Raw genomic sequence first — 60,893 nt, 5'->3', positions numbered from 1 at the left:
CAAGTAACTTATAAAGGTAAACCTATCAGACTTACACTGGACTTCTCTATGGAAACCATAAAAGCCAGAAGGTCCTGGATAGAGGTATTGCAGAAACTAAGAGACCATGGACGCAAGCCCAGACTACTATACCCAGCCAAGCTATCATTCACTATCAATGGAGAAAATAAAATATTCCAGGATAAGAAAAAATTTAAACAATACGTAGCCACAAACCCAGCCTTACAGAAAGTAATGGAAGGAAAATCACAACCCTAGGAATCCAACATTGCCAACATTGCCTGTAATAACCCAAACAACTAGCGACCCTTCACCAGCACAACTCAAATAAGCGAAACACACAAACTCTACCACCAAAAAAATAATAACAAGCATTGTCAACAACCACTGGTCATTAATATCACTTAATATCAATGGACTCAATTCACCTATAAAAAGGCACAGGCTAAGAGACTGGATATGAAAACAGGATCCAACATTCTGCTGTTTACAAGAAACACACCTCAACCACAAAGACAGGCACCTACTCAGAGTAAAGGGCTGGGGAAAAGTTTTTCAAGCAAATGGACCTAAGAAACAAGCGGGTGTGGCCATACTAATTTCTAACAAATCTGACTTCAAGCTAAATATCAATCAGAAGAGATAGAGATGGTCATTTTATACTCATAACAAGAACAATTCATCAAGATGTAGTCTCAATACTGAATATCTGTGCCCCTAATATAAAAGCACCCACTTATGTAAAAGAAACATTACTAGAACTCAAGGCAGACATCAAACTACACACACTAATAGTAGGAGACTTCAACAAACCTCTCTCAACAATAGATAGGTGAATCAGACAGAAACTTAATAGAGAAATGAAAGAAATAATGGAGGTAATGAAGCAAAGGACTTAACAGACATCTATAGGACATTCTACCCAAATAGAAAAAAATATAACTTCTTCTCCTCAGCTCATGGAACCTTCTCGAAAATTGACCAAATACTCGGTAACAAAGTAAACCTCCACAGATACTTTTTGGGAGACTAGCCTGTTTGGATGCTCACCTTCCTAGACCTGGATGGAGAGGGGAGGACCTTGGACTTTCCACAGGGCAGGGAAACCTGACTGCTCTTTGGACTGGAAAGGGAGGGGGAGGGAAGTGGGGCATGGGAGGTGGGGGGAGGGGGAGGGAAAAGGGAGGTGGGGAGGGAAAAGTGAGGCGGGGAGGAGGCGGAAATTTTTAATTAAAAAAATTTTTTAAATGTAATGTATAATTAAGAAATACAGGTTAATAGATAGTCATCAATAATAGTCAAGCTTATAGTCATGTTAGGTTTTCTAGATGTAGAGAGATGTACTTCAGATGGATAGACATTCTTCAAACCTTTCAGAGAATATAGAATATGACATTAAATGTTTTAATAACTTAGGACTTTTCATGACAGTGAGACACATCTGCTCCTGGCAGCACCAAACTACTTTGAGAGGATGATGGGCATTGAAGATGCTCCTTATGCAGTTTGTTAGCCATTTGGGCAAGAAACTGCTCTTGCATGGACTGCTTGGTATTATGCTGTATGAACTGGGCATGCAGAACCCACAGAAAGAACGACTACTGAAGATGCTTAAAGAAGGTGAGACAGTCCTTAAGGGTTGCTGCCTCTTCAAAGAGTCTGCTAGACATTCTGTAGGACACAGAAGAAAGTGACTGACAAACTGCCAATATAGGTGGAACTGTCTAAAATTTTCTGCTTCATGGAAAAGTCTACTGGATACTATGAGCCAATAGCCTGAAGATTGGTGCCCACAATGTGAAAGGAGGACTTTGAGTGACTGTCCAGGCAGTGAGATGTCTTTGTCAATTCTATAGGTTTGGAAGTTGCTTACAATGCACTTTCTGTTTACTTAGATAATATTATATCCTTCTGGGGGTCTTTGATGGAGTTTAAGAATAGATAGTTATAATTACAGTTTTCTTTGGGTTCACCTTCTTATTTAGCTTCTCTAGGATTGCGAATTATAGGCTAAATGTCCTTTATTTATGGCTAGAAACCAATTATGAGTGAGTACATCCCATGTTCCTCTTTTTGGGTCTGGCTTACCTCACTCAGGATAGTGTTTTCTATTTCCATCCATTTGCATGCAAAATTCAATAAGTCCTTGTTTTTTACTTCTGAGTAGGACTCTAATATGTATATATTCCATACTTTCTTCATCCATTCTTCCATTGAAGGTTCCATAGGTTGTTTCCAGCTTCTGGCTATTACAAACAATGCTGTTATGAATATAGTTGAGCATATACTTTTGTTGTATAATAGGGCATCTCTTGGGTATATTCCCAAGAGTGGTATTGCTGGGTCCAGGGGTAGGTTGACTCCGAATTTCCTGAGAAACCACCACACTGCTTTCCGAAGTGGTTGCACAAGTTTGCATTCCCACCAGCAATGGATGAGTGTACCCCTTCCTCCAAAACCTCTCCAGCAAAGACTATCATTGGTGGTTTTTATTTTAGCCATTCTGACAGGTGTAAGATGGTATCTTAAAGTTGTCTTGATTTGCATTTCCCTGATTGCTAAGGAAGTTGAGCATGACCTTAAGTGTCTTTTGGCCATTTCAACTTCTTCTGTTGAGAATTCTCTGTTCAGCTCACCCTCCTGGATATAAGCCTTCATCAGGCGATGAAAGGAGACAGAGACAGAGTCCCACATTGGAGCACCAGACTGAAACCCTAAGGTCCAAATCAGGAGAAGAAGGAGAGAGAGCATGAGCAAGGAACTCAGGACCGCAAGGGATGCACCCACACACTGAGACAATGGGGATGTTTTATCGGGAACTCACCAAGGCCAGCTGGACTGGGTCTGAAAAAGCATGGGATAAAACCAGACTTGCTGAACATAGCAGACAATGAGGACTGCTGAGAAGTCAAAAACAATGGCACTGAGTTTTGATCCTACTGTACGTACTGGTATGTGGGAGCCTAGGCTGTTTGGATGTTCACCTTACTAGACCTGGAAGGAGGTGGGAGGGCCTTGGACTCCTCACAGGGCAGGAAACCCTGACTGCTTTTCGGGATGATGAGAGAGGGGGAGAGGGGGAGGGAAATGGGAGGCTATGACAGGGTGGAGACAGAAATCTTTAATAAATAAATAAAAAATAAAAAATTACAATTTTCTTTAGTTATAATAAAAGATAGAGTAGATAGAAGTATTGTAACTATAATTCTTGCTTGGTAATTGTTTAGTTATATGTAATTTTGCTATGTTAAATTTAAAACTTTCCTTTTTATTAAAACAGGAAAGGGGAAATGGTGTGGGAAGTCCTTCTGTATATGTTTTGCTTTTACTGGTTAATGAATAAAGAAATTGCTTTTGGCCAATGGCTAATAGAGAGAGAGTAGGCAGAGTCAAGGAGAAGCCATGTAGCTACCGCCATGGCCACACAAGCCAGAACCTTGCCAGTAAACCACAAGACTCATGGTAAAGTATAAAATAATAAACATTAATTCAAGATGTAAGAGCTAGCCAATAAGAAACTAGAGCTAATAGGCCAAGGAGTGATTTAATTAATACAGTTTCTGTGTGGTTATTTTGGGAGTCTGGGTGGCTGGGAACAAACAAGCAGCCTCTTTCCCCAACAGGTTACCTCACTTATGCTTTCTAGATCCCTGAAATTGCCCTCAAATTTCAAGAGGTCATTTTCTGCTGTGAAGTACTCAATTGTGTAAATGTACCACATTTTCTTTTTCCACTCTTCTATTCAGGACATATAGATGGTTTCTACATTCTGGCTATGACAAATAATGCTGCTATGAACATAATCGAGCACATATCCTTGTAGTGTGACTGAACACATGATGCCATAATTTTGAAGACTGGGTAAAACTACATTGAGTAGCAACCACATTTTCTTTATCCATTCTTCGATTGAGGAACATCTAGGTTGTTTTCAATTCCTAGCTATTATTAAGAGAGAAGCAACGAGCATTTTTGAACAAGTGTCTCTGTGGTAAATGGAGCACACTTTGGCTATGTGTCCAAGAGTGGGATAAATGATTCTTGAAGTAGATTGATTCCCAGATTCCTGGGGAACAAAACACTGATTTCCATAGTGGCTACATAAATAGGTAGTTTCACCAGCTTTGGACAACTGTTTTCCTAATTTCACCATATCACAGGTATCACCTGTATTTTTGTTGATCTCAGTCATTCTGAAGCATGTAAGATGAAATCTCAAAGTATTTTTGATTTCTGTTTCTCTGACTCTGCCTTCTTTTCTCTTCTATCTCTGCTTGGAATTCTCAACTTTCTCTTTTCTGTGCTGCCATAGACCCCAAACAGCTTCTTTATTAACCAATGGTAATAAAACAAATTCATAGCATACTGAAGGAAATCCTACATCACCTCCCATTTTCTGTCTAAATAAAAAGGAGGGTTTTAACGTTAACACAGCCATGTTACATATAACAAAAGAGTTTAAAGCAATAATTATCATTACAGTATATATATATATATATATATATAATCTTTTATCAAAACTAAGGAATATTATAACTATCTTTTTTAATTTCATCAAAGACACCAAAAGGACATAATATTACCTAAATTAAGGGAAAGTGTATTGTAAGCAACACAATGACCTTTTTTATGTGTTCTTGGATTCAGATTGAAAGTATTTGTTGACTATATGTGCATTGATGTTCATAAGGAAAATTGGTCTGTAATTCTCTTTGTTGAGTCTTTAGATGCATTGCATATTAGGCTTACTATGCTCTCATAAAATGAATTAGGCAGCATTCCTCCTGTTCTACAATAATTTGAGAAGTATTCACAATCACTCATCTTTGAAAGTATGATAGAATTCTGTGTTTAACCCATCTGGACGTAGGCTTTTTTAGATAACTTTTAATGACTGCTTCTATTTAACTAGTAAGTGTATATTAAAATTGCTAATCTGATCATGATTTAACTTTGGCAAATAGTATGTATTGAGAAAATTATTCATTTCTTTTAGATTTTATTTATTTATTTTTTATTTATTAAAAATTTCCATCTCCTCCCATCCTCCCATTTCCCTCTCACTCCCCTTACTCCTCCTCCCCGTTACTCTCCAGTCCTAAGAGAAGTCAGGGTGCCCTGCCCTGTGGGATGTTCAAGGCCCTCCCCCTCCATCCAGGTCTAGGAAGGTGTGCATCCAAACAGATTAGTCTCCCAAAAAGCCAGTACATGCAGTGAATCAAAACCTGGTGTCATTATCATTGGCTTCTCAGTCTGCCCTCATTGACAGCCACAATCAAAGAGTCTGGTTTGATCACTTGCTTGTTCATTCCTAGTCCAGCTGGCCTCGGTGAGCTCCCATTAGATCAGTCACACCATATCAGTGGGTGGACGCACACCTCGTGGTCCTGTCCTCCTTGCTCATGTTCTCCCTCCTTCTGCTCTTCAATTATGTAGAATACAGGTTTTTAAGGAATGTCCTTATGACTCTCTGTATTGGCTTTGGTGCCTTTTATGTTTCTCTTTTCATTTCTAATTTCTACCTTTTAGTTACTTTGATTAAGGGTTTGCCTATCTTTCTGATTTTCTCAAGGAACTAACTCTTCGTTTCATTTATTTTTGTATTTTTGTTTTTTCTATTTTATTGATATCACACTGAGTTTGATTATGTCTTGCTGTCTATTCTCTTTAGGTGTGATTTCTTTTTTCCTATAGAACTCTCAGGTGTGCTGCTAAGTTACTAGCATGAGATCTCCAGAATTTTATGTAAGCACCTAGTCCTGTGAACTTGCCTCTTATTACAGCCTTCATCATGTTGTATATTCATTTTCATTCAGTTCCAGAATTTCTTTCATTTCTATGCTGACCCATTTTTCATTCAACAGAGAGTTGTTCAGTTGCCATAAGTTTGTAGGCTGTCTGCTGTTGATCTCCAGCTCTAATTAGTGGTGGCTAGATAGGCGGCCAGCTGTTGTTTTTATTTCCTTGTATCTGGTAATACTTGTTTTTTGTCTAATTATATTGTCAATTTTGGATGAGTTTCTCTGAAGTGCTGAGAAAAAGGTGATGTGGGAGTATTATATATCAATCTGTTGATTTCATTGGTTAAGCAATAAAGAAACTGCTTGGCTGGCCCTCATAGGTTAAAACATAGGTGGGAGGAGTAAACAGAACAGAATGCTGGGAGGAAGAGGAAGTGAGCTCAGAGAGATGCCATGCCCTGCTCCTGGGCAGACACACGCATATGAAGCTCTGACCCAGGATGGACGCAGGCTAGAATCTTCCCGGTAAGACCGGTGCTCACAGATTATTAGAGATGGGTTGATCAGGATATCAGAATTAGCCAGTAAGGGCTAGAGCTAAAGGGCCAAGCAGTGTTTAAATGAATACAATTTGTGTGTTGTTATTTTGGGGCATAAGCTAGCCAGACAGCCAGGATGCTGGGGATGCAGCCCCGCCACTCTTATTACAACAGATGGTGCCCAGACGTGTGAACAACTGTATCCACTAAAAGCCTGAGAAAGCTTGGGGAAGAGTAAAGCATGTTTTCTTGGTAGCTGCCATTTCTTGGTTCTATTCTACTTGCTACAGGCAAGCAAGTGCTGTCATCTAAGAGAGGCTTCCTGACTCAGCTTACCTGCAAAACCCTGCAGCTCATTAAGAGGTCCTGCCACGAAACACTTAAACGGTGTTGACGAAAAGCTGAACGCATGCTTTTCGGTTTTCAGCCGTAGCAGGAAAAAAGCTGCACCGTTTAAAAATGCCGGCTTTCTGGGCCATCCTGCCAGGGCAAACTCTGACTGTTTGAGGCAGGAGGGCCAACTACAGAGAGAGGACTTGAGTGTTGTCTGTTGCAGCTTGTTTGATGGCAAGGACCTTGAAACACTGTAGACTTGTGGCACTGAATACAGCTCTGGCTGGTACCTCAGCCACAAGGTTGGAATGGCAGAAAGCTAAGGAATGGGCTACATCTAGCTGGCAAAGCCACGGCTTTAGTCCTACTGAGATTGCTTGGTAAATTAAAGACTCATGTGGTCAGAAAAAGAAAGAGATATACAGTAAAGAGAGATTCAAAAACAAAGAAAATGTTTAAATGATTTACAGCGTGTTAAAAATATATGCAGACTAAAAGTTGAAGTTCTTAAAGTAAAAAAGCAAAAATAAGGAAGAAAGAGAGTATTTGGGTGTGATAGGACACACCTTTAATCCCAACACTTGGGAGGCAGAGGGAGATTGACCTCTGTAACTTCAAGGTGTGGTAGCACACGCCTTTAATCCCAGTGCCTAGAAGGCAGAGGCAAGCAGATCTCTGTGAGTTCAAGGTGTAGTAGCATATACCTTTAATCCCAATGCCTGGGAGGCAGAGACAGGCGGATCTCTGAGAGTTCAAGGACAGCCTGGTCTATAGTTATTCCAGGTCAAAGATACAGAGAATCTGTCTCAAAAAGCAAAAAGTTAAAAGTAAAAATAAACGAAATAGAGGTTAAAACAAAGCTGCACAAAGATGGAAAATACACAGAGAATCTTGATACTGTATGCTCTTGTGCTCTCTTTGAATTATTTGAATGCTGAGGAAAGAGCAACAGCTGCTAAAAGATATTTGTTTATAAATGCTGCTGAACTAATCCAACATAGATACTTTGAAAATGCCTTGACGTTGAAATTTGGATCTAGGGACATGATGCTTTGGAAAGGAGTTTCTTCTTTTGTTTTCACAGAGGGTGAGAGTCTGTGTATTGCTTCCATCCCAACGTGGTATGATGGACCATGCCCTCCTGAAGGGTTGCTGTGAACATCTTCAGAAAATTGCTTCGCTCAACTGCCAACTGAGATGAAACTAGCATGCAGGTTATACCATGAAAGACCTCATTAACAATGCCCCCATTCAGCAGGAAGCAGTTTGGAGAGAAAAAACTGCGCCCATGTTCCCAAATATGGTTTATAAACATTCTTTAACATTTAAAGGGGGTTATGATATAGATATGAATAATTTGTATTAGTATAGTTTTGCTTTATTTATAGAGATTTAAGGTCAATTTTGTTGTATGTATATGCATATTTCTGCTATTGATTAAGATATTGTGATTGTGTAGTTCATTAAAAAATGTAATGTATAATTAAGAAATATAGGTTAATGGATAATCATCAGTAATAGTCAAGCTTATAGTCATGTTAGTTAGATTTTCTAGATATATAGATATATATTTCAGTTAGATCGGCATTCTTTATATCTTTCAAAGACTATGGAATATGCTATTTAATGTTTTAATAACTTAGGGTTTTTCATGACAATGAGACACTCTGCTCCTGGCAGCACCAATCTACTTCAAGAGGAAGATGGGCATCGAAGAGGCACCTTATGGAGTTTGATAGCCATTTGGGCAAGAAACTGCTCTTGCCTGGACAATGCATAAACTGGACACAGAACCCGCAGAGAGAGGACTACTGAACTTGCCAAAGGTGAGATGATCTTTCGGGGTTCCTGATTCAGGAAAGAGTCTGCGAGACATTCTGCAGGACACAACAGATAGTGACTGAACTGACTTTGAATTTTCCTGCTTCATGGAAATGTCTGCTGGATACCATGGGCCTGAAGGCTGAAGATGGATGCCCCAACAGTACAGAGGAACTTTGGGTGACTGTCCAGGCAGCAAGATTTCTCTGTCATTTCTAGAGTTTTGTAAGTTTCTTATTTCTTGTTTGCTTAGGTAATATTGTATCTTTCTGGAGTTTTTGATGGAGTTAAGAATAGTTAGTTATCGTTATAGTTTTCCTTAGTTATGATAAAGATTATTATAATTTTTACTTGATAACTGTTTTGTTATATGTAATTTTGCTATGTTAAAGTTAAAGCCTTCCTTTTTTTGTTTAAACAGAAAAAGGGGAAGTGATGTGGGAGTGTCATAAATAAACTGCTTGGCTGGCCCTCATAGGTTAAAACATAGGTGGGAGGAGTAAACAGAATAGAATGCTGGGAGGAAGAGGAAGTGAGCTCAGAGAGACATCATGCCCCGCTCCCAGGCAGACACACGCATATGAAGCTCTGACCCAGGATGGACGCAGGCTAGAATCTTCCCGGTAAGACCGGTGCTCACAGATTATTAGAGATGGGTAGATCCGGATATCAGAATTAGCCAGTAAGGGCTAGAGCTAAAGGGCCAAGCAGTGTTTAAATGAATACAATTTGTGTGTTGTTATTTTGGGGCATAAGCTAGCCAGACAGCCAGGGTGCTGGGGACGCAACCCCGCCGCTCTTATCACTACAAAAAGGTATTCTGTTTTGTGTTTTGGTGATATGTTCTGTAATATCAGAACATATTTATAACAACTATATGATTTATAACAACTATATGATCCAGCATTTTTCAGTTTAGTATTTGTCTGGATGTTTTCTCTGTTGTTAAACTGTCTTTCCCTATTTCTTCTGATTAGTTTTGGTTTGAAGTCTATTTTGTTAAATATTAAAATAGCCATACCAGCTTGCTTCTTAGGTCCATTTGCTTGGAAGATTTTTTTTTCCATCCTTTTACCATGAGGTGATGTCTATCATTGATGTTAAGTTGGGTTTCTTGCATGTATCAAAGAATGGATCCTGTTTACATATCCATTGTTACTGTGTCTTTTTATTGGGGATCTGAGAGCACTGAAAGATATCAAAGAGCAGTGGTTTTTGATTCATTATTTTGTTGTTGGTGGTGATGGTTGTGGTGCTGGTGGGGTGTGTGTATGTGTGTGTTTGTGTGTATGTGTGTTTCTGCTCTTTTGGTTTGTTTGTCAGGGATATTTTTCCTGTGTTTTTTTTTGAGTGTGGTTAACCACTTTAGGGTTGGGTTTACCTTCTAGTACCTTCTGTAAAGATGGATTTGTAGATATATATTGCTTTTTTTTTTATGTCACCATGGATTTATGGTGATTGAAAGTTTTTCTGGGTATAGTATTTTTACCTGGCATCTGTGGTCTCTTAGAATCTGCAACACACCTGTCCAGGTCCTTCTGGGTTTTATAATTTCCATTGAGAAGTCAAGTGTTAGTCTAATAGGCCTGTGTTTATATGTTACTTGGTCTTTTCCCCTTAATGCTTTTTAATATTCTTTATTTTCTCTACATTTATTGTCTTGATTATTATGTGCTAAGGGGATTTTGCTTTCTGGTCCAGTCTATTTGGTGTTCTGTATGTTCCTTGCACCTTTATAGGCACATTCTTTTTTAGGTTAGGAAAATTTTCTTCTTTGATTTTGTTGAAAATAAGTTCTGGACCTTTGACCTGAGTTTCTTCTCTTTTCTCTATTCCTTTTTAAAAACACAATTCATTTATTGATTCTTTGGGAATTTGACATCATGCACCCTAATTCTGCTCTTCTCCCAGTCCCTTCATATCTTCTTTCACCCCTCACCCTTGCAGCACTTCCAAAAGAAATTATTTTAAAAAATCAAACCAAGGCTGGAGAGATGGCTCAGTGGTTAAGAGCATTGCCTGGTCTTCCAAAGGTCCTGAGTTCAATTCCCAGCAACCACATGGTGGCTCACAACCACCTGTAATGAAGTCTGGTGCCCTCTTCTGGCCTGCAGGCATAAAAAAATCAAACCAAAACAAAACAAAGCAAACAAACAAAATAATAACAACAAAACAAAAAAAAACCTTTATTTCTTCTTCTTTCCCACCTCCCCAACACCTCTTCATTCATCCTGGTGGACCTGGGAGCAGTGTGTTACATAGTTTATGGTTTTGTCCAATCAGCTTTAATTAGCAATGTTAGTTGCAATGAGTCCCTGGTCTGGTTCAAAGCCTCTGGTTTCTGATACACCATCATCACTGTACCACATCTAGGATGTGCTGGAGATTGTGAAGGGGCTGGTCCTGTGGAACAATAGCTGGAGCATCTCTGTGACTCAGGGCAGCTGTGGGAATCCACACAGGGCCTGGGTATCAGCCCAGCTGGTCAATCTGAGATGCTGGGGCAGGAAACCTCATAGTGGAGCCAATACCATCAGGGTCAGTTCTCTTTCAGCTGAGGTAAAAGGTGGGGCCATCTCTCACAAGTACAGGGGCCAGTTCTTGAGTGAGGATCAGGGTCAACTCTATTACTGCAGTGTCCAGGAAGGTGGGGCTAGCTTTCACAGGGCCAATGAAGGGCAGACCGGCTAAGCATGGCCACTGATTCATTACACATGGTTTCTATGGCCCTCTGAGGCAACACAGGCCACAGATATCAACAAAGACCCCAGCTAAAGCTAGACCAGAGACACAGAAATGGTGTTCAGCTGCAGCTAGGCCCCAGCAACATTATTATTCCAGGTAGAAGCACTAACAGCTCAGATCAGGGTGGCTCCTGGACATCAAGAAGGCCACAGGTTGCAGTCCCAACTCCGGGCTTCTGTACAACCTTTGGTTGCAAGACAGGCCTCAGACTTCAACACAGTCCCCAGCTGCCGTAGGACCACAGACCCAGACAAGGTTCTCAGCAACAACCAGGTCTGAATGTTACTATTGTCCCAGGTGGCAGTGAAATCCATTCAGATTGGCACGTCCCTAAAGACAGCATGACACTCAGATACCAATCTCAGATTCCAGGTGTCCACATGGCCTTCAAGACAAAAAGAATGTATCAAATCCCTATGAAACTGTAGCTAAAGACAATGGTTAGCAACATGACATGGGTGCTAGGAACCCAACTCAAGTCCTCTTGAAGAGCAACAAGTGTACTTAACCACTAGAACACCATACCAGCATACCAACAGACATTTTTTATTCAATTTAATTTTTAATGTATTGCACATATGTGTGTTTTGTCTACATGTTTTTCTATAAACCACATATGTGCCTCGTGTCTATTGAGACAAGAGGAGGGCACCACATCCATGGAACTAGGGTTACAGAAAGGTTTAAGCTGCCTTTGATGTCCTGAGAATCAAACCCCATATACTCTGAGAAAGTACCCAGTATTCTTAAAAATTTAGCCATCTCTCAAGCACCTTAATAATTATTATAGAGGTAAATTAATTGAGTCATGAACCCAAAAGCCATAGAGGGTATAAATGGATTTAAAGACTCAGTTAGATATAAGAGATGAGAGACTCTCTTCACCCTGAACAATGAACCAAGCAGAAAGGGATCCTGTAGTAGAGGCTGCTTGTTGGTTCCTGGCCGCCCAGCTAGCTTAGACCTGAAATAATCACACATAAACTGTATCAATTAAATTACTGCTTGGCCCATTAGCTCTATCTTTATATTGGCTAACTCTTACATATGAATTTAACCCACTTCTATTCATCTGTGTATCACCATGTGGCTGTGGCTTACCTGGTAAAGTTCTCAGTGTCTGTCTCAGGTAGCTCCGTGGCTTCTCTCTGACTCCACCCTTCTTTCTCCCAGCATACAGCCTAGATTTTCCTGCCTAGTTCTGTTCTGCCCTTGCCATAGGCTCAAAGCAGTTCTTTATTCATTAACCAATAAAAGCAACACATAGACAGAAAAGGCTCCCACACCAGGATCACAAAAGGTATTTTATTCAAGTAAAACCAGGAAGAAGCCAGAATGTTGATACTGATAACATTTAAAACACTTTTAAATCAAAGCTATGGGAAGATAAAATTCATAATATCACAATAAAAGCCATCAAGTCATCACGGGAGTTACAATTGCTAAGACAGGTGATGGCAGTTTCAGAGTATATTATAACATGAGAGTTAAGTTCTTTTGTTTCCTTTGTAAAAATGTATTTACTGAGTTGTTCCTATTTTCTATATTGCTAAATACCTTGCAATATACCAAGGTTGCTGCTTGGTTGAAGAAGTCCCTTTTTTCACTTATAGCAAAAGTTCCATGGTGAGTTTTGTCTTATTGGGTATGGAGTGCTGTAACTGTGCTGCCTCTGCCGACCTTGTAGGAAAAATGATACTTTTTCCTCTCTCTCATGTGGAAGACACCTGTCTTAAGATGTGATCTATTGAAAACATTCACTATAGAGGCTATTTTTACATCTGCCATATTGCAGTACATTATAATGATCTGGCAAAACATCATTATTCATAAATTTGAAGCAGCTTCACATATTGGCCCCAGCTATCGAGATAAATGTATTAATGGACAAGCAGCAGCACCAGTTATGGGTTTCCCATTGTATCAGACTCTGCTCAAAGTTATGTTTAAAGCTTTTAAATTGTTTTTTGGGGATATATATTTTTCTCTGCTCCACTTCCTTCCTCTCCCCTCCCCTTCTACTCTCTTCCATGATCCCTATACTACCAATTTAGAGAGTTAAGTTCTTGATTCCCTTCAGGTATAAGAGGACAATCCCAAATGCTGGGCAAAAAAAAATGGGTGAGTTGATGCTTAAACTTACCCACACTAACAGATGGGTTTTTCCATTTTGAGTGTGGTATTTCTTTTCTTTTTTAAAGAGCCTCTCTGTGTAGTCCTGGTTTCCTAGAACTCACTATTTGGCTCTGGATAGCCTTGAATACACTGATATCTGCCTATTTCTGACTCTTGTGTGCTAGGATTAAAGGTGTTTGCCACCATGCTTGGAAGATGGGTTTTATTTTTAAAAGGTGTGGTCCTCCATGTAGAAGACCATTTCCCCCACTCTCAGCTGTTTTTCTTTCCCTATAGTTCTTTGCAAACATATGTTTTTCTTTTCTTTTTTTTAATTTTATTTTTCATTTTATGTCCTGGTTTCAGTTTCCCCTCCCTCCTCTCCTGCTATCCCTCCCTCTATCTCTCCTCCACCCCTCCAATCCACTCTACCTCTGTTTCTGTCCAAAAGGGGGCTAGCCTCTTATAGTTATCAACAAAGCATGACATATCAAGTTGCCCTAAGACTAAGCTCCTTTCCTTGTATTTAGATTGGGGAAGGCAATCCATTGTTGAAAATAGGCTGGGGACAGCCCCTATTTCCATTGTTAGGAGTACCACAAATAGACCAAGCTACACAACTGTCACATACATGTGGAGGGCATAGGTTGATCCCACGCAAGCTCCCTAGTGCTGGTTCAGAATCTGTGAGTGCCTATGAGCCAGGCTAATTGTTTCTCTGGATTTTCTTATGATGCACATGACTCCCTTGGCTCCTATATTTCTTCCTCCCTCTTTTCAGCTGGATTTTCCATGCTTGGCATAATGTTTGGTTGTGAGTCCCTGCAACTGTTTCCATCATTTAATGAATGAAGGCAGTCTGACAAAATAATTGTGGTATTCACCAATCTGATGACTGGGCATAGCTAGTTCAGGCACCTTCTCTTCTATTGCTGGGATCATCCAAGAAGATTCCTGGGAGTCTGTCTTGCATCAAGTTTCCACCTGAACCTGAAAATTCCTCATTTCCAAACCTCTCTTTCAGTACTCTTCCCTTCCACCTACCCACAGCCTGATACCTCAAGTTCCCATTCCCATCTGCCCTCAATCTGTCCAGGACACCTCTTCTTTTCCCCCATCCCAGGGAGATTCACACATCCCCCTTGGCCCTTCCCTGTTACCTTATCTCTCTGGGTCTGTAGTTTGTACCAAGGTTATCCTTTACATTACAGTTACTATCCACTTATGAGTGAGTACATACCATGTTTGTCTTTATGGGTCTGGTTTCTTTCACTCAGGATGATATTTTTCTGGTTCTATCCATTTATTGTAAAATTTCCTGGTGTCATTGTTTTTAACAGGTGGGTAATACACCATTACGTAAATGTACCACATTTTCTTTATTCATTCATGTTTTGAGAGACATCTAGATTGTTTCTAGGTTCTGTGTATTAGAAATAAAGCTTCTATGTACATATCTGAGCCAGTGTCCTTGTGGTATGATTGAGCATCCTTTGGGTATATGTCCAAGAATGATATAGCTGTACCCTGCAGTAGATCAATTCCCAATTATTCTGAGAAACTGCCACACTGATTTCCTAAGTGATTGTACAAGTTTGCACTCCCACCAGCAATGGAGGAGTCAAACACACAGTTTTTAAATAGTAAAATCCATATATATCATGAACCTCACTTTGTCTTTAAAGACTAACATAGGCAGAAAGTTAATGGATGAAAAAAGAGCTAGAGGGCAAGAAAGACCCAGGAAGAAGGTGCAGAGAGGAGCCTGACTGTGTAATCATGTGTTTAATAAAATCATCAAGGCAAATTTCTGACTCTAAATAAAGAATAGCATGTGTCATCAGAATTGGAGACTATTTTCTGACAACAGAGTCTAAATCCATGGAGCTCGTAGGCCAATATGGTTTTCTTGGACATAAAGATGAAACTCAGTCCCCTTGGTTGTATCCTCCTGGGGTTCTTGAGCTATCCATATACTTTTGTTGGTTGTACCAAGCTTCTCCAATGATTGCCCCCAGGACCAGAAAGACTACCCCAGCCAGGGCGATGCGGATACCATTCCACACCTTGCAACTCTGGAGGGTAGAGCCTTAAAAGGAAAAGACAAGAGTGAGAAGTCATTCTCTGGTGAACAGGACCCAGCCTGAAATAGTAGTTATTGATACATTTGGGGGTTAGAAGGCATCATCACAGATGGCCCTTACCTGTGGGAGAACTGATTCTAAAAGAAAGCAGTCAATTTAACAATGTCTACCAGGACTCAGAAAAAAGGAATGAAGGAGTGTGAAGCTTCTTCTTCCCTTTGGACTGATCTTAATAAACTGGCTCTCCATGCTTCTCACTCCTTTAACCAAAGATAGAGGTTGTAACCTCAAATATCCCTATTATGAGCTGGGTCTCCATTATCTGGAGACCCAAATGCACTGAGACTCTACTGGGCATGGGCTGATGGGAAGAGCTTTTGAACTGCCCAGTTTTAAAACATTAAGATAGATCTGAGAAAATTACTTCTCTTTTACAACCATGCTGCACCTCCATTGGTCTCTTTATGGCACAGAACTAGAGCTCAGTGTATACAGCGGGGTAACCTTATAGTCTCACCCCAAACCACTTTTTCACCTATCAATTCCTCCTTTTTCTTTTCTTAAAGACTTTGTCCACTTTCTCCCTGTGGACCTCATGTCCAAGATGTCTAAGGTCTCAGGGTTGTCACTAATGAGGTCTTCTTTTACTGAATCTCCGGGGTCTTTCATTGGGTCTCTGTCTAATGGTCTTCTGTCCCTTCTTTATCATTTTCCTCAAACCTGGAGATATTTCTCAATGGGTGCACTTTCATTTTGTCCTAGAGTTACAGGGATCTATGAGCATCTTCTGCCTATGTAGGCAGATGGCATCTCTCATTCAAGGAGCCCAGTGGTTCTATACGCTTCTTGAGAATTGGGAAGTGGGGCTTCAGTTGACTGCTTCTCTCCCCTGCCTACCCTAACCATACCAGGGTGTTCTAGCCTAGCATCACCTGCAGAAGGCACTCCAATGGGGGTGCCAAGAATGTCCTCTCTTGACTTGGGAGCTACCTGTAATTGGTCCACGTGCCAAGTGGCGAGAGCTTGGAGAAGAAAAGGTCAAAATGAATTATGCTTCACTTTTATAACCCACCCTTGCTCTCTACTCATTCCCTCTGCTTCCTTCCCTCCTTGCCTTCTTGCCTTTCTCTTTTCTTCCCTCCCTCCCTTCATCAGCCCCTCACTACTTCTTTCAAAAAAGGAAACTGTTCTCCTTATATGCAATTTCTGTCCTGCCTTCCCAGAAGCCTTGCTACTTGCACTAGCTGAATCAGTCTTCCTCATCAACTTAGACCATGTAACCCAAAAGGAGAGGAGCAGAGGAGGAGGGGAGAGGGGAGAAGAACTGAGGGAATGGGATAGTCAAGATGGGGGAAGAACAGAGACAGCAAGGAAAGAGATATCTCAATTGAGGGACCCATTATGGGGCTAACAAGAAACTTGGCTATAGAGAAATTCCCAGGAATCATCACAAGGATGACCCCAGTTAAGACCCTAAGCAATAGTGAAGATGCCCAAACTAGCCTTGTTCTGTAGTCAGACTGATGACTATCTTAAATATCACCATAACTGATGAGATAGAAGCAGAGTCAGAGACCCGCATCAGAACACTGGGCTGAGCTCCCAAAGTCCAGTCCAAGAGTGGCACTGGAGTGAGAATATGAGCAAAGAGGTCAAGACCATGATGGGGATACCCACTGAGACATCTTACCAAAGCTAATGGGTGCTCACCAACTCCGGCCGGACAGGGAAGGATGGGTCCTTCTAACTAGGACCAAACTAGGCCTTCTAAATGTGGGTGACAGTTGTGTAGCTGAGGCAGACTCCGAGGTCACTTTCTGTGGGACCAGAATTTATCCATACTGCTTATACTGACTTTTTGGAACCCATTTTCTTTGAAAGGATACCTCACTCAGCACAAATATAGCAGGGAGGGTCTTGGTCCTTACTCAAAGCAATGTGCCTTACACTCTCTGAGAAGTGGATGGGAGTGGGGGAAAGGTGGAGAGAATGGAGTGAGAAATAGGATTGGTATGTAAAATGAAAAAAGATAGTTTTTCTTTTAAAAATTAAACTAAATTAAAAAGAAATTTTAAAAATGTAATGAGGCTCAAACCACAAGAGGGCAGCATGGAGTCGTGGAAAACTGAGGTGCAGGGCTTTGCTGCAGGAAATGCTTTTCTCCTGGAGTCTTCAGAGCTTGCTATCTTTGACAAAGAACGTTTATTTTCTCCATATTTAAAATAGTAGGGTCGCTGGGCATGGTGGGGGTATGCCTTTAATCCCAGAACTCAGGAGGCAAAGGCAGAAGGAGCTCTTTGAGTCCAAGGCCAGCCTGGTTTATGTAATAAGTTTCAGGACTTCCAGGGTTATATATAGAAATCCTATCTCAAAATTAAACAACTACAAAAAACAAAAGAAGGAGGGTGAAAAAGAAGGAAGGAAGGAATCAAAGAAAAATTATTATTAATGACACCTTGATGGCTGGTTCCAAAATCAAGACACCAACCCAGCATATCACCTGTAATAAACTACAACACCAGCAATGAGGCGGGTGAAGGATTGGGAGCTGATGAGGAGAGCTATGTAGGCCCCTTCTCCATCCTAAGTATTGATACAAGGGGGGGGGGTGATTGGCTCCATCACTCAGCCACAGACCATGGGAAAGACCTGAAATGACAGGACAGGGAAAACTGAAAACGTGGCAGAGCCCCTCCTAAATCATCCTGTTAGATATTGGTCCTTCCTTCTATTCCTACCTCACTCACTCTGCTTGGCCTCCCAGAATAAGCAATGAGCAGCTCCTGGTAAGATGTGGGAAGACATGGACATGGACTAGAACAGTTTCTGTATCCCGACTTCAGACATTTTGGGGCCCAACCTCACACAGGTTATTCCATATAAAAGAACCCACAAAAGAATAATCCAGGCCTGTCCACCAACCTTCTCTGGACCACATTACCTGCCTAGTGAGATGGTACCACTCCAGAGGAAATATATTCCTGCAGTCACCACAGGCTTGAACTCAGCGGGAAACCAGTATAAATCACAATGCCCAGTGAAAAAACATGTATCACCTTGAGAAAACTCCCACCATTGATGGGGCTCAATCAGTACCCAGTAATCAGGAACAACTCCGTGGTCTACCAGTAAGACTGTATCTAGTCATTCATGGTGTCTGGTTAGACTAAAGCTCCTGAAATCTGAGGTTTAAGGATAGATGAGATCTGTGCTGAAGGAGGTGAAAAGGGGGAGCATTAGGATTAGGAGAGATCAGGGGAAGTTGAGGCAGGGGAGAGAAGCTAGTGTTAGAGTCCAGAGACCTAGAAACAAACCTGAGGTCACTCCTGAGACTGGGTCAGAAGTGTGGGTGACATCTTCACTGGTCACTTTCAGCTCCAGAGTCTCACTGCGTTGGGACCACATAGACCCTTTTGAATAGAGACACTGATAAGATCCAGCAGTATCTTCATTTACTGGGCCAAGCTGGAATATAGCCTGTTTTTTAGGAGGCAAATCATTCTTCTTATTCATTATTGTTGTGTTTCTCTTCTCCAGGAGGAATGTATCATATTCTACGGGGCTTGTGCACAGAAACTTTACAGAATGTCCTTGGGGAATCTCAAGGCCTGGATCAGCCAAAATGGAAGGCCTTGGCAGAGATTCTAGGGGAGAGAGAGAGAGAGAGAGAGAGAGAGAGAGAGAGAGAGAGCAGGAATCTCACTGCACACAGTGAGGACATTATCATAACACAAAACCAAGTGACACACACCATTTTGTACTCTTACCAAATTTAGAGTTCTCCATGATCATAGTGAAGCTTTATAACATCCCCACTATGAGTGCCCACCACATGACATTAAAGAACCTAAGTCTGAGCATGTGGTGGGTCTAGCGATGATTCATCAAAAAAAATCTCAGAATGTCACAGACTGGACTTGTCTGCTACAGAGTCCACTGCCTTTCGGGGAACTGCTTTATTCCAGGGACCTGTGCTTTTTCTGCCTTTATCTCCACCTTCTTTCCAGGGTGTAATTGGGGCTTTAAAATCTCACCTGCTTCAAACTGTCTGAATGTAAGGGCATCCCCATAAAATCACAGATAATTATACTTATGTCAAGAGACAAATTTAAAGTGCTCACACTTATCATGTTCAAGGTGATGTCTTGTATTTTGTGGAATAACTGGATCAAATTAATCATTATGGATAAACTCACAAACTTACCTTTTTGTGACAAATTTATGAATGCATAATTGCCAGCCATGCTGAGTAATTGACTTCCTGCCCTTATCCATGTGCAATGATATTTTGTGCCCTTAGACAAACAGTTCGTAAGCCTATCTCCTTTCTTCACTTATCCTTCATATATTTTTAATATCGTGTTCATCTTCTAGGGATGCCTTCCATGTTTCTATGGTTTCACACATACAAGAAACACAGTATCTTCCATTTGAAGGCAAATTATGGGAGGGAGGACTGATTTGAGAGAATAATTGTCTGAGAAGGTGGCAGAAAGATTATGATGAATGTAAGGGGTGAGCATAGGCATCTCAAGAGACAGGTGAGATCAGAGGTGTACTCCCTGAGGTGACACAGAAGAGATACTTGCACTGAAACCCAAGAGACAGAAGTAAACTTCCTGCACCCAGCAGACAAGAACATGGGAAATCAAACATTGAACAAACTCAGAGGACACAGACCCTGTGCTTCAGGAATAGTTCAAGATTTCAAGCAGTTCAAGTGGGATATGCCAAAAATAGTTAAGTGCTGTTTGAAAAGGGAAATATATATGTGGGGAAAATCTCATGCTAATTGGCTTGATCTGGTCATTCTCCAGTACCAATTTATTTCAAAATATGAAGTCAGACATGGTAAACACATGAAATTTTTGTCATTTTAAAAATTAAATTAAAATTTATCCTGTAAGACAGCTTGGAGTTAGTGGGTGTTTAATGAAAATGGAAAAATGTTGAAGAACCTAGAGACAAGTGAGCCTGATAGGAAAAGGGGATCAGGATTTTACTAGGGTAAGTCAGAGTCACCAACTCTGAAAAACATTATGATCTGATTCTGTGTCAAAATAAACTATCAAGCCCAAGCTACATACTACCCACAGACAAAGCCTGACTTGCTCATCCAGTATTCTAGCCTCTGACTAGTAAATATGGCTCTCAACCCTCATCAACAAAGTTAGCAGACATTTATGCAGAACGGAAGAAAGACTTGAGGCTGGGTATGGTGTTGCATGCATTTAATACCAACACTTAGAAGGCAGAAGTGGGTGTATCTCTGTGTGTTCTATGCCAGCCTGGTCTACAGAGTGAGCTCCAGGCCAGTCATGGATACCTAGTGAGAATCTATCTTGAAACAAACAAACTAATTAAATTAAATAGTGCAGACTCACAAATTTGAACCAACAGGACCTGGTAGCACATTATATATAGGAAAATAAAGAGGTAAGATCAAGTATGAATTCTCATGTTCTGCCTTTGAGTACTGTCAATGCCTTGCCTAGGGGATCCTAAGAGAGATCTGGATTATGCAGAGAAATAGCTGTAGAGTGGTCATGCTGAATGAAATTGTCTTTGCAGACAGCTTGTCACCCCCACATTCTTCGCAGCATGATTCTAAGCAGAGAAGAGATAGAATCAATGGTACTGTCAGTCTAGATGAATAGATAAAATGTGTTGCCAAACATATTAGAATAGTGGTCATCCTTCAGAAAGGAAATGATGCTGTTGATGGCAACTATTATGAATTTGGGAGTGTAAAATGAAATAAGCCAATCACAGAATGACAAATTCCACAGACTCTCACTTATATATGGACTACAAAAGCATTCACCTCAGAGGTAAACAGTATAAAAGAATAATGGCTGATTACCTAAGGCTAGGGATAGGGTAGATGGAGACAGAGAAGATGCTCATCAAAGATATAAAATTCCATTTAGACAGGAGAAATACATTTCTCAAGATATACCATTTATGAGAGTTTCTTTAAAAATTCCTATAATGGATCCCTGTTCCATCCAGATGGGTGAGTGTGCGCTATACCAGGGCAGACTGTCCCAGAAGAAAGCACAGCCCCCCCCCAGCTCCTGCTGCAGGGGTTTCTTTATTACACACAACCCTGCCCCCCCCAAGCCTGCCCTATTGTCTCCAAGGTCCTTGGCCCAGGAACAGCTCCTGCTGCTGCACTAAGGCTATCCACCCAGAGGGGTGAGTGTCTGCCAGCCAGGCAGGCCAGAAGGTCCCTGCAAGGGAGTGCAGGGCACCTTCAGCTTCTGCTACAGGGTCTTCTGTGTTCCACTCAACTCCGCACTGCCCCCACGTTTGCCTTTTGTCTGCAGTGTCCTTGAACTAACAGGAGACCCTGTGTATGTGCTAAGAAGTTCCATCCAAACAGAACAGTTCCTGCTCCTGCACTAAGGAGATCCACCCAGAGAGTCAGGCACAGCAAAGAATGGACCAAGACACCAAGACTCTCCTGGCTCCATGTGAAGGAAGAGATGGGCAGGCGCCAATGCAAGAATTGTTCCAACAACCTGAAAGGCAACATGACCTCACCCGAAACCAGGGATCATGAAACAAGAAGAACTGAACATCTTACTCCAGAAGAAAAAGAAGAAATTGACTTTAAATGGAACATTATGAAAATAATAGAGGAACTTAAACAGAAGGTGAAAAACTGCCATAAAGAAATGGAGATGACAAAAATAAGGTAGAGGAAATGAATAAATCTCTCAAAGATTCCCAAGAAAAACAAGAAAGAGCAATCAAATAGGTAAGGGAAACAGTTCAAGACTTGAAGAATGAAATGGCGGTAATAAAGAAAACACAAACCAAGGAAAGGCTGGATATGGAAAATCTGGGTAAATGAACAGGAACTACAGAGACAAGTATTACCAACAGAATACAAGAGATAGAAGAAAGAATCTCAGTCACTGAAGATACTATAGAGAAATAAACTCACTGATTAAAGAACAAAACAAATCCAACAAATTCTTAATACAAAATATCCAGAAAATTTGGGACACCATGAAAAGATCAAACCTAAAAATAATAGGGTAGAAGAAGGAGAAGAATTACAACTCAATGGCCTAAAAAATATATTCAACAAAATTATAGAAGAAAACTTTCCCTACCTAAAGAAGGATATTCCTATGACGGTTCAAGAAGCATACCGAATACCAAATGCACTGGATCAAAACAAGCATCCCCTCTATATATTATAATTAAAACACAAAACATATGGAATAAACAACAAATATTAAGAGCTGCAAAGGAAAAAGGTCAAGTAACATATAAAGGTAGACATATCATAAATACACCTGACTTCTCAATGGAGACCATGAAAGCCAGAGGTCTTGGGTAGATGTGCTGCAAACACTAAGCGGCCATGGATGCAAGCCCAGACTACTATAACCAGAAAAGCTTGCATTCACCATCAATGGAGAAAACAAGATATTCCAGGACAAAAACAGATTTAAATAATACGTTGCCACAAACCCAGCCTTAGAGAAAATACTAGAAGGAAAACCACAAACCAAGGAAGCCAACAACACCCATAATAATGCAAGCATCTGACAGCCCTCCACCAGCACAACTCAAAGAAGGGAAACACACAAACTCTACCACCAGAAAAATAACCAGAGTTAACAACCACTGGTCATTAATATCACTTAATATCAATGGACTCAATTCACCTATAAAAAGGCACAGGTTAAGAGAATGGATACAAAATCAGAATCTAAAATTCTGCTGTTTACAAGAAACACACCTCAAATTCAAAGACAGACACTACCTTAGAGTAAAGGGTTGGGAAAAGGTTTTCCAATCAAATGGTCCAAAGAAACAAGTGGGTGTGGCTATACTAATATCTAACAAAATTGATTTCAAACTAAAATCAATCAGAAGAGATGGAGATGGACACTTTATACTCATAACAGGAACAATTCATCAGGAGGAAGTCTCTATCCTGAATATCTATGCCCCTAATATGAAAGCACCCACATATGTAAAAAACATTACTAGAACTCAAAGCATACATCAAACCCCACACTCTAATAGTAGGAGATTTCAACAATCATCTCTCACCAATGGACAAAATAACCAGACAGAAACTTAACAGAGAAATAAGAGAACTATCAGATGTAATGAACCAAATGGACTTAACAGACATCTATAGAACATTCCACCCAAACAGAAAAGAATATACTTTCTTCTCAGCATCAAATGGAACTTTCTCAAAAATTGATCACATAATTGGTAACAGGGCAAACATCCATAGATACGAAGAAATTGTAATAACCACCTGTGTGCTATCGGATCACCATGAAGTAACGTTAGAATTCAACAACAATTCTACCCCCAGAAAGCCTACAAACTCATGGAAACTGAACATTCAACTACTGAACTTCCTGGGTCAAGGAAGAAATAAAGAATGAAATTAAAGTCTTCCTTGAATTCAATGAAAATAAAGACATATCATACCCAAACCTATGGGACACTATGAATGCAGTGCTAAGAGGAAAATTCATAGCACTAAGTATCCACATAAAGAAAATGGGGAAAACACACATTAGAGACTTAACAGCACACCTGAAAGCTCTAGAAAAAAAAGAAGCAGATTCAATAATCAAATTGAGGGCTGAAATCAACAAAATAGAAACACAGGAAACAATAAAAAGAATCAATGAAACAAAAAGCTGGTTCCTGGAGAAAATCAACAAGATTGACAAACCCCTATCCAAACTAATCAAACGGAGGAGAGAGAACATGCAAATTAACAAGATCAGAAATGAAAAGGGGGACATAACCACAGACACAGAGGAAATTCAGAGAATCATTAGATCTTACTACAAAAGCTTATATGCCACAAAATTGAAAAATGTGAAAGAAAGGGACACTTTTTTTTAAAGATAAGTACCATACGCCAAAATTAAATCAAGACCAGATAAAGAGCTTAAATAGACCTGTAAGTCACAAGGAATTAGAGGCTTTCATCAGAAACCTCCCTACCATGAAAAGCCCTGGACCAGATAGTTTCAATGCAGAATTCTAGAAGAACTTCCAAGAGGACCTAATACCTATACTCCTTAATGTGTTTCAGAAAATTGAAACAGAAAAGTCATTGCCAAACTCCTTTTATGAAGCTACAGTCACCCTGATACTGAAACCACACAAAGACTTAACCAAGAAAGAGAATTACAGACCAATCTCACTCATGAACATCGACGCAAAAATTCCTAATAAAATACTTGCAAACTGAATCCAAGAACACATCCAAAAAATTATACATTATGATCAATTAGGCTTCATCCCAGAGATCCACGGCTGGATCAACATATAAAAATCTGTCGATGTAGCCCATCATACAAATAAACTGAAGGAAAAAAACATATGATCATTTCATTAGATGCTGAAAAAGCATTTGACAAAATTCAAAACCCCTTTATGATGAAGGTCTTGGAGAGATTAGGGATACAAGGTTCATTCCTAAATATAATAAAAGCAATATACAACAAGCCAACAGCTAACATTAAATTAAATGGAGAGAAACTCAAAGCCATCCCACTAAAATCAGGAACACGACAAGGCTGTCCACTCTCTCCATACATCTTCAATATAGTCCTTAAAGTTCTAGCAATAGCAATAAGACAACATAAGAAGATAAAGGGGATTTGAATTGAAAAGGAAGAAGTCAAACTTTCATTATTTGCAGATGATAGTGTACATAAGCGACCCCCAAAACTCTACCAAAGAACTCCTACAGCTGATAAACACCTTTAGTAATGTGGCAGGATACAAGATCAACTCCAAAAAATCAGTTGCCCTCCATTACACAAAGTACAAAGAAGCAGAGAGGGAAATCAGAGAAACACCACCTTTCACAATGGCCACAAATAGTAAAAAGTATCTTGGGGTTACACTAACCAAGGAAGTGAGATCTATTTGACAAGAACTTTAAGTTTTTGAAGAGAGAAATTGAAGATGATAGCAGAAAATGCTCTTGGATTGGGAGGACAAATATATTAAAATGACAATTCTCCCAAAAGCAATCTATAGATTCAATGCAATCCCCATCAAAATCCCAACAAAATTCTTCACAGACCTTGAGAGAACAATAATCAACTTTATATGAAAAAAACAAAAAACCCAGGATAGCTAAAACAATCCTATACAATAAAAGTACCTTCAGAGGCATTACCATCCCTGACTTCAAACTCTACTAAGAGCTACAGTAATGAAAACAGCTTGGTATTGGCACAAACACAGAGATGTTGACCAATAGAATTGAATCAAAGACCCAGATATTAATCCACAAACCTAAGAACACCAGATTTTTGACAAAGGAGCTAAAATTATACAATGGAAGAAAGAAAGCATCTTTAACAAATGGTGCTGGATTAACTGGATGTCAACCTGTAGAAGAATGAAAATAGGTCCATATCTATCACCATGCACAACTCAAGTCCAAATGGATTGAATACCTCAATATTAATCTGACCACACTGAATCTTATAGAAGAGAAAGTAGGAAGTAGTCTACAAAACATGGCACAGTAGACCACTTCCTACGTAGAACCCCAGTAACACAGACAATAAGAGCAAAAGTCAATAAATGGGATCTTCTGAAACTGAGAAACATCTGTAAAGCAAAGGACACTGTCATTAAGACAAAAAGGCATCCTACTGATTTGGAGAAGATCTTCACCAACCCCACATCAGACAAAGGTCTCATGTCCAAAATATATTAAGAACTCAAGAAACTAGACATTATAACTCTAATTAACCCAACTAAAAAATGGGGCACTGAACTGAACAGAGAATTCTCAACAGAAGATGTTCAAATGGCCAAAAGACACTTAAGGTCATGCTCAACATCCTTAGCAATCAGGAAAATGCAAATCAAAACAACTCTGAGATATCATCTTACACCTGTCAGAATAGCTAAAATAAAAAACACCAATGATAGCCTATGCTGGAGAGGATGTGGAGTAAGGGGAACACTCATTCATTGTTGGTGGGAATGCAAACTTGGGCAACCACTTTGGAAATCAGTATGGCAGTTTCTCAGGAAACTGGGAGTCAACCGACCTCAGGACTCAGCAATTCCTCTCTTGGGAACATACCCAAGAGGTGCCCAATCATACTACAAAAGCATTTGTTCAACTATGTTCATAACAGCATGATTTGTAATAGTCAAAACCTGGAAACAACCTAGGTGCCCCTCAATAGAAGAATGGATAGACAAGGTGTGGCACATATACACTTTAGAGTTCTACTCAGCGGTAAAAAAACAATGACATCTTGAATTTTGCATGCAAATGAATGGAAATAGAAAATACTTTACTGAGTGAGATAACCCAGACCCAAAAAACTGAATATGAAATGTACTCATTCATAAGCGGATCTAGCCATAATTAAAGGACATTGAACCTATAATTCTTGATCCTAGACAAACTGTATAAGAAGGTGAACCCAAAGAAAAACACATAGTTATCCTCCTGGATATTGGAAGTGGACAAGATTGCTGGACAAGGGTTGGGAGCATGGGCGTGGGGTGGAGATAAGGGGAAATAGGGAGAGAGAAGGGAGAAGGGTAGGATGTGGAGAGCTTGAGGGAATGGGTTGTTGGGATGGAGGAGGGGTGGATGTGGGAGCAGGGAAATAGATATCTTAATTAAGGGAGCCATTTTAGGGTTGGCAAGAGAATTGACCCTGGAAGGGTCCCCACATGTCCAAGGAGATGTCACTAGATTTTTCCTTGGGCAGCAGATGAGAGGGTGCCTGAACTGGCCTTATCCTATAGCCACACTGATGAATATCTTGCATATCACCATAGAGCCTTCATCTGGCGATGGATGCAGATAGAGACAGAGACCCACAATGGAGCTCTGGACTTAGCTTCCAAGGTCCAAATGAGGAGCAGAAGGAGGGAGAACATGAGCAAGGAAGTCAAGACCATGAGGGGTGTGTCCACCCACTGAGATGGGGGGACTGATCTAATAGGAGATCACCAAGGCCACTTGGAATGGAACTGATGGAGCATGTGATCAAACCAGACTCTCTGAATGTGGCTGATGGTGGAGGCTGACTGAGAAGCCAAGGACAATGGCACTGGGTTTTGTTTCTACTGCATTGACGGGCTTTGTGGGAACCTAGCCTGTTTGGATGCTCACCTTCCTGGACCTGGAGGGGAGTGGGGAGGACCTTGGACTTCCCATAGGGTAGGGAACAATGACTGCTCCTTGGCCTGGAGAGGGATGGGGAGGGAGATTGGGGGTAGGGGAGAGAAGTGGGAGGAGGGGGAAGTGAAAATTATCAATAAAAAATTCCTATAATGCTAGATATATAACTTTCTCACAATTAAAATGATGATTTTCAAAGGTGAAGGATTTGAAACTTAGCCTAACTTAGTCATAGTTTAATATAAACACACGTCAAAACAGCAGATTGCATCCCGTGAATATATTCCATTGTTAATTGTCAATTAAAAACGCCTTTAACCAAGAAAACAAAGAAAAACATGTGGCAAAAGGGAGAGGTGAAGTCTGCATACTTGGGAGTGTTTATGATTACAGGGGATATCCAAGGATCTCCCTCCAGGTCTCCTAGGTGCACATGATCCTCTCCAAAGCCAAACTGAAGACATGACTCACCGTGCTGAGCATTAATTGTCCATCCCAGGCACAGCACTAAAAGAGAAAAACCATTAAGAAAGATCCTCATCACATGACTTCTTTAGCAATGAGAATCTAAGAAGGACTAGATATTGGTGGGAACACCCAGCCTCTCATGATTACCCAATCATTCCTCTTCCATATTAATGTGATGTGGGATTACCCTCTGTATGCTGTGAATACAATTGCTGTTAATAAGGAAACTGTTTTGCATCTGCACAGAGCAGAGTAGAGATAGGCAGAGAAAACTAAAACTCAATGCTGGGAGAAGGAAGGTGGAATCAGGAGATGCCATGTAGCCACCAGAGGGGAAAGGTATGAGCTGTCATCTGGAAACTTTCCAGTAGGCCACAAACCTCATGGTGAAATATAAAACAATAGAGATGGTTTAATTTAATATTTTAGAGCTTGCTAGGAATATGTTATAATGATTGGCCAAGTAGTAATTTAATTAGTACAGTATCTGTATGGTTATTTCAGGAGTCTGGGTGGCTGAGAAATGAACAAGCAGCCTCCTATAACAAATTGGCACACCAACATGGTTGAATATGTACTCATAAAACCTGGGAAAGCTTAAAAAGGACTCCTAGACACACACACACACACAAACAGAGTTTCATGCAACTTCTTGTTCTGTTTGCTAAAAGCAAGCAGAGTCATGATTCCTTTAAAGAGGTCTTCCTGATTCAGCAATAGCAAAAAAAAAAAACCCTTCAGTTTCAAAACAGCAGTTTCCTGGTACACCAGCACAAATGGCTCTGACTCTTTCAGGAGGTCCAGCTATGACGCATTTCAATGGGGTCTGTGAGCAGAGTGCTACAACTGGCTTAATGGTAATATAGACCTGCTGTGTACCTAAAAATGGGGCTGTGAGCATGGCTCTCAGAGGCAGCAAACATGTCTCTGCCATGTTGAACTAGGCAGAGCAAGCAGGCAGGGTCATATTGATCCAATCCATGCCCACTTAGCATTTCAAGAAGAAGATCTGGTCAGAAAATAATTACAGATACACAATAAAGACAGATTTAGATGAAAACACCTGTAAATGGGAACATTGTGTTTAAAAATGTATGTAGGCTTGGAAGAAAGAAGAAAAGAATATAGAGTTATAAAAAAGTAAATATTTTTTTAAAAAAATAAAACACAGTCTTTAAATAGACAGATTAAACTTGTCAAAAAAGTAATAGAATAAGAAAAATGAGTCATGTTAAGATGGAATACACATAGAAAGTCTGAATTATGTATATTATTGTTTTTTCTTTACTTTTTTTATTGTGAAACAGCTACATACAGAGAGATATTTCATTGTATGGACTGATAAACTATTTTAAAGGTATCCTGACTTCAGAATTTGGGTCTAAAGATTTGTTGCTTTGAAAAAGAGGTTCTGCTTTTGTTTTCATAGAAGGTAAGAACCTGTGGATCAATTCCAGCCTAATGAGGTTGAATGGACTAAGAGCCCCTGAAACGTTGCCATTAACACCCCCAAAATACTTCATCCAACAAAAAGCAGGAAGCAGTTTGGAGAAAAATATGCCCAAATTTCTGAATACTGTTTATAAATGTTTGTTTACATTTAAAAGGGGATATGCTATAGATATGAATAATTTGCGTTGGTATGGATCTTGATCAATTGATAAAAATTTAAGGTTAATTTTGTTATATCTTTATTTCTGCTCTTAATTAAGGTATTGTGTCTGTACAGCTCATTTTAAAATGTAATGTATAAATATATAGAGAACTCAGGAAACTAGACTTTAAAATGCTAATTAAACCAATTAAAAAATGGGGCACTGAACTGAACAGAGAATTCTCAGCAGAGGAAGTTCAAATGGCCAAAAGACACTTAAGGTCATGCTCAACTTCCTTAGCGATCAGGGAAATGCAAATCAAAACAACTTTGAGATATCATCTTACACCTGTCAGAATGGCTAAAATAAAAAACTCCAATGATAGCCTTTGCTGGAGAGGCTGTGGAGGAAGGGGTACCCTCATCCATTGCTGGTGGGAATGCAATCTTGTGCAACCACTTTGGAAATCAGTGTTTCGGTTTCTCAGGAAATTCGGGATCAACTTACCCCTAGACCCAGCAATACCACTCCTGGGAATATACCCAAGAGATGCCCTATCATATGACAAGAGCATTTGTTCAACCATGTTCATAGCAGTATTATTTGTAATAGCCAGAACCTGGAAACAACCTAGATGCCCCTCAATGGAAGAATGGATGAAGAAAGTGTGGAATATTTACACATTAGAGTACTACACTCCGGTAAAAAACAATGACTTCTCGAATTTTGCATACAAATGGATGGAAATAGAAAACACTATTCTGAGTGAGGTAACCCAGACCCAAAAAGATGAATATGGGATGTACTCACTCATAATTGGTTTCTAGCCATAAGTAAGGGTCACGGAGTCTACAATTGGTGATCCTAAAGAAGCTAAGTAAGAAGGTGAACCAAAGGAAAAACATATAGTTACCCTCTTGGCTATGGGAAGTAGACAAAATTGCCGGGGAGAAAATTGGGTTCTTGGGGGTGGGGTGGGATGGGGATAAGGAGAGATGGGGAGAGAAAAGGGAGAAGGGGAGGATGGGGGGAACTTGGGGAAAAAGGAGGATTGGGATAAAGGAAGGTTGGATAGGGGAGCACGGAAACACAATTCTTAGTTAAGGGAGCCACCTTAGGGTTGGCAAGAGACTTGAACCTAGAGTGGCTCCCAGGAGCCCAAGCCGAGGTCCCCAGTTAGTTCCTTGGGCAGCTGAGGAGAGGGAACCTGAAATGACCCTATCCTATAGCAATACTGACTAATATCTTGCATATCATCATAGAACCTTCATCTGGTGATGGATGGAGATAGAGATAGAGACCCACACTGGAGCACTGGACTGAGCTCCCAAGGTCCCAATGAGGAGCAGAAGGAGGGAGAACATGAGCAAAGAAGTCGGGACCACGAGGGGTGCACCCACCCACTGAGACAGTGGAGCTGATCTACTGGGAGCTCACCAAGGCCAGCTGGACTGTGACTGAAAAAGCATGGGTTAAAACTGGACTCTCTGAACATGGCGAACAATGAGGTCTGATGAGAAGCCAAGGACAATGGCACGGGGTTTTGATCCTACTTCATGTTCTGGCTTTATGGGAGCCTAGCCAGTTTGGATGTTCACCTTCCTAGATATGGACAGAGGGGGGAGGACCTAGGACTTACCACAAGGCAGGGAACCCTTACTGCTCTTTGGACTGGAGAGGGAGGAGGAGAGGAGTGGGAGGAGGGGGAGAAGGGTGGGAGGAGGGGGAGGGAAATGCGAGGCTGGGAGGAGGTGGAAACTTGTTTTTTTTCTTCCTTTTCTCAATAAAAAATAAATAAAAATAAATAAAATGTAATGTATAATTAAGAAACATAGGTTCATAGAGAGCCATCTATAATAATCAAGTTTATAGACATGTTAGCTAGGTTTTCTAGATGTACAGAGATATATTTCAGATAGACAGGTATTTTTGAACAACTTCAAAGAGCTACAGAATATGGCACTTAAAATGTTTAAATAACTGAGACTTTTCATGACAATGAAACACATCTGCTCCTGGCAGCACCATTTACTTCAAGAGGTTGATGGGCATCAAAGAAGCTCCTTATAAAGTTGGTTAGCCATTTGGGCAAGAAACTGTACTTGCCTGGACTGATTGATGTTATGCTGTATTAACTGGGCATGGATAACCCACAAAGAAATGACTACTGAACTTGCCTAAAGGTGAGATTGTCTTTCGGGGTTCCTGCTTTATAAAAGAGTCTGCAAGACATTCTGCAGGACACAGAAGAAAGTGATTGACAAACTGCCAATATAGGCAGAACTGTCTTTGAAATTTCCTGCTTAAAGGAAATGTCTGCTAGACACTATGGGCCTGTAGGCTGAAGGTTGGATGCCCCAATGATACAGAAGAACTTTGTGTGACTGTCTAGGCAGCAAGACGTCTCTGCCAATTCTAGAGTTTTGGAAGTTGCTTACAATGCACTTCCTGTTATTCTTCTGTTGTCTTTGAGGGAGTTGAAGAATAGAAGGTTATAATTATAGCTTTCCTTGGTTATTATAAAAGGTAAAGTAGATATAATCTTGCTTGATACCTGTTTTGTAGATGTAATTTTACTATGTTAAAATTAAAACCTTCCGTTTTATTTAAACAAAACAGGAGAGGTGATGTGGAATTCCCCTCTGTATGCTATGAATACCACTGGTTAATAAAGAAACTATTTGGGGCCTGTACAGGGAAGAATAGAGGTAGGTGGGGAAAACTAAACTTAATGTAGGGAGAAATAAGGCAGAGACAGGAGATGCCATGTAGCCACCATAAGGGAAAGATATGAGCTGCTAGCTGGAACCTTACTGTTAGGGAATAAGCCCCATGGTAAAATATAAAATAATAGAAATGGGTTAATTTAATATGTAAGAGCTTGCTAGGAATATGTTGTAGTGATTGGCAAAGCAGTGATTTAACTAATATAGTTTCTGTGTGGTTATTTGAAGAGTATGAGCAGCTGGGAAATGAACAAGCAGCCTCCTACAACATTAATGTCAGAGTATAGTCCTCCTTCTTCTTGTAAAAGAACTCTTAAATATCCTTAAGGTAGAGAAAGAGACTTCGCATCCCAGCTACTCAACTGAGTTACATATTCAAGTATTACTTGGGCCACAAAGTGAGTTCAAAGTCAGCCTGAAAATCTTAGTGAGATCGTGTCTCAAACCAAAAATAAAATGGGTTTAGTTCAGAGCCTAGCCCAGTTGTTTACTTCCTCTGGCAGATGAAAGGAGCAAATATAGAGACCCACAGTCAAACACTAGGTGGAGCTCAGAGAACCCCCGAGGAGAAGAAGGATTTCAGGAGTCTGAAGGGTTGAGGACACCAAAAGAGTATGGCCCACAGAATCAACTAAACAGGGCTCATAGGGCCTCACAAAGACTGAAGCAGAAGCCTCAGAACCTGCATGGGTCTGCCTAGGCCCGCTGTATATACATTACAGTTGCTTATCTTGGGGTTTTTGTGAAACTCCTAACAGTAGGAGCTGATGTGCCTCTGACTCTTTTGCCTGCCCTTAGGACTCTTTACTCCTACTAGGTTGTCTTGTCAAGTCTTGATATGAGGGTTTGCTCCTAGTCTTATTGCATTTTGTTGTGCAATATTTGGTTGATATCCCTGTGAGAACTGCACTTTTCTGAAGGGACACTAAAGGAGCAGAAGATCTGGGGAAGACGGGTAGGTAGGGGAATTGAGAGTGACTGAAGAAAGAAACTTCTGTCAGGATGTACTGTATGAAAGGCCCATAAATAAAATGAAAAAAATGATAAAGAGTAAAATGAGGGCTGAATTGTATGGGAGAAAGTTTCATAAGGTCTCCACTCTTAGCTGAGAAGCTATTGAAAGTTGGTGGCTTCCGGGGAAGGAAGAGTCAATTTTCTCTAAGGGTGTGACCAGGGTCCAGTAGATAGCCCCATGCTCTTGAGTATATGAGCAGCACAAATGATATTAACTGGATTATTGTTTGTAAAAATTAGACACAAAGTAGAGGAGGGGAGGGAATTGGTGTGGTATTACAGGCAAAAAAAGGGGATTAATATGATCAAAACATATTGTATGCACCTATGAAATTCTCAAAAAGATATTTTAAGTATATGTGATAGCAAAAATATATTCCTCATTGTGCCCATGGATAAATGCATCCTGCACCCCTCATCTGAAAAGCTTTCATTTGCAATTGATTGATATTAACATGTAATGGAGGAATGTCATTGGTTAAAAAATAAAGAAACTGCCTTGGCCCATTTTATTGGTTAGAAAATAGGTGGGTGGAGTAAACAGAACAGAATCCTGGGAGGAAGAGGAAGTGAGTTCAGAGACGCCATGCTCCCCTCTCCCAAGCAGACACAATAGTTCTGCTCTATGAGGCAGACTCAATGAACTCCGACCCAGGATGGACTAGGCTAGAATTTTCCTGGTAAGCGCACCTCAAGGCGCTACATACATTATTAGAAATGGGTTAAGAGGCTGAAACTAATGGGCCAGGCAGTGTTTAAAAGAATACAGTTTTGTGATGTTATTTCGGGGCATAAGCGAGCCAGGTAGCCGGGGTGCTGGGGACGCAGCCCCACTGCTCCTATTACAACAGAATGGTGCGCAGACGTTTGGACGACTGTATCCACTGAAACCCTGAAAAAGCTTGGGAAAGAGTAAAGCATGTTTTCTTGGTAGCAGCAATTTTCCGGGTCTGCTCTGCTTGCTAGAAGCAAGCAAGTGCTCTCATCTAAGAGAGGCTTTCTGACTCAGCTTCAGCTGCAAAACCCTGCAGCTCTTAAGAGGTCCTGCCACGAAACATTTAAATGGTGTTGATAAAAGCCGACTGAATGCTTGTTTGTTTTCAGCAGTAGCAGGAAAAAAAGCTGTGTTGTTTTAAAATGCCGGCTTTCTGGGCCGTCCTGCCAGGGCAAACTCTGACTGTTTGAGGCAGGAGGGCCAACTACAGAGAGAGGACTTGAGTGTTGTCTGTTGCAGCTTGTTTGATGGCAAGGACCTTGAAACACTGTAGACTTGTGGCACTGAATACAGCTCTGGCCGGTACCTCAGCCACAAGGTTGGAATGGCAGAAAGCTAAGGAATGGGCTACATCTAGCTGGCAAAGCCACGGCTTTAGTCCTACTGAGATTGCTTGGTAAATTAAAGATTCATGTGGCCAAAAAAAGAAAGAGATATACAGTAAAGAGAGCATCAAAGACAAAGAAAAATTTTAAATGATTTACAGTGTTAAAAATATATGCAGACTAAAAGTTAAAGTTCTTAAAGTAAAAAACAAAAATAAGGAAGAAAGAGAGTAGTTGGGTGTGGTAGTACACACCTTTAATCCCAACACTTGGGAGGCAGAGGGAGATTTCTGAGACTTCAAGGTGTGGTAGCACACGCCTTTAATCCTGAATGCCTGGGAGGCAGGGACAAGGGGATCTCTGAGAGTTCAAGGACAGCCTGGTCTACAGAGTTATTCCAGGTCAAAGATACAGAGAACCTGTCTCAAAAAGCAAAAAATAAAAGTAAAAATAAGCAAAATAAAGGTTAAAATAAAGTGCACAAAGATGAAAAATACACAGAGAATTTTGATACTGTATGCTATTATGCTCTCTTTGAATTGTTTGAATGCTGAAGAAGGAGCAACAGCTGCTAAAAGATATTTGTTTATAAATGCTGCTGAACTAATCCAACATATATATTTTGAAAATGTCAAAATTTGGATCTAAGGACATGATGCTTTGGAAAGGAGTTTCTTATTTTGTTTTCACAGAGGGTGAGAGTCTGTGGATTGTTCCTATTCCAGTATGGTATGATGGACCACACCCTCCTGAAGGGTTGCTGTGAACATCCTCAGAAATTTACTTCGCTCAACTGCCAATGAGATGAAACTAGCACACAGGTTATACCATGAAAGACCTAATTAACAATGCCCCCATTCAGCAGGAAGCAGTTTGGAGAGAAATAACTGCGCCCATATTCCCAAAAATTGTTTATAAATGTTCTTTTACATTTATAGGGGGAGATGATATAGATGTGAATAATTTGCATTGATATGAATCTTGGTTTACTGATATTAATTTAAGGTCAATTTTATTATATGTATATGTATTTCTGATATTGATTAAGGTACTGTGATTGGGTAGTACATTTAAAAATGTAATGTACATAGGTTGTTAATAGATAATCATAATTGTCAAGTTTGTAGTCATGTTAGTTAGATTTTCTAGATGTACATTGATAAATTTTAGATAGACATTCTTCCTATCTTTCAAAGATTACAGAATAGGACATTTAATGTTTTAATAACTGAGGACTTTTCATGACAATGAGACACTCTGCTCCTGGCAGCACCAATCTACTTCAAGAGGAAGATGGGCATCGAAGAGGCACCTTATGGAGTTTGATAGCCATTTGGGCAAGAAACTGCTCTTGCCTGGACTATTGCATAAACTGGACACAGAGAACCCACAGAGAGAGAACTACTGAACTTGCCTAAAGGTGAGATGATCTTTTGGGGTTCCTGATTCAGGAAAGAGTCTGAGAGACATTCTGCAGGACACAACAGATAGTCACTGAACTGACTTTGAAATGTCCAGCTTCATGGAAATGTCTCTGGATACCATGGGCCTGTAGGCTGAAGATGGATGCCCCAATGGTACAGAGGAACTTTGGGTGACTGTCCAGGCAGCGAGATGTCTCTGTCATTAGTAGAGTTTGAAAGTTGCTTATTTCTTGTTGGCTTAGGTAATATTGTATCTTTCTGGAGGCTTTGATGGAGTTGAAGAATAGTTAGTTATAGTTATAGTTTTCCTTAGTTATGATAAAGATAAAATAGATGTAAATATCGTAATTTTTGCTTGATAACCATTTTATGTAATTTTGCTGTGTTAAAGTTAAGGCCTTCCCTTTTTTGTTGTTTAAACAGAAAAGGGGGAAATGATGGAGGAATGTCATTGGTTAAAAAATAAAGAAACTGCCTTGGCCCATTTTATTGGTTAGAACATAGGTGGGTGGAGTAAACAGAACAGAATCCTGGGAGGAAGAGGAAGTGAGTTCAGAGACGCCATGCTCCCCTCTCCCAAGCAGACACAATAGTTCTGCTCTATGAGGCAGACTCAATGAACTCCGACCCAGGATGGACTAGGCTAGAATTTTCCTGGTAAGCGCACCTCAAGGCGCTACATACATTATTAGAAATGGGTTAAGAGGCTGAAACTAATGGGCCAGGCAGTGTTTAAAAGAATACAGTTTGTGTGATGTTATTTCAGGGAATAAGCTAGCCAGGTGGCCGAGGTGCCGGGGATGCAGCCCTGCCTCTCCTATTACAACAAACATGGAGACACATAACTAAACAAGGGGTAGAGACTAAGTTTGCAGAATGCTCAACCTTAAAGGGAGCATACACACCATACATCTCCTCCTCCAAGACTCAGAAGTCATTTAGGAGGAAGAGGTGGTGCAATAAAGTACAAAAGCCAAAAGGAGGAGATGACTCGAGCGATTACAGGGTGTCCTGAACACAGAGGGCAGCTGCACATATTAACTCATAGTATGCACAAGACCTGTATAAAACCAAGCCAGACAAAATCCCATAATTTAGGCCAATTTTACCTGTTTTAGCCTTGGAGCTAATGGGTATTCCTGGCTGCTGGAAGAGGGAGAGTCAATTTTCTTTAAGAAATTTTCTTTAAGCTCCTGGAATCAGGCATTGTGGAACACTTCGTTAGCATTTGAAAGGCAGAGGCAGGTGAATCTCTGTGAGTTCCTGATTTAGGCTGTTCTCCACAGTGAGTTCTAGAACAGCCAGAGCTACACAGTAAGGCAGTGTCTATTAAAAATCAAAATAAAATGGAGAAGTGCAGTCCCTTTTAAGTCAACAATGCTCCAGTGATAGACCATAAATTCAAGAATATTCAGGCAGCACAAATTGGTAGTAAATGTTTTATTTTTTTAAAAAGAGAGGGACAAAAAGTTAAGTGGGTAGGGAAGAGGGGTCAATCTTGGAATCGTTCAGTATGAGTCAAGTAAGGAACTCTCAAAGAACAAATAAAAGTTGATGCCCTTCAGTAGAAGAATGAATGAAGAAAGTGTGAAATATATACATATTAGAGTACTACTCAGCGGTACAAAACAATGACATCTTGAATTTTGCATGCAAATGGATGGTAATAGAAAACACTATTCTGAGTGAGGTAACCCAGACCCAAAAAGATAAACATGGGATGTACTCACTCATAACTGGTTTCTAGCCATAAATAAAGGACATTGAGCCTATAATTAGTGATCCTAGAGAAGCTAAATAAGAATGTGAACCCAGAGAAAAACAGAGTTATCCTCCTGAATAGTGAGAAAAGTGAGAAGGGGAGGATGGGTGGAGCTTGGGGACATGGGATGGTTGGGATAAAGGAAGGGTGGATATGGGAGCAGGGAAGTATATATTCTAATTAAGGAAGCCATCTTAGGGTTGGCAAGAGACCTGACTCTAAAGGGGCTCCCAGGTGTCCAGGGAGATGTCCCCAGTTGGTTCCTTGGGAAGATGAGGAGAGGGAACCTGAAATGACCCTATCCTATAGCCATACTGATGAATATCTTGCATATCACCATAGAACCTTTTTCTGGCAATGGATGGAGATAGAGACAGAGACCCACACTGGAGCACACTGGACTGAGCTCCCAAGGTCCCAATGAGGAGCAGAAGGAGGGAGAACATGAGCAAGGAAGTCAGGACCTTGAGGGGTGCACCCACCCACTGGGACAGTGGGGCTGATCTATTGGGAGCTCACCAAGGCCAGCTGGACTGGGACTGAAAAAGCATGGGATAAAACTGGACTCACTGAACATGCCAAACAATGAGGGCTGATGAGAAGCCAAGGACAATGGCACTGGGTTTTGATCCTATTGCATGTACTGGCTATGTGGGAGCCTAGCCTGTTTGGATGCTTACCTTCCTAGACCTTGGTGGAGGGTGGAGGACCTTGGACTTCCCACAGGGCAGGGATCCCTGACTGCTCTTTGAACTGGAGAGGGAGGGTGAAAGGAGTTGGGGGAGGGGGAGAGGAGTAGAGGGAGGGGGAGAGAAATGGGAGGAGGGGAGGAGTCAGAAATTTTTTCAATAATAATAATAATAAAAGAACACATTATTTAAAAAGAATAAAAGAATTTCTGAACAAGTGTACTCAATAGCGTGTAACATCTGTGATCTTAAAAAATAAAAAGAGTATTAGGATTTAGGAGATACAATTCTTGGTATTGTGCCTACCTAACGTATTAGGCTCTGAGCTCAACCTCCAACACTGGGGCAAAAATGTTCTCAGATCATCTTCCCTTCCAAACTGGCTCTTTTTCACTCGTTTTAGAGCTGAACTAGGCCACATGCCCCATCTCTATTTCTAGCAATAAGTCTGTGGTGAAAACCCCAAGTAGGGGTCAGAGTGGAGAGAGTCTCCTCCCAGGGGACTCCAGAATCTGCTTGGCTGGTTTCAGGCCTGAGTGGAAAATACACTCCGTTCCCCAAATCACCTACCCCATCCCTCCATTTGTCCCAGGACTCACCAAGGGCCACCACCATGGCAGAATGAAGTGACATGACTCAAGCTTCAGCAGTCTGATGCAGTCTGGAGCTGAAGCCCTGCAGTGGACACAAGAGGCAGGATGTGTGGGCTGGGGTTCATTACAAGGTTTCTCTATTAGTTTCCTCACATGAAGAGGAAGAGGTTTGTCCTCTGGGCTTTCCACTCTTTCCTTCAGTAACTGACTCTTTGAGAAGGGGTCATATTCTAAAAAATACAGCAAATCTCTGAGTTTGGGTGCAATTGGATTCATTCCTCAATATATTTGTCTTGCTACAAATATGTGAGACACAGAAGTATAAGATTTACACATCAATTCTTATTGTAGAAATAAATGACACTTGATCTTTGGGATAGGCATTTCCTAATGTTCAAAATGAAAATCATAAAGCTTTCCCTGAATGTTTGATGTTATTGTCTTTGGAAGAGCTTAAACAGATACTTGACACATTAAATATGCCCTGCTACAAATAATGGCCTTTAGTATTAAATAATATTGGTGTGTGTGTGTGTGTGTTTCACAGTGTGTGTAGCAGTCAGAGGACAACTTGGCAAAATTGGTTCTTTCATCCTACTATATAGGTCTTGGGGATGAAACTTGAGTTTTCAGGTTTGGGAGCAAGCATTTTTACCCACTGGGCAATCTCATTGGCCCAGATGATATTTTTAAGATTTATTTTTATTTTATGTGCATTGGTGTCTCACCTGTCTATGTACCTGTGTGAGAGTGCTTCTTCCTCTGGAATTGGAGTTGCAAACAGTTGTGACTTATCAGGTGGATTTTGGGAATTGAACCTGGGTCTTCTGGAAGAGCAGCTCGTGCTCTTAAACACTGAACTATTTGTCTGGCCTCAGATGATATTTTCAAAAGATAACAAATGTTGCCAGGAGTAGAGAAATTGGATCTTTTTCACGCTCTTAACAGGAACCCAGGACCCCAACTGTTATGAGAAAAGCTGCCTCTGAGCGGATGAGTCAGAATAATTTTCGGGGACCTGCAGCCCTCCTTCCATGCCACTGGTGGAACAAAATGTGTAAATCAGAGGGAAGAAAGCTCTTCCTCTGTGGAAATAGCATGAAGATTTCACAAAATAAATTAAAAATAGAACCCAAGTAAGGGAATGAAAGAAGTATGGAAGTGAGATGTCAGCACTTATGGAATCATTGCAACACTATTCACAAGAGCTATGATGGGGAAATAGTCCAAAGACTGCCTGGGAAATTGTTGTGATCTAGCTGCCCTCACTACCCCTTACCAAAAGAAGAACTTCCTTGTGGTCTGTAATTGACAAGAATGTTTGTGTTCTTTCTGGCCCGTGGTTTTCTACAGAAGCAGTAGAGGTATAAAAAGCTTTGGTTGGTGCAAAATGAAGGTTGCTGTTCTTTCACCTGAAAAGAAGCCTCCTTGTCTCAATCCCAGCACCCCCCTGCCAGTCTCAGCTATCCAGTTGTGCTGGCATTGCAAGTGGAGGTTCCGCCAAGATCTGGAAAGTGGGGATTCATGAATGAGGTCACTCTGCTAAATTGAGGAGCGTATTGGGGAAGGTAATGTGGTTTTTCTTTTCATCCTCAGAGATACTCTGAGGGACACTCTCCAAAAGACTAGCAAGTATAAAGAAGAGGCAGGAAGGTGTGTTGAAAGGCCTCAAAAAGTACCTGAAACTCTTAAAGCAACAAGGCATGAAAGTAACAAGGAAGACAGCTGAAGACTGTGTACACGAGGGGATTTAAATGTTTCAGACTGGGAACAAGCCAAGTCAGGTTAAAAGGAGTATGTGTGTCTTCATCCCCAGAGATGCTCTGAGCAATGCCCTCTGGAAGATTGGCCAGTAGGGAAGTAATATAGAGGAGGCAGGAGGGTGAATTGAGGGTTTCAAAAGAATGTGTACAGATGTATGTTATTGTGTTGATTTTCTTGTCTTTTGTGTTCTGGACTGGAGAAAGACATTTGATTCTGGGAACTGCTAAGTGCTGCACCAGCACAACAACTGTCGTTCTTCTGAGCAAGGGACGTCGGGATTAACACACAGCACAACTTCAGGTTCTGCAGACAAGCCCTTTTTTCTACTTTCTTACAAGTATATATAGCCCACAGCAGGGGAGGCCAAACAGCAATAGCAGGAAGCTCATCACTGCAACTCAATGGCTTAGGGGTAAACATCCTTAGAAACATTGCTGAAAACAACAGATTGTTCCTGTTTTTGTTCCTGTTTTCAACCAACCTCAGGAGTGCAAAACAGATCAAGTGGGGGTGCGAAGGCCTGTCCTCTAGGGACCCAATACTAAGAAAGGTATTTTGACTTTAAAATATGGGCCTAAGGATTTGATGCTTTGGAAAAGAGGTTCTGCTTTTGTCTCCACAGAGCATGAGAACCTGTGGATTCATTGTGAATTTATGTGGTTTGAATCACCGAGACCCCCTGAAATGTTGATGTAAAATACTCCCAAGAATGCAGCACCCCCACTCAGCAGGAAGTAGCCAGACAGGTTGATGATGCCCAAATTCCCTAAAGGATTGTTAAAGTGGGACCCCTTCAATGGTTCCCTGAGTTCTGCTCTACTCCAGGCAGCAGTTTCGACCCAGAGTGAGCGCATCTGGGGCCAGAAGGCAGCTGGAGCAGAGCTTTGATAGGTGGCTACAGCAAAAGGCATGTTATCATGACCCAGTCAGTGTCCGGCCTGGAGGAAACTGCAGCCGTGTCAAGCGTATCAGGAAATATGGCAAGAATTGTTGGACCATAGTAGATAAGCAGAAGAAAGACCTTGGAATCACTGCAGCTGTGATTGCCATTATTGATATCTCTGCTATCACAGATATTCCTGCCTCAGTTGCTCTTTCCCAGACTGTGCAGATAGATGGCTGAGACTGTCAGCTAGCTAGCTGAAGAGTCAACAATGCTTTGGATATTCAAAATGACATATTCAGTTGGCCATATTGACATTGAACCAACAAGTGGCTCTGGTTCAGGAGCAAGTATCTTTGGACTTTTCAACAGTTTATCATGTTAAGTGATACTCATGGCACTGTATTGCATGCTTCTGCTACTGTTATGAGAGGGGTTTGGAATATTTTACAACTCAGTTAGTGCATGCTAGATGGTTGCAGTGCCAGTCTGGCTTGTTGGCGCTGTCCGTCCTGGGGATACTTGGTTTAGGGCTATATGTTTGGGTAGCCATGGACAGGCAATATTTTGGGGGCAGGATGCCACCTAAGACAGGGAGTATTAGAGGGCTATTCCCAATGACAGGCAAGGTATTCCACCCAAAGTAAAAAGACAGGCAACTTTTATTTTATAAAATAAAATAGGGGGAATTGTTGTGATCTAGCTGCCCTCACTACCCATGACTGACAGCAGAACTTCCTTGTGGTCTGTAATTGATAAGAATGTTTTTGTTCTTTCTGGCCTGAGGTTTTCCACAGAAGCAGTAGAGGTATAAAAGGCTTTGGTTGGGGCAAAATAATGGTTACTTTTCTTCCACATGAAAAGAAGCCTCCATATCTATATCTATATAGATATATGCCTCCATATATATGCAGTGGAATGGAGATGATAATGATGATGGCATGAAAAAAAATCATATGACTGGACCTTCAAGAAACAGCTTGACCCAGTAAACAACCTCAGAAGGGAAGGCACTGCATTGTTCCCTCACATGAGGTATATTAAGTAGTCATATTCAAGCTGCACATTCTGATCCATGCCTACAATTTCTGCACTTAGGAGGATGAGCAGAAGATTACCATGAATGCAAGGCCAATCTTCACTACATAGTGAGTTCTAAGCCAGTCTGAGCTATATAGCAAGAGTCTGTCTCAAAACAATAAAATAGTTAAAGAAGTCAAATTCACAAAAGCAAAGTTTAGAATGCTGTCTACTAGAAGGAAAAAAGTGGGAACGGTATCTATCAATAGACAAAAATGTTAGTCATTCAGTAAGAATAAGTCTAAGACAACATAATACCATAGTCAATAAAACAGAGCTGCACAGTTAAAACGTTAAAAGAACAAGTTTTATCCTTTTCTCTGTTTTAGCTAGGTTTTCTATTGCTGCAATAAAATATGAGCAAAAGTAATGTGGAGAGAAAAGGGTTTATTTCATCTTGGACTTCCACGTAACACTATCACTAAGGGAAGTCAGGGTAGGAACTCAAGACAGGAGCCTGGAGGCAGAAACTGAAACAAAGCCTGTGGAGGAACACCTCTTACTGGGTTGCTCTTATGGTTTACCCAGTCTTCTTTCTTTTACTGCCCAGAACTATCATTCTCACACTGGGCTATGGCCATCCACATCCATCAATAATCAAGAAAATGACTCAGAGCTCTCTCTCTCTCTCTCTCATTCCCTCTAACTTTCCGTCTCCTCCCTCTTCCTTTTTTCTCCTTCTCACTTTACCTTTCCCTCCTCCTCCCTCTCTCTCTATTCATCCCTCTCTACTTGTCCCCCCTCTCTCTCCATCTTTCCCTCTCTACCCATCCCTCTCTCCATCCCTCTCTATATTCATGCAGTACCATTAAAACTGGAGGGTGAACAGAGTAACATAAAATCATAAAGGGACTGAATAGATAAAAGACAGACCTAGGGTCTGAGGTCGGATGGATACCTTTATGTCAAGACCAGAAAAGGCAGGCGTGACTGAGGAGATCCACCCAGAGGGGTAAGTGTGTGCCTGCCAAGCCAGAAGGTCCCCAGAAGGGAGTGCAGGGCACCTCCAACTCTTCCTGCAGGGGCTTCTTTGTTCCACACGACACTGCCCGCCCCAAGTTTGCCCTTTAATCTGCAAGGTCCTTGGCCCACCAGGAGTCCTTGTTCCTGTGCTGAAGAGGTCCATCCAGAGGGGTAAGTGTGTGCCTGCCTGGGGCAGACAGTCCAGGAATGGAGTACAGAAAAGCATTAAGCAGCTGAGTCTGTTTAAAATAATCTGGAATGTCCAGGACACAGTAAAAAGTCTCCCTACCCCTTCTGGTACAATAACAGCTGACCTCTGAATGCTCCAACATCATGGATATTTTGGGGAAGATTGCATCCTCATCTGTCCTTTAAAGGGATGGCTGTTCCAAGCTGTGAGTCCTCCCCTATTACACAGATGACATCACTTTTCCTAGACACTCAGGACTCTTCTGGTTCTTTCTAGTCCCCAGTGTTGATCAACTCATCCAAGGAAAGAGAATCTGTGAGTCTCTGGTACAGAATCAGAAAACCTATTTCCAGGTCTTTCACCTTTCAACTTATATGATGTCAGTCACAGGCCATCCTGTTAATCTTTACACCAGCCCAATCCCTGTGCTGTTTGCCTTCCTGTTACAAAAAAATCTTTCTATGTAGCATGAGAAGTAATCCATAATTTGGAGTTAGACTCACCCACTTGTGCCCATGTCTTCTGCTACAGCAAGAATCCTGGAGGAAAAGACACTTAAGATGTGAGCTGTCTCCTTCTTCCCCTCTGTCCCTGTTGAGTCTCTGTACATTAGAAGTCAGAGCCCACTCAGTGAAGATGAACTCATGCACCAACTTCTACCATTGCATGGAAGCCAGGCTCTCTGCTGTGGGCAGATCCAGCATCCCTAGCTGATATTTCCGCCCTTATATTCCACATCATTCTTTCCCAGGAGAACTTACCAGGACACACCAGGTTAAAGACCATAGGCAGCATGGTACTGCTTCTGCTGACAAGAGGCAGTTCCCCAATAAAACCATACAGGATTTCCTGAGAAATTCAACTCACCTGTTTCACTGGTTGACCACAGCTGAAAAAACAGATACTTGTTGGCTACTTGTATGTTGTTTGTGGCTCAAAAATCATAAAGGATTCCAAAAAGTTCTCAAGACTCAGAGTCTTACTTTGCAGACTTTTACCATGACCATCCTGGAACATGTCTTGACCTCAGTTCCTCTTATTCAGAGCCATAAAATAAGGTAATTATTTCAAAGCTGTATCTTTAGGTGTTTTTATACAAGATTTAAATATTCTTCCTCCGTAGTATAAAAAAATCAAATGAGTACTTTCAATATAATAATCATTACATGTAAATCAACATGAGTTTTAAGGCAATACTTTTAAATTGGTTAAGATTATAATGATTTCATTTCCAATTCAACTGATTATGCAGTTACTGAGAATTATAAAAGCCTACTTCTGAAGAAAAGACCAAAACATGTATGTTTGCAGAACATCTGAAATTTATGATCCAGAGATCATCCAATCCTTTTTCTTTCTCTTCCTCTCTTCTTTCTGTGTCTCTACCCTCTCTTTTCTCTGTTTATCAGTTTGTAACATAATTTCCCACTACTCACTTAACATAATCCTGTTGAATAAAATTGCCAGTGGTCAATTTTAAATTCCAAAAAAAAAAATGCCTAGACTTCAAGAAAAAATACTGAAAAGAAAAAAAGAACATGTCAGTTTCTAAGCATTCAAATCAACAATGTTTTATCTTCAGTCTTTTCAGTTTTTCCTTTAGAATGTCTCTGTGGGGAGATGGCACCATTGTTAACTGCACTTACTGCTCTTGCACAGGAACTGGGATCAGTTTTCAGTACCCCCATGGAACTGGAGTTACAAGTTGTGAGCTACCATGCCCTCTTCTGGACTCTTAGGACAACTCTATGCACACACACACACAGAGAGAGAGAGAGAGAGAGAGAGAGAGAGAGAGATATTCACACATAATAGACATAATGAAATTAAAATCATCTTTAATCTATTTTTCATTCATACTTTGGAAATTTCATATATGTAAATAATTTCTCTTAGTAATATCCATCCCTATTTCTCTGTACAACTACTCCTCTATCCCTCCCAACACATTTCTTTTCTTCCAACTTCATGTCCTCTGAGTACAGATATTGTTGCCCATGTGCACATGGGTGGGGGCCTATTAACTGAGGTATAGGCACCAAGATTCACATCTCTGAAGAAAACTGACTCTCCCTTACCCAGCAGCCATCAACTGCCAATAGATTCTCAGTTAGAGGTGGACCCTCAGAAACACATCTCCTAGTCATACTGGAATAGTAAAAAAGTTTGATCCTGAAAATGTTTTTAAATAATTGGTTACATAATTTGGCACATGAAAATTACATATATATATGTATCATAGCCTAAGTGATGGTTGTGCACCGTGGAATAGTCAACTATAACCAAATATTAATAATGTTGTTTCACAATTTTGTGCTTTTTGAAGGTAGAACACTTATAGCTGCTGTGGTGGTTTGAATAAGAATAACCCCCATATCCACATAGATATGAATGCTTGATCATTGCGGAATGATTTAAATTGACAGGGATTAGGAAATGTGGCCTTACTGGAGTAGGTGTGTCACTGGAGGTTAGGTCTTTGAGGTTTTATGGACCTGAGCCAGGTCTAATGTCTTTTCCTGATGCATGCTAATCTGGATGTAAACTCTCTGCTACCTCTCTAGCACCATACCTGCCTGCATGTCACCATCCCTACCATAATAATGGACTAAAATCTCTAAAATTATAAGCAAGTTCCAACTTAATGTTTTCCTTTATAAGACTTGCCTTGGAAATGGTGTCTCTACAACAGAACACTGACTGAGACATCTACTTTTAGTGATTTTTCATGGATACATTCTTTGTCTTTTCCCTCTAAAATTGCAAAGAGTATTCTCTGTTTAGGTATGTACTCCATTTTTATTGTATTATTTGTTCTTTTGATGAACAATTTCTTGAGTTCTTTATATATTTTGGAGATCAGACTTCTGTCTGATGTGGGATTAGTGAAGATGTTTTTCCATTCTGTAGGCTGCCATTTTGTCTTGTTCACCATGCCCTCTGCCTTACAGAAGCTTTTCAGTTTCAGGAGATCACATTTCTTCATTGTTTCTCTCAGTGCCTGTGCTACTTTAAGAAGCAGTCTCCTGTGCCAATGCATTCAAGTGTCCTTCCTACTTTCTCTTCTATGAGCTTAAGTATGACTGGCTTAATGTTGAGGTTTTTGGTCAATTTGGAAGTGAATTTTCTGCATGGTGATGGACATGGGTCTATTTTCATTCTGCTACATGTTGATATCCAGTTATGCCAGCATAATTTGTTAAATATGCTTTCTTTATTCCATTTGATATTTTTTGCTTCTATGTCAAAAATTAAGTGCTTGTAGGTGTGTGGATTGATATCTGGTTTTTCATTTCTGTTCCATTGGTCCTCTTGTCTGATTTTATGCCAGTATCATGCTGGTTTCAGTACTGTAGCTCTGTAGTAGAGTTTGAAGTCAGGGATTGAGATGCCTCCAGAGCTGGAGAGGTTGTGGGGTAAAGGGAACACTCGTGCATGTTTGCTGATGCAGGAAGGTCTTCTTTCATTGGTTAAATAAAGAGACTGCCTTGGCCTTTTGATAGGACAGCAGCTTAGATAGGCAGAGTAGACAGAACAGAATGCTGGGAGGAAGAAGGCAGTGAGGCAGACACCATGGCTCTCCTCTCTGAGAGAGATATCGGTTGGACTTATCGTGGTAAGCCACAACCTTGTCGTGATACATGGAAATGGGTTAGATCAGGATGTAGGAGTCAGCCAAGAAGGGGCTAGATATAATGGGCTAGTCAGTGTTTAAATTAATACAGTTTCCATGTAATTATTTTGGGTGTAAACTAGCTGGGGAGCTGGGCAGTGGGAAGTGGTCCACTGCTCCTTTTACACATTGCTAGTGGTAGTGCAAACTAGTATAACCCCTTTGCGTATCAGTATGGAAATTATTCAAAAAATAAGAAACAGCCTTCCGTAAGACTCAGCAATACCACTTTGGGGTATATATCCAAAGGATGTTCAATCATACCACAAGGATATATGCTCAACTATGCTTATAGCAGCATTATTTGTCATAGCCTGAACCTAGAAATAACCAAAACGGCTCTCAACCAAAGAATGGATAATGAAAATGTGGTACATTTACACAGTGGAGTACAACACAACAGAAAAAAATGACATCTTGAAATTCTCAGCAAATGGATGGAGCTAGAAAATACCATTTTGAATGAAGTAACCCAGAACCAGAAAGACAATTATCATAAGTACTCTCATAAGTAGTTTTTAAACATAAAGCAAAAAAAAAAAAAACCAACCTAAAAATCACAATCCCAGAAAACCTAGACAACAATTAGGACTCGAAGAGAAACATACATGGATCTAATCTACATGGGGGGGGGGAGTAGTAAAAGACAAGATATCTTGAGTAAATTGGGAGCATGGGGACCTTGGAAGAGGGTTGAAGGGGAGGGGAGAGGCAGGAAGGGCAGCAGAAAAAAATGTATAGCTCAATAAAATCAACAAAAAATAAACTAAAAAATTTGCAAAGAGTGCTGTTATGAACATTCTTGCAAGTGACTCTAGCACACCTGTGTAAAAATTCTGATATTCCTTGTACTTTATATTCAATACTCAGATTAACAGATGGCACAGACTCTCTAACTATTTGATTTTCTTTTTATAAAATAATTATTTTAAATTATGTATTTGTGTATGCATCTGCTAAGGCCAGGGGAGTTACATTCTCTGGAGCTAGAGTTACAGGCAGTTGTGAGAAACCTGATGTGGGTGCCAATAAATGAAAACTAACTTCCTGTGCGAGAGGAGTGTGCACCACCCGAAAGATCTAGAAAAAAAAAAACAGACTCACCCAGGAAGAGTAGAAGACTGGAATTAATCAAACTCAGGACTGAAACCAACAAAACAGAAACACAGAAAACAATCCAACATACCAATGAAACAAAGAGGTAGTTCTTTGAGAAAATCAACAAGATTGGCAAACCCCTATCCAAACTAATCAAACGGAGGAGAGAGAACACTAAAATTAACAAGATCAGAAATAAAAAGGGAACATAACAACAGACACTGAGGACATTCAGAGAATCATTAGCTCTTACTAGAAAAGCCTGTATGCCACAAAATTGGAAAATGTAAAAGAAATGGACATTTTTTTAGATAAGTACTATATACCAAAATTAAATCAAGACCAGGTGAACAAATTAAATAGACCTGAGGCGGCGGAACGCAACGCGGCCGGACCACCGGGCGGCGGAACGCGGCCGGACCACCGGGCGGCGGAACGCGGCCGGACCACCGGGCGGCGGAACGCGGCCGGACCACCGGGCGGCGGAACGCGGCCGGACCACCGGGCGGCGGAACGCGGCCGGACCACCGGGCGGCGGAACGCGGCCGGACCACCGGGCGGCGGAACGCGGCCGGACCACCGGGCGGCGGAACGCGGCCGGACCACCGGGCGGCGGAACGCGGCCGGACCACCGGGCGGCGGAACGCGGCCGGACCACCGGGCGGCGGAACGCGGCCGGACCACCGGGCGGCGGAACGCGGCCGGACCACCGGGCGGCGGAACGCGGCCGGACCACCGGGCGGCGGAACGCGGCCGGACCACCGGGCGGCGGAACGCGGCCGGACCACCGGGCGGCGGAACGCGGCCGGACCACCGGGCGGCGGAACGCGGCCGGACCACCGGGCGGCGGAACGCGGCCGGACCACCGGGCGGCGGAACGCGGCCGGACCACCGGGCGGCGGAACGCGGCCGGACCACCGGGCGGCGGAACGCGGCCGGACCACCGGGCGGCGGAACGCGGCCGGACCACCGGGCGGCGGAACGCGGCCGGAACACCGGGCGGCGGAACGCGGCCGGAACACCGGGCGGCGGAACGCGGCCGGAACACCGGGCGGCGGAACGCGGCCGGAACACCGGGCGGCGGAACGCGGCCGGAACACCGGGCGGCGGAACGCGGCCGGAACACCGGGCGGCGGAACGCGGCCGGAACACCGGGCGGCGGAACGCGGCCGGAACACCGGGCGGCGGAACGCGGCCGGAACACCGGGCGGCGGAACGCGGCCGGAACACCGGGCGGCGGAACGCGGCCGGAACACCGGGCGGCGGAACGCGGCCGGAACACCGGGCGGCGGAACGCGGCCGGAACACCGGGCGGCGGAACGCGGCCGGAGGACGCCCAGCGCAGCCGGCGGGGACCCACTGGGACCAGAGCGGCAGCAGAGGACACAGGCTGCTGGCGGTGGGAACCGTCCCAGCAGGAGAAGCAGGCTGCAGGGACCGCGCGCAACACCAAGAACAGATCGCCCCACTACAATTAAACCAAAGAGGTAGGCCTTCGGTTGGGGAGGTCCCTGGCAAAGGAGGAGCCGGGTCCTATTCCTGAAGACCTTTCTGGGGGGTGAGAGGGATCTTGGCCCCCGGCAGGAACCAGGAAACAGAGCAAGGGCATTTTGTAAGAGGAGCCCCTGGCCAGCAGGGGAACCTGAACCAGTTTTAAAAGACCCCTTAGATAGCATCGATAGGAGGAGATGGGCAGGCGCCAAGGAAAGAATTCACCCAATAATCTGAAAAACAACATGAAAACACCAGAACCCAACGATCTTACAACAGAAGGTCTCCAACACCATAACACAGAAGAAGTGGAAAAAATTGACTTTATGAAAGCTGTAGAGTCCCTTAAACAACATGTGAAAAATGCCCTTATAGAAATGGATGAGAAGTATAACCAAAAATTTGAAGAAATGAGTAAATACGTACATAATACCATGGGAAACCAAGAAAGAACGATCAAACAGGTAATGGAAACAGTTCAAGAATTGAAAACTGAAATGGAAGCAAGGAAGAAAACACAAACTGAGGACCAGCTGGATATGGAAAATCTAGGTCAACGAGCAGAGCCTACAGAAACAAGCATAATCAATAGAATACAAGAAATAGAAGAAAGAATCTCAGATTCTGAGGACAACATAGAGAAAATAAACGCTCTGATCAAAGAAAACTGCAAAGCCAACAAATTCTCATCACAAAACATTCAGGAAATATGGGACACAATAAAAAGACCAAATCTAAGAATAATAGGAATAGAAGAAGGAGAAGAGTCACAGCTCAAAGGCCCAGAAAATATTTTGAACAAAATTATGGAAGAAAACTTTCCCAACATGAAGAAAGATATTCCTTTGAATATTCAAGAAGCATATAGAACACCAAACAGACTGGATCAAAGGAAAACATCCCCTCGCCATATAATAATCAAAACACAAAATATACAGGTTAAAGAAAGAATATTAAGAGCTGCAAAGGAAAAAGGCCAAGTAACTTATAAAGGTAAACCGATCAGACTTACACCTGATTTCTCTATGGAAACAATGAAAGCCAGAAGGTCCTGGATAGAAGTACTGCAGAAGCTAAGAGACCATGGATGCAAGCCCAGACTACTATACCCAGCCAAGCTTTCGTTCACTATAAATGGAGAAATCAAGACATTCCAGGATAAAAACAAATTTAAACAATACGTAGCCACGAATCCAGCCCTACAGAAAGTAATAGAAGGAAAATCGCAACCCAAGGAATCCAACATTGCCAACACCGCTTACAATAACTCAGGCATCTAGCGACCCTTCACTAGCACAACTCAAAGAAGGGAGACACACAAATTCTACTTCCAAAAACAATAAGAATATCTGGCGTAAACAACCACTGGTCATTAATATCACTTAATATTAATGGTCTCAATTCACCTATAAAAAGGCACAGGCTAAGAGATTGGATACGAAAACAGGATCCAACATTCTGCTGTTTGCAAGAAACACATCTCAACCACAAAGACAGGCATCTACTCAGAGTAAAGGGCTGGGAAAAGATCTTTCAAGCAAATGGTCCTAAGAAAAAAGCAGGTGTGGCCATATTAATTTCTAACAAAACAGATTTCAAACTAAAATCAATTTGAAGAGATCGAGATGGACACTTTATACTCATAACAGGAACAATTTGTCAGGATGAAGTCTCAATCCTGAATATTTACGCCCCTAATATAAAAGCACCCACGTATGTAAAAGAAATATTACTAAAACTCAAGGCAGACATCAAACCACACACACTAGTAGTAGGAGACTTCAATACACCTCTCTCAGCAATGGACAGGTCAATCAGACAGAAACCTAATAGAGAAGTAAGAGAACTACTGGAGGTAATGAAGCAAATGGACTTAACAGACATCTATAGAACATTCCACCCAAATAGGAAAGAATATACCTTCTTCTCTGCAGCCCATGGAACCTTCTCGAAAATTGACCACATACTCGGAAACAAAGGAAACCTCCACAGATACAAAAAAATATCAGTGTCCACCTGTGTCTTATCAGATCACCACGGATTAAAGTTAGAATTCAACAACAATCCTACCTCCAGAAAGCCGACAAACTCATGGAAACTGAACAGTCAACTACTGAACCACACCTGGGTCAAGGAAGAAATCAAGAAAGAAATTAAAGTCTTCCTTGAATTTAATGAAAATAAAGGGACAACATACTCAAACCTATGGGACACTATGAAAGCAGTGCTAAGAGGAAAGTTCATAGCACTAAGTGCCCACTTAAAGAAAACAGAGAAAGCATACATTGGAGACTTAACAGCACACCTGAAAGCTTTAGAAAAAAAAGAAGCAGATGCGCCCAGGAGGAGTAGAAGACTGGAAATAATCAAACTGAGGGCGGAAATCAACAAAATAGAAACGCAGAAAACAGTCCAAAGAATCAATGAAACAAAAAGTTGGTTCTTGGAGAAAATCAACAAGATCGACAAACCCCTATCCAAACTAATTAAACGACAGAGAGAGAACACGCAAATAAATAAGATCAGAAATGAAAAGGGGGACATAACCACAGACACAGAGGAAATTCAGAGACTCATTAGATCTTACTACAAAAGCCTGTATGCCACAAAACTAGAAAATGCAAAAGAAATGGACATTTTTTTAGATAAGTACCACATACCAAAGCTAAACCAAGACCAGGTGAACGATCTAAATAGACCTGTTAGTCGCGAAGAGCTAGAAACCGTTATCAAAAATCTACCTTCCAAAAAAAGCCCAGGACCAGATGGTTTCAATGCAGAATTCTACCAGAACTTCCAAGAAGAGCTAATACCTATACTCCTTAATGTATTTCACAATATAGAAACAGAAGAGTCATTGCCAAATTCCTTTTATGAAGCTACAGTTACCCTGATACCAAAACCACACAAAGACCCAACCAAGAAAGAAAATTACAGGCCGATCTCACTCATGAATATCGATGCAAAAATTCTCAATAAAATACTGGCAAACCGAATCCAAGGACACATTAGAAAAAGTATCCATTATGATCAAGTAGGCTTCATCCCAGAGATGCAGGGCTGGTTCAACATACGCAAATCTATCAATGTAATCCACCATATAAATAAACTGAAAGAAAAAAACCATATGATCATTTCATTAGATGCTGAAAAAGCATTTGACAAAATTCAACACCCCTTTATGATAAAAGTCTTGGAGAGATTAGGGATACAAGGGTCATACCTAAACATAATAAAAGCTATTTACAGCAAGCCGTCAGCTAACATTAAATTAAATGGAGAAAAACTCAAAGTCATCCCACTAAAATCAGGAACACGACAAGGCTGTCCACTCTCTCCATACCTCTTCAATATAGTGCTTGAAGTTCTAGCAATAGCAATAAGACAACATAAAGGGATCAAGGGGATTCGTATCGGAAAAGAAGAAGTTAAGCTCTCGTTATTTGCAGATGATATGATAGTATACATAAGCGACCCCAAAAACTCTACCAAAGAACTCCTACAGCTGATAAACACCTTTAGTAATGTGGCAGGATACAAGATCAACTCCAAAAAATCAGTGGCCTTCCTATACACTAAGGATAAGGAAACAGAGAGGGAAATTAGAGAAGCATCACCTTTCACGATAGTCACAAATAGCATAAAATATCTTGGGGTAAATCTGACCAAGGATGTGAAAGATCTATTTGACAAGAACTTTAAGTCTTTGAAGAAAGAAATTGAAGAGGACACCAGAAAATGGAAAGATCTTCCTTGCTCCTGGATTGGGAGGATCAACATAGTAAAAATGGCAATTCTAACAAAAGCAATCTATAGATTCAATGCAATCCCCATCAAAATCCCATCAAAATTCTTCACAGATCTGGAGAAGACAATAATCAACTTTATATGGAAAAACAAAAAACCCAGGATAGCCAAAACAATCTTATACAACAAAGGATCGTCTGGAGGCATTACCATCCCTGACTTCAAACTCTACTACAGAGCTACAGTATTGAAAACAGCTTGGTATTGGCATAAAAACAGAGAAGTCGACCAATGGAATCGAATAGAAGACCCTGACATTAACCCACAAACCTATGAACACCTGATTTTCGATAAAGGAGCTAAAAGTATACAATGGAAAAAAGAGAGCATCTTCAACAAATTGTGCTGGCAAAACTGGATGTCAACCTGTAGAAGAATGAAAATAGATCCATATCTATCACCATGCACAAAACTCAAGTCCAAATGGATTAAAGACCTCAATATCAGTTTGAACACAGTAAACCTGATAGAAGAGAAAGTCGGAAGTACTCTACAACACATGGGCACAGGAGACCACTTCTTACGTATAACCCCAGTAGCACAGACATTAAGGACCTCATTGAATAAATGGGACCTCCTGAGATTGAGAAGCTTCTGTAAAGCAAAGGACACTGTCACTAAGACAGAAAGGCAATCCACCAACTGGGAGAAGATCTTCACCAACCCCGCAACTGACAAAGGTCTGATCTCCAAAATATATAAAGAACTCAGGAAACTAGACCGTAAAAGGCTAAACAACCCAATTATAAAATGGGGCATTGAGCTGAACAGAGAATTCTCAACAGAAGAACTTCAAATGGCCAAAAGACACTTAAGGTCATGCTCAACTTCCTTAGCGATCAGGGAAATGCAAATCAAGACAACTTTAAGATACCATCTTACACCTGTCAGAATGGCTAAAATCAAAAATACCAATGATAGCCTTTGTTGGAGAGGTTGTGGAGAAAGGGGTACACTCATCCATTGCTGGTGGGAATGCAAACTTGTGCAACCACTTTGGAAGGCAGTATGGCGGTTTCTCAGGAAATTCGGGATCAACTTACCCCTGGACCCAGCAATACCACTCTTGGGAATATACCCAAGAGAGGCCTTATCATACAACAAAAGTATATGCTCTACAATGTTCATAGCAGCATTGTTTGTGATAGCCAGAACCTGGAAACAACCTAGATGCCCTTCAATGGAAGAATGGATGAAGAAAGTATGGAATTTATACATATTAGAGTACTACTCAGCAATAAAAAACAAGGACTTCATGAATTTTGCATACAAATGGATGGAAATAGAAAACACTATCCTGAGTGAGGTAAGCCAGACCCAAAAAGAGGAACATGGGATGTACTCACTCATATTTGGTTTCTAGCCATAAACCAAGGACATTGAGCTTATAATTAGTGATCCTAGAGAAGCTAAGTAAGAAGGAGAACCCAAAGAAAAACATATAGGCATCCTCCTGAATATTAACCTTCAGCAAGCGATGAAAGGAGACAGAGACAGAGACCCAAATTGGAGCACAGGACTGAAATCTCAAGGTCCAAATCAGGAGCAGAAAGAGAGAGAGCACGAGCATGGAACTCAGGACCGCGAGGGGTGCACCCACACATTGAGACAATGGGGATGTTCTATTGGGAACTCACCAAGGCCAGCTGGCCTGGGTCTGGAAAAGCCTGGGATAAAACCGGACTCTCTGAACATAGCGGACAATGAGGACTACTGAGAACTCAAGAACAATGGCAATGGGTTTCTGATCCGACTGCACGCACTGGCTTTGTGGGAGCCTAGGCAGTTTGGATGCTCAACTTACTAGACCTGGATGGAGGTGGGGGTTCCTTGGACTTCCCACAGGACAGGGAACCCTGATTGCTTTTCGGGCTGGGGGGGGAGACTTAATTGGGGGAGGGGGAGGGTAATGGGAGGCGGTGGCGGGGAAGAGACAGAAATCTTTAATAAATAAATGAATTAAAAAAAATAAAAAAAATAAAAAAAAATAAATAAATAGACCTGAAAGTCATGAGGAAATAGAAGCTGTCATCAAAAACCTACCTTCCTTGCCAGCACGGCAACTGTCGTTCTTCTGAGCGAGGGATGTCGGGATTAACAGGCAACAAAACTTCAGGTTCTGCAGACAAGCCTTTTTTTTTCATAAAACATTCATTTTATTAAATGGGGGCTCCATCCAGGTCTAGCAGACAAGCCTTTTATTCCACTTTCCCACAAGTATATATAGCCCTCAGCAGAAGAGGACAAACCAGCAATAGCAGGAAGCTAATCACCATAACTCAATGGCTTAGGGGTAAACATCCTTAGCAACATTGCTGAAAACAACAGATTGTTCCTGTTTTTGTTCCTGTTTTCAACCAACCTCAAGAGTACAAAACAGAACAAGTGGGGGTGCGAAGGCCTGTCCTCTAGGGACCCAACACCTACCAACCAAATAAAGCCCAGAGCCAGGTGGTTTTAGTGCACAATTCCACCAGAACTTCCAAGAAGAGCTGATACCATAATAGAAACAGAAGAATCATTGCCAAACTCCTATTATGAAGCTACATTTACCCTGATACCAAAACCACACAAAGACTCAACCAAGAAAGAGAATTACAGACCAATCTCACTCATGAACCTCGATGCAAAAATTTTCAATAATATTCTGACAAACCGAATCCAAGAACACATCAAAAAAAATCATCCATTATGATTAAGTAGACTTCATCCCAGAAAAGCAGCGCTGGTTCAACAAACAAAAAAAAATCTATCAATGTAATCCATCATATAAATAAACTGAAAGAAAAAAAACATTTGATCATTTCATTAGATTCTGAAAAGCCATTTGACAAAATTCAACACCCCTTTATGATAAAGGTCTTCAAGAGATTAGGGATACAAGGATCATATCTAAATATAATTAAAGTAATATATAGCAAGCCGACAGCTAACATCAAATTAAATGAAAACTCAAAGTAATTCCACTAAAATCAGGAACAAGAAAAGACTGTCATAAATGATTCTTGAAGTAGATTGATTCCTGAGGATCAAAACACTGATTTCCATAGTGGCTACATAAATAGGTAGTTTCACCAGCTTTGGACAACTGTTTTCCTAATTTCACCATATCACAGGTATCACCTGTATTTTTGTTGATCTCAGTCATTCTGAAGCATGTAAGATGAAATCTCAAAGTATTTTTGATTTCTGTTTCTCTGACTCTGCCTTCTTTTCTCTTCTATCTCTGCTTGGAATTCCCAACTAGCTCTCTTCTGTGCTGCCATAGACCCAAAACAGCTTCTTTAATAACAGATAGTAATAAAACAAATTCACAGCATACTGAAGGAAATCCTACATCACCTCCCATTTTCTGTCTAAATTAAAAAGAGGACTTTAACATTAACACAGCAATGTTACATATAACAAAACAGTTGTAAAGCAAGAATTATCATTACAGTATTTATATCTATTTAATCTTTTATCATAACTAAGGAAAATTATAACTATCTTTTTTAATTTCATCAAAGACACCAAAAGGACATAATATTACCTAAATTAAGGGAAAGTGTATTGTAAGCAACACAATGACCTTTTTTGCATGTTCTTGGATTCAGATTGAAAGTATTTGTTGACTATTTTTGCATTGATGTTCATAAGGAAAATTGGTCTGTAATTCTCTTTGTTGAGTCTTTAGACACATTGCATATTAGGGTTACTATGGTCTCATAAAATGAATTAGGCAACACTCCTCCTGTTCTACAATAATTTGAGAAGTATTCACAATCACTCATCTTTGAAAGTATGATAGAATTCTGTGTTTAACCCATCTGGACGTAGGCTTTTTTTAGATAACTTTTAATGACTGCTTCTATTTAACTAGTAATTGTATATTAAAATTGCTAATCTGATCATGATTTAACTTTGGCAAATAGTATGTATTGAGAAAATTATTCATTTCTTTTAGATTTTTTTATTTATTTATTTTTTATTTATTAAAAATTTCCACCTCCTCCCATCCCCCATTTCCCTCTCACTCCCCTCATTCCCCTTCCCCCTCGCTCTCCAGTCCTAAGAAAAGTCAGGGTGCCCTGCCCTGTGAGAAGTTCAAGGCCCTACCCCTCCATCCAGGTCTAGGAAGGTGTGCATCCAAACAGACTAGTCTCCCAAAAAGCCAGTACATGCAGTGAATCAAAACCTGGTGTCATTATCATTGGCTTCTCAGTCTGCCCTCATTGACAGCCACGATCAAAGAGTCTGGTTTGATCACTTGCTTGTTCATTCCTAGTCTAGCTGGCCTTGGTGACCTCCCATTAGATCAGTACCACCATATCAGTGGGTGGACGCACCCCTCGTGGTCCTGACCTCCTTGCTCATGTTCTCTCTCCTTCTGCTCTTCAATTATGTAGAATACAGGTTTTTAAGGAATGTCCTTATGACTCTCTGTATTGCCTTTGGTGTCTTTTATGTTTCTCTTTTCATTTCTAATTTCTACCTTTTAGTTACTTTGATTAAGGGTTTGCCTATCTTTCTGATTTTCTCAAGGAACTAACTCTTCGTTTCATTTATTTTTGTATTTTTGTTTTTTCTATTTTATTGATTTCACACTGAGTTTGATTATGTCTTGCTGTCTATTCTCTTTAGGTGTGATTTCTTTTTTCCTATAGAACTCTCAGGTGTGCTGCTAAGTTACTAGCATGAGATCTCCAGAATTTTATGTAAGCACCTAGTCCTGTGAACTTGCCTCTTATTACAGCCTTCATCATGTTGTATATTCATTTTCATTCAGTTCTAGAATTTCTTTCATTTCTATGCTGACCCATTTTTCATTCAACAGAGAGTTGTTCAGTTGCCATAAGTTTGTAGGCTGTCTGCTGTTGATCTCCAGCTCTAATTAGTGGTGGCTAGATAGGCTGCCAGCTATTGTTTCTATTTCCTTGTATCTGGTAATACTTGTTTTTTGTCTAATTATATTGTCAATTTTGGATGAGTTTCTATGAAGTGCTGAGAAAAAGGTATACTGTTTTGTGTTTTGGTGATATGTTTTGTATATATCAGTTTGGTTCTTTTGATTTATAACAACTATATGATCCAGCATTTTTCTGTTTAGTATTTGTCTGGATGTTCTTTCTGTTGTTAAACTGTCTTTCCCTATCTCTTCTGATTAGTTTTGGTTTGAAGTCTATTTTGTTAAATATTAAAATAGTCATACCAGCTTGCTTCTTAGGTCCATTTGCTTGGAAGATTTTTTTTCCATCCTTTTACCATGAGGTGATGTCTATCATTGATGTTAAGTTGGGTTTCTTGCATGTATCAAAAAAATGGATCCTGATTACACATTCATTGTTACTGTGTCTTTTTATTGGGGATCTGAGAGCATTGAAGGATATCAATGAGCTGTGGTTTTTGATTCATTATTTTGTTGTGGTGGTGGTGTTGGTGGCAGTGATGGTGTTGTTGTTGTTGTTGTTGGTGGTGGTGGTGGTGTGTGTGTATGTGTGTGTTTGTGTGTGTGTGTGTTTCTACTCTTTTGGTTTGGTTGTCAGGGATATTTTTCCTGTGTTTTTTTTTTGAGTGTGTCATTGTTTATAACAGCTGTGTAATCCTCTATCATGTAAATGTACCACATTTTTTTTTATTCATTCATATGTTGAGAGACATCTAGATTGTTTCTAGGTTCTGGGTATTAGAAATAAAGTTTCTATGAACATTTTTGAGCCAGTGTTTTTTTGGTGTGATTGAGCATCCTTTGGGTGTATGTCCAAGAATGATATAGCTATATCCTAAAGTAGATTGATTCCCAATTATTCTGAGAAACTGCCACATTGATTTCTAAAGTGGTTGTACAAGTTTGCACTCCCACCAGCAATGGAGGAGTCAAACAGTTTTTAAAAAGTAAAATCCACATATAATATGAACCTCACTTTGTCTTTAAAGACCAACATAGGCAGTAAGTTAATGGATGAAAAAAGAGCTAGAGGGCAAGAAAAACCCAGGAAGAAGGTACAGCGAGGCGTCTGACTGTGAAATAATGTTTAAATAAATCACCAAGACAAATGTCAGACTCTAAAGAATAGCATGTGTCATCAGAATTTGGAACTATTTTCTGACAACAGAGTCTAGATCCATGTAGCTCATAGACCAGTATGGGCCCTTGGTCTTCTTGGACACCAAGATGAAACTCAGTCCCCTTGGTTGTGTCCTCCTGGGGTTCTGGAGCTATCCATAGACTTTTATTGGTTGTACCAAGCTTCTCCAATGATTGTCCCCAGGACCAGCAAGACTACCCCAACCAGGACCATGTGAACATCATTCCACACCTTGTAACTCTGGACGGTAGGGACTGAAAAGGAAAAGACAAGAGTGAATAGTTATTCTCTAGTAGACAGGACCTAACCTAGGAATCCTGAAATAGGAGTTATTAATACATTTGGGTGTAAGAAGGCATCATCACTGATTTCCCTTACCTTTCGGGGAACTGATTATAAATGAAAGCAGTTTACCAGGACAGAAGAAAGAGATGAAGGAGTGTGAAGCTTCTTCTTCCATTTGGGCTGATCTTGGCATCCTGAGTCCTTTTCCTGACTTTTTGCATCAGTCACAATTCCCCTGGATGTCACTTTGATTCTGAATGTCCTCATCCCAGTTTTCAGGACCCTTAAATCACAGGGTACACATTCAACCTCTCACACAGTGAGAAAATGGGTCCCAGGGACAGATCCAGCCAGAAAATTTACACAGGCAATGGATTATACTCAGCTCCAAATTGGAAGACAGTGTTAACCCCTTTGTGTACCTCAAATGTCCCAAGAGCAAGCTGAGGA

At 41.0% G+C, this 60,893-nt stretch overlaps 1 protein-coding gene across 5 annotated transcripts; it reads right to left on the bottom strand.

Moving 5' to 3' along the window:
* Nucleotides 1–15,060: 15,060 nt before the first annotated feature.
* Nucleotides 15,061–56,323, bottom strand: LOC142831756 (leukocyte-associated immunoglobulin-like receptor 1). Of its 5 annotated transcripts, XM_075942146.1 has the most exons (7): nucleotides 56,134–56,323; nucleotides 44,525–44,560; nucleotides 39,148–39,223; nucleotides 37,207–37,290; nucleotides 28,022–28,057; nucleotides 18,693–18,855; nucleotides 15,061–15,383 (listed from the first exon to the last, which is right to left on the bottom strand). In XM_075942146.1, exons 1-7 carry the CDS (start codon nucleotides 56,232–56,234, stop codon nucleotides 15,223–15,225), a joined length of 657 nt encoding a protein of 218 aa, XP_075798261.1. In that variant the 5' UTR covers nucleotides 56,235–56,323; the 3' UTR covers nucleotides 15,061–15,222. The 5 variants fall into 5 exon arrangements, with proteins under 5 accessions (XP_075798261.1, XP_075798268.1, XP_075798275.1 ...); XM_075942153.1 differs by lacking the exon at nucleotides 44,525–44,560 and having other exon boundaries at nucleotides 56,134–56,321; XM_075942160.1 differs by lacking the exon at nucleotides 37,207–37,290 and having other exon boundaries at nucleotides 56,134–56,320.
* Between the last annotated feature and the right edge of the window lie 4,570 nt (nucleotides 56,324–60,893).

The sequence above is a fragment of the Microtus pennsylvanicus genome, chromosome 1 (genome assembly GCF_037038515.1).
Source record: "Microtus pennsylvanicus isolate mMicPen1 chromosome 1, mMicPen1.hap1, whole genome shotgun sequence".
In the NCBI taxonomy this organism is placed as follows: domain Eukaryota; kingdom Metazoa; phylum Chordata; class Mammalia; order Rodentia; family Cricetidae; genus Microtus; species Microtus pennsylvanicus.
The sequence above is the reverse complement of the archived record's forward strand: the minus strand, read 5'-3'. Positions and strand labels throughout refer to the sequence as shown.

Coding starts and splice junctions, on each gene's coding strand:
- LOC142831756 (XM_075942146.1), bottom strand. CDS start 56,234: ATGAAAAAAAAAGGCTTGTCTGCAGAACCTGAAGTTTTGTTGCCTGTT. Junction 44,561..56,133: donor TTGCCGTGCTGGCAAGGAAG/GTAGGTTTTTGA, acceptor CTTTTCCTCCAG/GATTCTTGCTGTAGCAGAAG. Junction 18,856..28,021: donor GACAATTAATGCTCAGCACG/GTGAGTCATGTC, acceptor CCTAAAAAACAG/GCTATATTCCAGCTTGGCCC.